Here is a 54,492-nt window from a genome sequence, read left to right as displayed (position 1 = left end):
ATAAAAGACCTCTAAATGAGACACAGCATGTTAAAAAATTGTACATAAGCTTGGGAGAGAGAAGGAAAAAATATAGAGAGTCATTAAAAAGAAGTAAATGGTTTAAAAAAGTGAAATGAAGTCTTTAAAGAGACAGAATACACACAGTCATAAATTAAAGGAGTAAATAGAATAAAATAAATATTAAAAAGTAATAGAATAAAAACAAATAAACCACATAAAGATGGACTATATACAGAGTGTCTGGATTATGTATATTATTGTGTTTTCTTTGAATTTTTGACTGTAAAGGAACTAAGTAACCAACATATATGCTTTAAAGGTATCATGTCCTCAGAATTTGGATCTAAGAATTTGTTGCTTTGGAAAAGAGGTTGTTCCTTTGTGTCCACAGAGGATGAGAACCTGTGAAATCCTTCCAGACTAATGTGGTTTGATGAATCAAGACTGCCCAAAAGGTCAATGTGACCAGCCCCAAAAAATCACTTTGCCAAATAAAATGCAGGAAGCAGTTTGGAGAGAACTTTGCCCATATTCCCATATACTGTTCATAAATGGGAGGTTTTTCATTCAATAAATTACATTCTGTCCTGGGTCACTATAGGTTCCTGGTTATTTATGAGGAAAATTTATTTAATCACTCATGGTCCACAATAGCCCCTACACTGTTCAAATGTTCAAAGTCTCTTCTGATGCTCAAGATGATCACTTGACAGTGACTTGTCCCATAGTCATTCAGTCTCAAAGAAACACACAGAGCTCTACATTAATTAAAAAGTGGTTGCCCTATTAGCTCAGGCTTCTTAGTAACTAATTCTTACATCTTACAGTAGTACATAATTCTTAACTGTGTTAACCACATGGTTTGGTACCTTTTATCAGTGAGGCATGCTCATCATGTTTCCTCTGAAACTGGGTGATAACTGCAGACTGAGCCTTTCTTCTTACCAGAGTTTCCTGTTCTGATAACTCCATGAATCCTTCCTGACTGGTTATTGGTCAATCAGCATGTTATTAAACCAAAACAAGTGATAAATCTTCACAAGGGACCAGATCATTGTCCCACAGCACTTAACATCTCGTAAAAATCAGAAAACAAGTTACATCTTTCCAACACACAATGGTACAGAATACCATTCACACTCCAAAGTAGAGAAATGGAGACATAGTGAGAGAGCACACCAAGTACAACTCACATCATTTCTCTCAGGGTATACAATCATGTTAGGCAGGACCACAAAATTTTATCCAGTTCTTCTAGTTTGCTTGAACTATTGCAGCTTATAGTAATTAGGTTTCATAATAAGTTCATTTTTTATACCGATTCTTGAAGGCATGCTCTGTGGTTGTCACTACTCATTGCTAATGTCAACTACTGTCACAACAGAAAACCTTCACCCTCTTCCTTGCCCATCCCTTTTTCTTTTGTGACTATGCTTGCTTTACAAGTGGTCAGTGAACTAAATTCTTACATCAGTCCTACTTCACTTATAAATTCACAATAAAATATGGAGAGTTTGGAGGATACTCTTTCACTAATCTATTTCTCCTTCCCACAGAGCAGTCAAGGTCCAGCTTGGAAGGAGTTGTAGGACTATCTTTCCAGCACTGGGTAGCAGAGGCAGGACTAGGTGTTCAAAGCCATTCTCAATTGCATACTGTGAGAAAAGCCTAAGCTGCAGGAGACATTGACATAAACCAGCTATTCTCAATCTTCCTAATGTTGTTATCCTTTAAAACAGTTCCTCCTGATGTGTTGAACCCCAGTATAAAATGATTTTCACTCCTTCTTTAAAACTATATTTTTGCTATTGTTATGAATTATAATATAAACATTTGTGCTTTCTGATGGTCTTATGCCAGTCCTGTGATAGAGTCATCTACCCCCAAAGAGAGTTGTGACCACCAAGATTAAGAAACCCTACACTAAACTGATATAAACAGCACTTAAGAAAAAATGGAATGAAATTCTTAAACTAGGAAACATTGAAAAATATAGCAGTAATGCATTTAAAGAAAATGAATGTTAAAAATGATACCAATAATTGATGCTTTGAAATGAAAAAAAATGAGAACACTTATCTATACTAAATTTGAAATGGAGTAGCCCTTCCCTCTTAGACAGAATGCCATTAATAAGAGACTGTATGACTTGTTCCCTGTAAACTGTTAGCTACTGAGTGATGTAATATGACGGTGTTACAGTCAATTGCCTGTTTCTCAAACCTTTCAGCTGACTTAACTATGTCAACTAAGATTGTACATATCTGCACAAGAGAGTTCTCTAATGGGAAACTGAATACTTAGTAGTTCAAGCTATCATCCCTAAACTGTGCACCCACCAACTCTGTCTGTCTTCATTCACATGGAAGGAATTAATACAAGCAGGGAAATTACAAAGAAAGTCACTCACCATGCCCCAGCAGTCCTTCTTTGTAATGGAGATCCCTGCAACTCACTGTCTTCAACTGTGACCTAGCTATTATCTAGTCTGTTTCCCCTGCAGTGGACACAGAACAATGTTCTCCCTCTCTAGTCTGAAGGGAGAAGCCATGATCCACACACAAATCCTCTCCCTGTTCTGCAGTGGACAGTTTCCTGCTCTGCAATGGACAGTCGTCCACCGTGTGACTCAAAAACAATTTTAGAACTGTGTGGTGCTGCAGACATGCAATCCAAGGTTTAGAGTGTTTAGTCAAGAGAAGACGGACAATGCCTTGTGGGGCTACAGACAGGGTTCACGCACACTGCAGTCAAAAAAGGAGACCTTGACTCAAAATCACTTTTCAAAAAGACTGGAAATTAATTGTAGAATTAATATACCTTTATCACAAAACAGGACTTTATTTTGATTGTGACCCTGTAATGTCCACTTGAGCAGCATTTAGAAGCCAGTTCTTTAATGGCGGAATGGGCATTTGTGCAGGTTGTAAATCAGGCTTGTCTCCTTTGTTATGGGAATGTGGCTGGTTAATCCTAGGGGGCAAACTTTTATGTTTTATCATACTAATCTCTAACAGGCAATGTTAGAATCCCATTACCTTTGGGGTATTTGGGATGCAGTTCTCCCTTACCTAAATTTTCCTTTGTGACTTAATGTTTCCCAAGAACTGGTAATTCCTTATACCATCAATTCTACTCTTCTACATCACAGATTAGCAGTGGAGTGCTACTCTGTACAGGCAATACTGTTTACAAGTGCCACAGAATTAACTCCAGATGGATCCTAAACCTAAATATTAAATGTTCAAGGTGCAGAAGTTCTGGAAGATTCTAGACAGACCAGGGCAATGTGACTTTGGTAAATCTGTGTTCCATTGCAACAATACAAGCACTATGGGAGCCCGCATTTCGCAGTGAAGTCAACAACAACGGTATTTCTTTTTTTGTATGATTTAAGTAAGGTATATTGTTACCTTTATTGCCTATAATCTAGAAGACGCAAGTTTATTGTGCCTTTGCAAACAGGATACTTCTCTTAAAAAACTGATCAAAAATTTCCATACTTATAGCTCTATATGATAGATTACAGTGCAACACTATTCATAATTATAGAAACACTATAGAACCCAGGAGTAAGGGGTAAGCCAAAGAAATACAATCCTGATCCATCTCAGCATGATCATCTGATGAGTTCTTAGCATGGGTTAGAAACCATGGTGAAGTACATGCACGCTGTGGTCATGAATGAAACGGCCAATGGGGATTGCTTGCTAGCTTTCAGGGTAATGGGGAATCTGCACACATGCACACTCATTCGCACTCCTGTATCCTTCTGCTTCCCTCCCATCCCAGGACATTCACTCCAGCCCCTTCCCAAAAGAAATATTCAGGCACTAAATCCTAGAGAAGCCCACACCTGCCTAGCTGGGAGTAACTTAAGTTGGCTACTTGAAAGTGTAGGGATCCACCTGTACCACGGAGCGAAGCACGTGCTATGAGTCTAGCTGCTTTTTCCTCTTTGGAAATAAATGAAGCGTATGCCTGCTACAGCTTAAATATGCCTTAAAAAATTTCTCTTACTACACCTTGAAGTAAAATCAACAGTGGAAAATTTGCCCTAAAACTAACCGCCTCATCTGCTACTAAAACACATTTGCCACTCTGTTTTCGATATCTACTCAACTGTAATTCAGAATGGAAAGTCAGTGAAGCTTGTACCTGCTTATGGTGAACACTGCAGTACCACATATAACCTGTCAGCTACAAGCTTATGAAACACCAAGCTTTGTATGTGATCCTTGCTACATATTCCCTCTCTGTGTTCCCCAAGACCACAGTATTCTATTGTAAGATAATGAACAGACAATTCAATGGTGAAACGTATTTTGTTTGTTTTCACCATACACATCCTAGAGATGAACCTGACAAGCCACATCTCCATACCTTCCCTGAAGATAACTTGAGTCGGCGGACTAAAGAGATGAACAGCATTGTTGTCAGTCTACTTAATGAGAGGTTGGGCTGGGAAACCAGAGGGCTTGTTTAGTCTACCAGCAGCTGGAGTTGTGCAGATAATCCAAGAGCTCTTGGCTTTTGACACTGTCCTAAAGGCTGCCATCTCTGAGGTGGAAACAATACACAGCATAAAAATAAGGAATCTGAGCTGCACAGTCTGTGGGACTGGCTATTGGAGAGAACAACTGGGGGATCCCCATCCCTACAGGACTTGGTGTGGGATTAATGTCTCCCTACACATTAGCTGCTGTGGAAAAAGCAAAACGAAAAATTTATTTCCATTCTTATTTTCAATTAAATGTTCACACAATCACAAAACACATACTCTCTGAATATGAGGTGGCTCTTTTTCTTCAATTTTTTAAAAATAAAGAGGCACCAATACCCATTCATTTATGTATTAAAAGTCTCTATAATCTCTGAACAGAAATGGCATCTGTGATGATCACTTAAAGGAGAAGAGGAAACGACAACTTCAGCCAGTGCAGAGAACCTCTGGCTACACCAGAATTTAAACATTTGCTAGTACGGTTTTTTTGGTTCAGCAGAGTCCCATGGTGGCCTTGGTCCACTGCTGGGAAAGGAAATGACTCTCAGAGAAGCTATGGCTGTTTCCAATGCCTGTTAGCCATGTGACTGGCAATCGTTGCCTCTAGCATAACCTTCTCTAATAAGAGGCTGAAAGAGACAGATGGCATCCTCCTGCATGCTAGCATGAGCATGGCATCAGGGATGGCATGGTCTTACACCACTGTGAAGGAGGTTCTAGAGTAGAAAGGTCCTAATACTGTACTTCAGCATCTTTGGTCAAGGTCTGGCTTCTTCAAATCCACTTCTGCTGCAGCCAGTCTCTCACAGATTAAAAGTTCACACAGGTAAAGAAGAGCCTAGAACCTAATTTTCACGGTAAAATGTCAGATCAAGTTTCTATTCTTGGCCCTTGACCACTGGGGCTATAAGACCTTACTGAGGAAGCTGTAAGACCAAACACTTGCTAAACTCATTCTTTAAAGTTTCATGAGCTTCACAAGAAAACTGCCAATGTGACTCACAGCACCAGGAGGACCAGGCAGAGCCTAAGTCCTTAAAATGGCCTGAGTCAACTAGTTGAAGGGTCTTGCTTCCAAAAAGGATTTGCCACCAGCCTCAAGAACATGTCTGTATCACACAAACTTTATGTGAAGTCTAAATGTCATATAGATGTTTGAAGTTGGAAGGTAAGAATAAGTTAGGAGGGGAAAAAACCCTAAAAACTAAATTTGACTTAGGAATAACAGTTATTTAAAAAAAAAGCCTGACACTCTAGAATTTAATTCAAAGAAAAACTCATCTATAGTAAACGAGTTTACACTCTCAACAGGATACTGCCTGGCACTATGCCTTTTCTCCTGCAGTTCAGAGGCATCTCTGTTCCCCTTTCACTGCTTCATGGCATATGGAGACCCTAAAGAACATCGCACAATGAAGCAGTCATGTGAACAAAGCGTGCACTCTGAGCTGGGCCAATCATGATCCTGGCCAACCAACACAGCACACAGGAGCCATCAACATGAAGCTGACCATATGGTCATTCCACAGGGCTTTTCTGAATATTATTCTTTCCCTTCACAAGCAAATGCCAGTTCTCCCAGGTAAACATTCCAGTAAACCATCCAGGCTAGTACACCACTGTGCTAACCTCATTAGCACAGACAATAAGAGGAACTATGAATAAAGGACCTTCTGAAATTGTGAAGCTTCTGTGAAGCAAAGAACATAGTCACTAAGGCAAAAAGGCAACCCATTGAATGGGAGAATATCTTCATCAACCCCACATCAGACAAAGGTATATCTCCAAAGTATATAAAGATCACAAGAAACAGGACATTAAAATTTTTAAAAATTCAATTAAAAATGGGGTACTGAACTGAACAGAGAATTCTCAACAGAAGTTCATATTGTTAAAAGTTACTTAAGATCATGTTCAACTTCCTTTGTGACCAGGGAAATGCAAATCAAAACAACTTTGAGATACCATCTTCCACCTGTCAGAATGGCTAAACTCAAAAACACCAATAAAACCTGTGCTGTGAATGTGAAGTAAGGGGAAAACTCATCCATTGCTGGTGGGAATGCAAACTTGTGCAATCATTTTGGAAATAAGTGTGGTGGTTTCTCAGAAAAATGGGAGTCAGCCTACTTCAAGATCCAGCTATACCACTCTTGAGAATATACCCAATAGATGTCCAATCATAGTACAAAAGCATTTGTTCAGCTATGTTCATAGCACGTTTATTTGTAATACCCAGAACCTGGAAATAACCTAGTAGTTACCTAGTCTCTTGCATAATTTCAAATAATTTTGTGAAATTTATTTAAAATGACTTGAATTCCCACTAGTATAGCAAAAAAGGATTTTGAAATGGGTGAAGTGGCTATTGTTTCAACAAGGGTAGGTGTAAGGAACACCTTAGTTATGTCTGTGTAGGTTAACTCATCTCTGGTGTCTATCTTTGTGTGTGTGACTCTGTGTGTGTACGTGAACTCAACTGTGGTGTTTGTATGTTGCTATGGAATAGCCCCTCTGTATACTGTGAATATGTTTTTTTATATTGGTTAATAAAGAAGCTTCTTTGGTCTATGTCAGGGCAGAATGTAGCTAGGTGGGAAATCCAAACAGAGATAGAGGAAGAAAGAAGGGGTAGTCAGAAAGCTGCCAGAAGCTGCTGGCACAATAAGATGTACTAGAGAACAGGTAATGCCACAAAGCCACGATACATAGATTATTAGAAATAGGTTACTTTATATGTAGACTTAGTCAGTAAGAAGCCTGAGCCATAGGCAAAACAATTATACTTAACATTAAGTCTCTGAGTGATTATTTTATAAGAAGCTGTGGGTACTGGTGAACAGGAAAAAAAAACAGGTTTAGTGGGATCAGCTGGGACAGAGAAAAGTCTCCAGCTAGTGTGTGTGTGTGTGTGTGTGTGTGTGTGTGTGTTTGAGAGAGAAAGATGTATATAAGTAAACACCCATGTTTGATGATGGGAATGGATTTAGGGTTTCTAGGTACTAGGTAAGCACTCTACGCCCTAAGCTTCATTTCCAGCCCAGCTATCTTTCCAACATGTCCCTTGTAAAAACTATTAAGATACCTTATGTGGAATATAGCTCAGTGTTAAAGCACTTGCATAGAATGTTAAAGGCTCTGGGCTCCATTGCTAATGCTGATAGTGAAGGCTGAGGAGATGATGGAGCAGGAACAGAAGAAGAACTATCTGATGAAAATAAAGCTAAGGTAATATGCTATAGAAAGGTAAGATGCTGCTTGTTTCTAGAAAAATAAAAAGCACCCCTAATAAGAAAAATAAAACAAAATAGGTGAGTTTCAAGAAGTAAGAGAAATTTCAGAGTCTGAAAATAAGAGCAGTGTCTGGGTAGTGTTGCTACAGGTCAAGCCACAGTTCAGTGGTAGCTGAAGCACAGAAGACTGAAGGGGAATGCACAGGATAAAGGTCAATGCAAATAAAGAAATCCCACACTACCTCTGAATGGGGGTATAATAAGGGGTTCTTTATTTAGGGGGAATCTTACAAATCCAAGGTCTCTGTATAAATCAGGAACAGGAAATTAACCCAGAATTCAGGTGAGAGAAGAAGAGAAAGAGAGAACAAGCCAGTGGGCATACATTTTTGGTACCCTAACCTGGCGCAGCCTCTCAAAGGCCATTGGCTGAAGGAGGTTTTCCATCCAAAGACCTACAGCACAGAGAGAAGAGCTTCCCATCCCCATAAGCAGGGTCCATTGAGTGTGACTGGGGCTGTTGAGAAAGGCCCTCAGTTCAACTCCCAAGTCCCCCACCACCAAAAGAAGAAAAATATTTCATTCTGCTTCCAGACATTATTGTCTGTGTTAAAGAACATTGACTGTTCTTGCAGAGGATCAAGGTTTGATTCCCAGCATTGTATGTTTCTCACAACCACCCACAACTCAAGTTCTAGGGGATCCAAAGCGCTCTTCTGACTTCTGAGCCCCAGGCACACATGTGGTACAAATTCACACATGCAGGCAAAATATACATACATATATATCAAATCTAAAAATTTAAACAAAAAAACATCGTTGCCTGGGAGTCATGGGGCTGCTGTTAAAAGTCTACCGGCCAAGCCTGTAGGGAGCAGATAGGGTTCTGAGGTTCTGAGCCTCAGAGCAGGTCCTGGAATCCACTCATACCTTCTGCTTAGGTTTTCCTATTGCCAGGAGAAATTTACGTCTTCTTGAAAAATCCCTCTGTCATCTGAGTCTTACATTTAGTTTCTGTTGAAAAAGTTCATCCCCTTGACTCTGCTAAGAAGAGACATCCACCCTGACTTCCTGTGACTGAGTCTTTTCTCAGCACTGCAGCTCCCAGGCTAGTGCCCTGGGGTTTGCTGTTTAACTGAGCTCTTCTCCTCTGTGGTAACATCTCTTAGGATACAAAGACAGAAACTGTGTTTCCTTTCTGGCCAGATGCTGTTGACATTACTTATCTGCAATACATGCTGATGTAATTGAAAACCGGGGACTGGAGGTTTGACTCAGTGATTAACAGCACTTACTGTTCTTGTGGAGCATCTCGATTAGGTTCCCAGCACCAGGGGGATCAAAACTCTCCTGAGGATCCAAGGACACCAGGCATGCGCACACTACACATACATGTAGAAAGAGGATATGAGCCCTTTTACTTGGATGAAGGATAAATATTTTTGTCATGATATTAATGGTCATATAGACTACTAACTAATTTTATTAACAGGGTTCTTCCAGCTTACTTTGTATGATTTCAGGATTGAGTCTCTTTCAGGTAGCTAAAAATTAAGTTTTTGTACTCTGGATGTACATAACAAATTATGGTCCTTTAACCTCTTCGAGATCTGCCCCATATGACATTTAAAATGCTTAATTTTCTGCAGTGACCCATGACCATGCCTATCAGTGACCTTTGAAGTTCTCTAAGTGGGGCCCCACAATGACAATTCCTCCTGGATTGTTGCAATATCACTAAGCTGACAAACACTACCCAATGATTGGCTTTGGGCAGTAAACTGCTCAGCACAATTTCAAGGTGTTGAGCTGAGATATTCTAGCCTCACAGACTTCTCTAACCAGGACTTTGGATAAGCTCTGCACTTTCCATTATACAGAGACTGAACAACAAATGATACAATAATTTGTCTCAGAACTTGACAATATCCCAATATTTCAGGGCTCCTAAAGATGCTGCCACTCCCATACAAAAGGAAGCAATTTTAAGACATGATGCCCACATTCCCAAGAGGTTGGATGGGCAATTTTTGGTCATTAAATGGGTTATGGATATTTGTGATTGTTTAGGGGAGGCTAGTTTCAAATTGTGCCAATAAGTTGTAGGAGGTCACTTGTTTGTTCCCAGCTGCTCAACTCCAAAATAACCACAGAGAAACTGTATTAATTAAATCGCTACTTGGCCTATTAGCTCTGATTTCTTATTGGCTAAATTTTACATCCTAATTTAACCCATTTTAATTAGTTTATATTTTTACCATGAAGCTAGTGGCCAATCAGAAATGTCCCAGCTGACAGCTCTCATATTTCCCCTCCGGTGGCTACAAAAATCTCACGATTCCACCTTCTTTCTCCCAGCATCCACTTTGGATTTCCCCACCTACCTCTATTCTGGTCTGTGCATCAGTTTTTTAATTAACCAATGATAATCACTGCATACAGAGGGATATCCTACATCATTATTCTGATGTGAGATATTACTTTAAATTTACAAACATGTGTTATATTTGTTTATGTTGTAGAATATTATTTTACCTATGGAAAAATGTGTTATACTTGTTTATGTTGCATTTGTCTAATTATGTAAAGATGTTAAAGTCACCTGATTTGTCTAATAAAAGACTGAATAGCCAATACCTAGACAGTAGAGCGATAGGTGGACCTCCTGCATTGAGAGAATACATAGGAGAGAAGAGGGAGAAAGAAAGGAAGATGTCTGGGCACAGCCAGGCAGGCAGGGCCAGCCAGTCAGACACAGAGTAAGATTGCAGAATGAAAGAAAGGTATAAAAAAATCCAACCCTGAGGCAAAACATAGATGAAACTAAACACGTTAGAAGAGGTTGCAAGTAATGAGCATAAAACCAAGCATGCATAATTAATAAGTTTCTCTGTCATAATTTTGAAGATGGTAGGTGACTCAAAAGAATTCCTGTTACATTATTTCTTGCTTCAGTTTCCTCCCCTATTCAGTTTTCAAAATTAAATAATACAACTATAATGCTTGGCAACATCAGTCTTGCAGGAAGATTGACAATGAATTCATATCTTAAATATTCTTTTACTAAGCTTAAAATTTAATAATCTTGGTCTTCTCCTCCCCAAATTACCCATAAAAGTATTTTATTGGCACATATTAATGATGTACATGGGTTCCATTATGACATTTTCATTTATGTATATTTTTACTTATGTTCTTTTATTTTTTTTATATTTATTTATTTATTTATTTATTATGTATACAATATTCTGTCTGTGTGTATGTCTGCAGGCCAGAAGAGGGCACCAGACCTCATTATAGATGGTTGTGAGCCACCATGTGGTTGCTGGGAATTGAACTCAGGACCTTTGGAAGAGCAGGCAATGCTCTTAATCACTGAGCCATCTCTCCAGCCCCACTTATGTTCTTTTATTGTTTTTATTGAGCTATATATTTATGTCCATTCCCTGCCCTTCTTCCCCTCTTCCCTCTCCTATGGTCCCCGTGCACCCTATTTACTCAGGAGATCTTCTCTTTTTCTACTTCCCATGTAGATTAGACCCATGTATGTCTCTAACCGTTCTCTTTATTATCTAGGTTCTCTGGGGTAGTAAATTGCAGGGAGTTTTTTTTTCTTTGCTTTATGTTTGAAAGTCAATTATGAGTTAGTACATATTATATTTGTCTGCGTCTAGATTACCTCATTCAATATTATGTTTTCTAGATTCATCCATTTGCCCACAAATTTCAAGATGTTACTTTTTTCTGTTGTGTAATATTCCACTGTGTAAATTACCACATTCTCTTTATCCATTCTTCAGGTGAAGGGCATTTAACTTGTTTCAAGGTTCTGGCTATGACAAATAATTCTGCTATGAACGTAGTTGAGCACATGTCCTTGTGGCCTAACTGTGCTTCCTTTTGGTATATACCCAACAGTGTTATTATTGGGTCTTGAGGTAGGTTGTTTCCTAATTTTCTAACAAATATAAATGCTTTCCAAAGTGGCTGTACAAGTTTCACTCCCAGCAGCAATGGAGAAGTGTCCCCTTTCTTCCACATCCTCTGCAGGTTAAGCAAACACCAGTGTTTTGATCTTGGACATTCTGTTAGGTGTAAGATGGAATCTCAGCATTGTTTTGATTTATATTTCTCTGATGGCTAAGTATGTTGAGCATTTCTTAAGTGTCTTTCAGTCATTTTAGATTTGCCTGTTTAGAGCTTTCTATTTAGGTCTTTACTCCATGACGTCATGAAGCTGACTTGATTTCTAGGTTTCAGTGGAGCTGGTTGTTGTCAGCCTTGCTCCCAGTCTACCTATTTAGGGCCTGGATATGTAGAAAGACTGTATTTTCTCTTACACTACCAGCACCAACAATAATAAAAATATAAAATGGTTTCAAGAGTAGAGCTGAAAGCTAAAGGGCAAAACACTAACTTAACATAAATAAGGTTCTGAACTAGGTAATCGCTAATTAACAAGAATACCTTTCACCTTTGGACAACATATACCATGATCTAGTAGCCATAGTGATGACTTGAGCAGAAAAATATTGGAACTCTAATGGTGGTGACAGAGCTACTGTATCTCTAGCAAAAGAGGAAAAGGGAAGGTAACAGGACCTTCCCTCAAGATTCTAGTCATTGATCTCCTTTCCCCTAATGGTATTCCATCTCAGGAGATGGCTACAACAGATAAGTAAAACATTAATTGAAAAGGGGACTCTGTGATGCTGCTTTAATGAAGTCATCATCTGTCATGAGAAAGAAATTTCTGATGATGTTTTGTGGTCACTTAAGTTTCTGTAAATAACCCCTCTTTCATGTTCCATGAATATCCCCAAAAATAGGTTCATCAAACCCGCAATCTCAGAACTTGGATGGTGAAGCCAAGAGTATCAAGTGTTCAAGTCATTCCTGAACACATAGGGAGTAAAACCAGTCTCAGAGAAACAAAACGAACAAACATAGATGGAAGTGGAGGCTTACAACCGTGTACCAATTGCCCAGGAGTTTGTGGAAGAAAGATCACCATCAATTTGAGACCATCCTGAGGTGCTCAGTGAAAAATAGGCCAGCTACTAGAGTTATACTTCAAGACCCTTCTTCACAAATGGGGCAGAGGGGCTGGAGAAATGACTTAGTGCTTATGAACACTTGCTGCTGAAGAGAGGACTTGGGTTTGATTCTCAGCACCCAGTGGAAGACCACACAGCTCGACCTTCAGTTCCAGAGGATCTGATGCCTTCTTCTGACTTCCATGTGTAACAAGCACCCAGAAAGTACAGACTGTTCCCAAGTTTACATAAAATATTCAAGCACAGACCATGCTTGACAGCAAACGAGGTAGGCTACAGATCTTTGTTATCTTCTCCCTCTGTTTCCCCAGGTCCAGTCCCCCAGTCCCATCCATTTTCTAGAGAACACCACCTGTGGCTACCTTTCCTGTACTCCCTGCTCCTATCTCCTGTGGATCCCACATATCTTCCCCTACTAACCTCTCTCCCATAACTTGTTGTTTTGCCCGGACCCAAACACCAGCAGACACTCTTTACTAATCCAAAAACTGCTCCTGCCAGGGCAACAAGTGGGCAGATATTGTGTCCACTCCTCTCCTTCTGTTCTCCAGATACAACCCCCAAACTCTTATTCCAGCTCTGTAGCAGGGAACCTGCTGCTGTCTCCCTTTCCTCTCTGGTCCCATTCCCAGTACATCACAAAGATCTTCTCCTCCAACTCATACCATCATCCCACCCCAAACACCAGCAGACATTCCCTACAAACATACTAGCTGAACAGGCAAGGGAAACAGATAAGCTAACTGAAGACCTTCAGACTCCTTCCTCTCCTCGAAACCCAGTTTCCTAGTCTCATCCCTACCTATGCAGCAGATAATGTGCTTCAGTCTTCCTTTTCTCTCTGCGGATGTCTGTAGGTACTGCAGACCTTTCCCTCCTAAACTGCCCTTCTCAATTTGTTGCTTTATATGAGCCTACAACTAGGAAGCATCCCTAATAAGCCACAGGTCACTCCTGCCAAGAAAGCAGGAAGGCTGCCTGTAAATTTTCCCTTTCCTTTGTTCCTTAGATCTACCCCTCAAGTCCCATACCCACTGCTATAGCAGAACTTCTGGGCTGTTCTCTTTTCACTGCCTCCCTCCATTCAAAGGAGGTAAAATAAGCAGACCATTGTTGGCTCTGCTCTTCTTCCTCCTGTGAATGCCTTCAGGCCCTAGTCTACCTCTATTACTAAGAGTAAGCTACAAATACCCAGAAAACCATTTTACCTAAAATCTCTAGTGGCTACAGCTATCAGTTCCAATAAAAATTTCCTAACAGGCACCATACATTCCAAAAATTCATAAAGAAAACAAAAAACCAGAAACATCCACCAAACAAAGTCAAACCCATAAATCAGCATTTATATGGCTAGTCATCATAATCGCAGATTCTTTGATGCCAGTTTAAAAACACAATAACACTCAGGGCAATATGATTCCACAAGAGTCCAGCTATCCTCCAAAACAGCAGGCCCTTGAAGAAAGTGAGAGAATTCAAACATCCTTCTCCTTTTGAATTAAGAGGTTTGACCTAGGGAATGACTGCCTTTAGGATACTTGGTCTAGGGTGAATTCACTGCCTGAATAACAGAATGTTTTTCTCAACAATCATGGACTTGATGGCTCAAAGAATTGAAGCAAGTAACTGTTTTAGTTGTCCTATGCATCACGTTAAAGCAGTCTTTTGTCTTCTTCCCCCTGTTGTATCAGGGTATAAAAGTATATGAAAAATTAAATGCAGGCACACTTACAGTATTCACTGGACCTCCATTCTGGTACTGTCCTATGCTTCTGTTTTATTATTTTCATATGTGTCTTCATCCTCTTTACTTATTTTTCTATTCCCCATGCATCTACCCTGGCAAGTGGTATACTTGTCAAAGATGGTCCCTGATATATACTGACTATTGAAAAGCCCAGCCACACCTGAGGCTGTGGTCCAGTGGGAGAGGTTCTTCCTGCAGGATGCAGCAATTCTGCTCCTCTCCATGAAAGCCATCACAGATGGGCCCTGTTTCATTCTGCTAAGAGAGCTTCAAAGCAGACGTGTTCATTGCTGTTCTGCTCCACTTCCCTAAGTGACTTTCCTAGCAGAGGTTTCCAATACTTCTCTGTTCCACCACACGAGGGAGTTTCCTAACAGAGATGTCAATTGTTTTCTCAGCTTCAGCCCAAATTGTTACTTCTCTTCTTCCCTGGAGTTAATGGGAAACTGCTGCTGAAATGTTGCAGTCTCTGGTGAAGAGTTACTACTTCTGCTCTGCTCCTTTAAGAGAGTTTGGCAGCAGAGGTGATCAAAGCTTCTCTGTTCCAATCCACTACAAAGTTTCATATCACTTCAGTGAATGATCTTTACCCAAAACTCATTCAAGAAATTTATTTGGAAGGGAAGAATCCAGGATAGCGGTTGCCTCTGCTAAGACAGAAATAGGCAGATGTGAACAGAAATGGTACAGAACTTATATAGGACTTCTTAGGGGCAGAGTATTCTCTAGGAGGAGACTCTCAGGATGGGAATTGGTTAGATGTTAATCTCTGATCTAGAACAAAGCAGGGATTGGATGGATTTCATGCTCTGGGGTTGGTAGATCTTGAGCTTAGGGATTAGCAGGTTTTGTACACAGTTGGTCAAATATAGTGTGTGTTTCTTTGGCTCTTGTTTCAGAGTCAAAGTGTGTTCTTTCACTAGCCCCTTTTAACCTTTTGAGTCTGGTTTCAGGGTCAGGTGTTTCTTTCATTGTCTCTGGATTCAGGAACAATGTGTGTTTCTTTGTCTTTGTTTTGGAGTCAGGATATATTTTTTTGGCTCCAGTTTCAGAGTCAAAATTACTCTTCACTGGCTCTAGTTTCAGAGACTGGATGTGCTTCTTTGGATGGCCCATTTACCCTATACAAAGGGCTTCATAAACTCACAAATTCATTTTTACCATGAGTTTGTAAGTACAAACCATATAAAAAGGACATAATGCTTGAAAAGATTGTTAACACTGCCAAATTTATAGGTGGAGGATTCTTGTTTATTCCTGGCTGTCCAGACCTGAAATAATCACACAGAAACTATATTAATTAAAATATTACTTGACCTTTTAGCTCAGAATTTCTTTTTTGGGGAGGGAGGGTTTGAGACAGGGTTTCTCTGTGGCTTTGGATCCTGTCGTGGAACTAGCTCTTGTAGACCAGGCTGGTCTCAAACTCACAGTTATCTACCAGCCTCTGCCTCCCAAGTGCAGGGATTAAAGTAGTACAATACCACCTCCCAGCTATCTCAGAAATCTTATTAACTAACTCTGACATCTGAAATTAACCCATTTTTATTATTTTGTATTTTATCACAAGACTTGTGACTTTCCAGTAAGGTCCCAGGATATCTGTCTTCTTCAGTAGATACATGGAATCTGACTCCACTTTCTTTTCTCCTTTGTCTCTGCTTGGAATTCCTGCCTTGGTCTATTCTGCAAGGTTATAGACAGAAAGCAGCTGCTTTATTAAACAATGGTAACAAAATACATTCACAGCAAACAGAGGCGAATCTAAAATCACTGTGTAGCTGATTATAAGTGTTTTGGTTAAACATCTTACCAAATACTTTCTAATAAGAAGTCCTCAGTATCTTTTTCAGGTAGTCAATGTCTAATGTAATATGCAAAGATTTTAACAGATTGTTGCATACAAGAAGATTTACTCCTATATAAAGTACAAAGCTTTATCACACTGAATACATTTAGAGGGTTTCTCTGCAGTATGATTTTTCTCATAATTTTGATTATTCATACATTCAGAAGCTTTACCACACTTATCATTACATTCATAGAGTTTATCTCCAGTGTGTGATCTTTCATGCATTTGAAGAGTACTGTGAAGTGAAAAGCCTTCACCACACTGATTACATTCATAGGGTTTCTCTCTGGGAATGGCTTCTTTCATGAATACATAGATGACTGTGACATGCAAAGGCTTTATCACACTCATGACATTCATAGGGTTTCTCTGCAGCATGTGTTAGTTCATGTCTTTGAAGATGACTATGATAAACAAAGCCTTTACCACACTAATAACAGCCATAATGTTTCTCCCCAGTCTTCGTTTTTTTTTTTTTTTATGTTTTCAGAGACTACGATGACATATAAAGCTTTGCCACATTGATTACATTCATAAGGTTTCTCTCCACTATGGGTTCTTTTATTCCTTTGGAAACTACTATAAAATATAAAGGCTTTGTTTCTCCCAGTATGGCTACTTTCAAGAATCTATAGATGACTGTGGCGTGAAAAGGCTTTATCACAGTGATTACATTCATAGGGCTTCTCTCCAGTATGGCTTCTTTTATGAATTTGAAGATTACTGTGTTGTGCAAAGGCTCTACTACGCTGATTACATTCATAAAATTTCTCTCCAGTATAGCTTCTTTTATGTCTTTGTAGATTACTGTGGCATGCAAAGGCTTTATCACAGTGATTACATTCATAGGTCTTCTCTCAAGTATGGCTTCTTTCATGAATTTTTAGATGACTGTGTTGTGAAAAGGCTTTACCACACTGATGACATTCATAGGGTTTCTCTCCCTTATGACTTTTTTTATGTCTTTGTAGATGACTGTGTTGTGCAAAGGCTTTATCACAGTGATTACATTCATAGGGCTTCTCTCCAGTATGGACTCTTTTATGTATATAGAGAGTACTGTGACGTGCAAAGGCTTTACCACACTAACTACATTCATAGGGTTTCTCTCCAGTATGGGCTCTTTTATGTATTTGGAGACTACTGTGACATGCAAAGGCTTTACCACACTGATGACATTCATAGGGTTTCTCTCCAGTATGGGCTCTTTTATGTATTTGGAGACTACTGTGATGTGCAAAGGCTTTACCACACTGACTACATTCATAGGGTTTCTCTCCACTATGGGCTCTTTTATGTATTTGGAGACTACTGTGAGAAGCAAAGGCTTTACCACAGTGATTACATTCATAGGGCTTCTCTCCAGTATGGATTCTTTCATGAACTTTTAAATGACTGTGATGTGCAAAGGCTTTACCACACTGATTACATTCGTAGGGTTTCTCTCCAGTATGGGTTCTTTCATGAGTTTGAAGATTACAGTGTTTTGAAAAGGCTTTACCACACTGATGACATTCATAGGGTTTTTCTCCAGTGTGGGTTCTTTTATGTACATAGAGACTACTGTGACATGCAAAGGCTTTACCACACTGACTACATTCATAGGGTTTCTCTCCACTATGGGCTCTTTTATGTATTTGGAGACTACTGTGACGTGCAAAGGCTTTACCACACTGACTACATTCATAGGGTTTCTCTCCACTATGGGCTCTTTTATGTATTTGGAGACTACTGTGACGTGCAAAGGCTTTACCACACTGACTACATTCAAGAAGTTTCTCTCCAGTATGTCTTTGGAGACTCCCATGAAGTACAAAGGCTTTACCACAATGGTTGCATTCATAGGGCTTCTCTCTAATATGTGTTCTTTTATGCCTTTGACAGTCGCAACAGGGAAAGGTTTTACAACATTGATTATATTCATAGGATTTCTCTCCAGTGTATGCTCTTTTATGCATTTGAAGATGACTGCATTGTGAAAAGGCTTTGCCACACTCATTTTCTTCATAGGGTTTCAATCTAGTATGTGTTTTTTCATGACTGTGAAGATGACTGTCACATGCAAAGGCTTTAACACATTGAGTGTACACAGAAGTTTTCTCTCTAGTGTGAGTTGTTTCATGCCTACAATGATAATGGTACATGTGAAAACATTACTACATTTAATACATTGTTGAATGTTTTATCTGTATAAATTAATTTTACAATTTAGTCCATTTTAAAGAGGAATTATATGTTAAGGTTTTATCACCATGTTTACAACCTTGTTTTTCCCCTTCATTAAGACTTGCTTTTCATCTATGAAGATAACTGATACCAGCCTTTATTACATGGTTCACATTTACAGAATCTTTTTTTCTTTAAGAGAATTATCATGTATTTGAAGAGAACTGAAAAAACTCAGAGCTTTCCCACTCATTACATTCATAAAATTTCCTATATTGCGAGTAATACTATATTTGCTAAGTGAACTAAGACAAACAAAAGTATTTACACAGTCCTAGTACTCATGGTACTTTTCTGAAATGTGAGCTTATTGATATATTAATAATGAAAGTAGAAAACCAATTACTTGTACACTTGTACATCAAATTCAACAAGTATACAAGACTGCTACATATTTTCTATCTGTTCTGAGAGAGAGGGGAATGTTATATCTTTTCATATCCCTAATCTCACGTTCTTGTATCCAGAGTAACACATGATATACCTAGTAAAGAAAGAATAACAAATATAAGGTTTTCACATTGAGTTCACAGTTTGACTTTCTGTCCTCATCGACTCATGGTATCTGGATTAAGGCCTCTCCACTACAGTTGCCCCTTGAATCATGACTCTAACTGCCCCCTCATTAAACTTAACAAGTATATGGGTTAAACCACACTTTCTATAGACTATTAGTGTAATAGAAAGTTTTAGAGATATATTTATCACCTTTTCAACATGTAAATCTTTTATACTATGAATAATATGAAATAAATGGATTGGCAAGTTTACAGTATAGCTCTCATTGTATTATGATTCAAATGGTAATATAGCTTAAGACATTTTCTCCATGACTTCTTTCTTAAAAGAACGACTTGCAAGTGTAGTTCACCTGTCTAAAATTAAAGTATATCATTTTCTGAGAATTTAATAAACATCGATGGACTTGATTATTTACACTGTTGCTTTTCTTTCAAACATATAGGATATATTACAAATTCTTCAGAGGTACATTTGTATCAGGTATAAATGAAAATCACCTTTCATGTCTTCTAGAACTTTGAAAATCTTCTTCAATATTATGGTCTTCCCAACTGTATCCTAAAAATATAGTGCCAGAAAAAATGTATGTTATAGATTAAAAATTGTAAAAAATTTAGTTACTATTTAAAGCATACCTTACAACCATGCCTGATTTATTTACCCCATTCTTTTTCTCAATCATATTACAAAACAGCATCATTAACCAATGAACAGTTGTCCCCGTATTTGAAACATGAAAGATACTTCAGTCTTACCTATACTAGTTAGGTTCCTGTAGGTCTCTGCCATCACATCTTTGTAGAGATTCTTCTGGGAAGGATCCAGCAAAGCCCATTCTTCCAAAGTGAAGTTGACATGCACGTCATCATAGGTCACTGCATTCTAAAATATCCCATACATGTAATCAACAGAAAGCATGAGTTTGACAATACTGTAAATATATACTTCTTTGACAGTATAATCTTATTATTCTGGTGCCCTCTTTACTTATTCCATGACGTAGGAATAATAATTTAATTACCAAGTCACTTTAGAAGCAAACTGAATAGGAGGTTCACCTCTGTCATTACTGAACCCTTTCAATGGGATATCACCTTGCAAGAGAAATGCCTACTAACCAACAATGAATGATATGTAAACCGATCAACAGTACAGAGTATAGATAATAGAAACTGTATGAATGATGAATTCCTAACAACCTTAAAGAAAAACAATATGAAAAAAGCTGGACACATTGAATCACGCCTCTATTCCTTGTACTCAGAAGGCAGAGTCAAGTATATCTCTATCTGCCTCTGAATTGAATACAAGCCTAGTCCATGCAATCACTTCTAGGAAATCCAAAAATACAAATTAAATACCCGTTTCACATGAAAAAATTAACCAAACAAACATAAAAGATAGAAAGAACTCATAGATATTTGACAAAGTTTCAACAAAGAGTTATGTATTTACTTCAATTCTTTATTCAGAAACATGAAGTGCCCCAATTGAAACTGCAACATAAGTCAGATTTTACTAAAAGGTACTGTGTGTTTAAAAAGTTACAAATGGACAAATGAACGCAATAGCAATTAAAACACTGATTATAAATAATCAACACAGAGCAGGAAAGATGTTTTAACAGTACAGAGTCCCTCTGGTCTTGCATATACGTGGGCTCATGGGGATCATAACTATCCATTATTCTAAGTTCAGGGTTTCTAGTATCATCTTTTGGTCAATATAAGAACCAGGTACTCACATGGTGCATATCCATACACACAGGTAAAAGAACTCATTTTAAAATAAAAATTCAAAATAATCAAAAACAGGCAGGAAGAAGGTTATGCACCTGCAATCCAAAGACTATGAAGGCACAGGCAGTATTAATGTCATGAATACATGCTATACTGGGAAAAATAATGATACACTCTCTAACATTTTACAATTGAAGATAAGGGTGAAGCTCAGTACAACAGCATATGCTTGATAGGAACAAAACCATCATACAACAACATAAAACCAAAAAAGCCAGGAATGGTGGCCTACTGTTAATCCCAGCACTTGGAAGTCAGAGTCAAACAATCTCTGAGTTTGAGGAGAGCCTGGTATGTAGAGCTACATTCAGGATAGCTAGGGCTACACAGACAAACCTAGTCTTCAAAGATAAACAAACAAAAATGAAAACAGTATGCTACCAAACCACCTTAGCACCAAATAGCAGTTAGTTCTACTGAATCTTATGTGATTTAGTGATAGAGTTCATGATGGTGGGGAAGTTATGACAGCAAAAGAAGAAAGCTGACTGATTAGATTCAACCACAACACAGTAGGCACAAAGAACAGGAAATGGGTTGAGGCTATAAAAACTCATATTGTGGGATTCCCCTCTGTATGCTTTGATTAGCATGGGTTAAGAAAGGAACTACTTTGGGCCTATAGCAGAGCTATAGTATCTTAGAGATCTTAGAGAGCTTGGAAAGGAATTCTAGACATTAAAAAAATGAAGTTTAGCCGCATTTATTTCCCCACGTAGGCTTTGCGTACTGATGATATGCTGTGGCTCCTTTAAGAGAGTTTTTTCCTGATTTAGAGGTAGAAATCAAAATCAAAATCAAAAATCAAAAAGCTGCGCCATTTTGAAATGCTGGCATTCTGGGCCATGCAACCAGCTCAAACTCTGACTCTTTCTGGACGACCAGCTGTGGAGTCTGTGAGCAGATTGCTAATGGCAAATTACAACCCATGTGTGATGAAAAATGGGGCAATGGACATGGCTCTCAGAGGCAACAAACATGCCCCTGCTATGTTGGAGTGGGTAGAGCAAGCTGGCTGGCCATATTTGCTCTACCAATGGCACAGCCTACGTTCACAAGAAGTCCTTAGCATTTAAGAAGCACTCCTGAACACTAAAGAATTACAGATACACAATAGGACAGATTCACACATAAAAGACCTCTAAATGAGACACAGCATGTTTTAAAATGTACATAGGCTTGGGAGAGAGAAGGAAAAAATATAGAGAGTCATAAAAAGAAGTAAATGGTTTAAAAAAGTGAAAAGAAGTCTTTAAAGAGACAAGAGTACAGACAGTCATAAATTAAAGGAATAAATAGAATAAAATAAATATTAAAAAGTAAAAGAATAAAAACAAATGAGCCCCATAAAGATGCACTATATACAGAGTGTCTGGATTATGTATATTATTGTGTTTTCTTTGAATTTTTTGACTGTAAAGGAGCTAAGTAACCAACATATATGCTTTAAAGGTATCATGTCCTCAGAATTTGGATCTAAGAATTTGTTTCTTTGGAAAAGAGGTTGTTCCTTTGTGTCCACAGAGGATGAGAACCTGTGGAATCCTTCCAGACTAATGTGGTTTGATGAATCAAGACTACTCAAAACGTTGTTGTGAACAGCCCCAAGAAATCACTTTGCCAAATAAAAAGCAGGAAGCAGTTTGGAGAGAACTTGGCCCATATTCCCATATACTGTTCATAAATGGGAGGTTTTTCATTCAATAAATTACATTCTGACCTGGGTCAGTATAGGCTTCTGGTTATTTATGAGAAAACATAATTTAGTCACTCATAGTCCACAATAGCCCCTACACTGTTCAAATAGTCAAAGTCTCTTCTGATGCTCAAGATGATCACTTGACAGTGATTTTTCCCATAGTCATTCAGTCTCAAAATAATACACAGAGGTCTAAATTAATTAAAAGTGGTTGTCCTATTAGGTCAGGCTTCTTATTAACTAATTCTTACATCTTACATTAGTACATACTTCTTAACTGTGCTAACCAAATGGTTTGGTGCCTTTTATCAGTGAGGCATTCTCATCTTGTTTCTCTGCATCTGGGTGATAACTGAAGACGGAGCCTTTCTTCTTACCAGAGTTTCCTGTTCTGATCACTCCATTTATCCTTCCTGACTGGTCACTGGTCAATCAGCATTTTATTAAACCAAAGCAAGTGACAAATCATTACAAGGTACAAGATCATAGTCCCACAGCAAGTAACATCTTGTAAAAATCAGAAAACAAGTCACATCTTTCGAACATACAATGATACAGAGTACCATTCATGCTCCAAGGTAGAGAAATGGAGACATAGTGAGAGAAGACTGAATCAAGGAAAGACTGAAGCATAGCAGGACAAACATCAAATCTTGTAGCTCTGTTCTCAGATGGACAGGGCTGCAGTTTCAAATGGCTTAGATGGCCCTATCCCTGCATCTTCTCATACATCTCTCTCTTTGGTTACTTCCACTCCCTATATTCAACTAGCTCTCCATAGAAGATGTCTTAGAGTTTAGGCATCTCAATATCTTGTGGTATCAAAATACAACCTAGGCTGTATCAAAATAAAACTCTGGCTGTTGTGGAATATTACTGTTAAGATGTGTTATTTGTTTATGTTGTGAAACAATTGTTTCAATGATGCAAATATGTGATGCATTCTTTTAAAAAGCCACATAAAGATGGACTATATACAGAGTGTCTGAATTATGAACATTATTGTGTTTTCTTTGAATTTTTTGACTGTAAAGGAGCTAAGTAACCAACATATATGCTTTAAAGGTATCATGTTCTCAGAATTTGGATCTAAGAATTTGTTTCATTTGTTTAATTCTGTAAAGCTGTGATACTGGACTGGTGTAAAATACCTGTTTGGCCTAAAGAACAGTCAATAGCTTGATAGGAAAGAATAAGAAAAGCTGGCAGGTAGAGAGAATAAATGGGAGTGTTTTTTTCCCCACAAAACTGACTTTTCATTTTCTTTCTACACCACTCATTTTTCCTCTGTAGATCTAAATAAATCATCAGTAGTAAATACCCAAAAGAATCAATACTTTGTCTAAGAAATCCCCCAATTACTTTTAAATTTTGCCTTACTCAATTTCTCAGGGAATGGAGAAAATTAAAGTGATTTGGAAACAAAATTTTATATAAATGACCCATAGATGAATTTTTCACAAAATCTATTTCCTACTGAAATCTTATGAACTCAAGCTCCATTATGTGCACTATTTTCAAATCCCTCATATTCCTAGTCCTATAAGAAGAGTTAATTAAGCTGTGTGTACAGTTTTCTATGGCTTTTGCCATCTAAAGTCCTAATATTTTCAACATTCCTCCAAAAGACAACGTTCCCACATTCTACCCAGCAACAAAGTCACTTGGGGTGTACAACATTTTGATCTAATTTGTTCATTTCGTGCTGTGACTAAATTCTCTAAATAAAAGCATATGAGGTAATAAACAGGCTTGTTTGACTAATATTTCCAGATCACAAACCACAACTGTGGGAGCTTAGGATAGAAACTCAAGTTAGAAACTGAAGGCAAGAGACACAAAGGAAAAAATGTTTACTGGCTTTCTCTCTTGCTTAGTCACTCCCAAGATTCAGCAAGCTTTCTTATGCCTCTCAGCCACACTTGCTTAGTGTGTGATGACTACCACCATCAGTGAAAAAGAAGAGCCTTCCCACATTAATCATCAATCAACACAATTTTCTCCAAACATAGTAAGTAGCAATTTCTATCTGGGCAAAGCCTCAATTGATGTTCTCTCAGATGACTCTAATCTACATCATGTTGACAGCTGAAGCTAATTAAGGTAGAGATGATAATACAGGAAAAGACTTTTTTGAACACAAAATCAATATATTAACCATGACAAACATGAAGAACTCGAAAACACAGATAGGTCAAGAAATGGGAAAAGTAAGCCTCTAAGATCAAGAAGAGAAAATTAAAACTTGCTCTCCAAAGAAACTTCTAAACCAAGGAATGCTCAGGGACCTCATAATATAGTATATTTTTTGAAAAAGAATGATGAAGATCTATCATTTTCCAGAGAAACAACAGAAAATTTAGATGATAATTAATAAAATTACATATATATATATATATATATATATATATATATATATATATATATATATATATGGGATCATAGGCAAAAGAAGACACAAAGACAGGCCTACAAATACATATTATGGTTCCAGAAACAAGAATGTCAAGATACTAACCACAATTAAATAACAAGAAATCACTGGTCAGTAGTCATCCTGTGCACTCTAGATTTCTCCTTTCCTGAGAATAGGAAATGGAGTAGGTGAGGAGAGCTGTTCCACCAAAATTGGAGAAATTTGCACAAAACTTTCTGAATCTGGAGTACCAGGTGGTTCTGAGCCTCCAAACTTGTATATTGGGATATGAACAGGCCTAATAATTACAAGTCAATGAAAAATTCTTAAAATATAGACTGGCATTAGTTGAACTACACTTTAGCTATATCACTCTGGTTATCTATGGGGGAAAAACTTTTACAAACATATAGAGCTACAATGAAAATCAAGATGGCAGTTCCTCAGAAAATTGGGACTAGATCTACCCCATGATGTTGTTGTACCAGTGTTGGGCATATACCCACAGATGATCCATCCTGTAGTTAGTTTTTTATTACTCTTTGGCTCTTTTGGGAAATAACCATCCAGCTCCCAAATAAATCACATGGAGAATTATTTTTACCTATGAATGCCCAGTCTTAACTTGGTTCTAGTCAGCTTTTCTTACTTTAAATTATTCTATCTACCTTTGGTCTTTGGGCTTTGATCTTTATTCTATATACCTTTCTTTACTTCTTACTCTGTGGCTAACTGTGTAGTTGGGTGTTTGGTCCCTGACAATCTCCTCTTTCTCTTCTTGGTCCTCAATCCTTCTCTCTTTCTTCTTTTACTTATTCTCTCTGACTGGCATCCCAACCTATCCCTCTCCTGCCTAGCTACTGGCCATTCAGATCTTTATTAGACAAATCAGGTGTTTTAGGAAGGCAAAGTAACAGAGCTTCACAGAGTTAAAAAATGCTACATAAAAGAATGCAACACACTCTTGCATCATTAAAAACATATTCCACAGCATAAAGAGATGTAACATATCTTCAATCAATGTTCGACAACATTTCTCTTTTGTCTAAATAAAAAAATGAAAGGTTGTAACTTTTAATTTTCTCTACAGTTGCCATTTCCTTTTCACCGGCATTAAAAAATTCAAGTTATTATACTACTGTGCAATCTATATCTAGGGGTATTAATTATCCCTTTCTGTTTATTAAGCATATCTTTTAAGGGACCAGATGAAACATTAACTAGTTAATCTTTATCAATAAAAATTGGGAGTCAGATATCAGAGGTAAAAACCTGAAAGATTAGAGAAACAGTGGAGAAGCCAACAGTGACTGATTCTCTTCCATTCCTCTATCCAAAAAGGGCCCAAATCTGCTATCATCCTAACCTAATGCTTGTCTCCTATCCATTCACAGTCCTCCAAACCTCTATGGTATCTTTTGTCAGTGAATAGCCAACTCTGTTCTCTGAATCCAAACATGCTTTTTTTTAAATCAAAATATGATCAAAATATCACACAACACCCTTCAACCTCGCATATATCTCACTCTTGCTACTTCCACACTCCTATGCAGCTCTCCATGGCAGATGTCCCATAGCTTGGGTATCTCAACATCCTGTGGTCTGCAATGTGAGCCAGCTTCATATCCACTACATCATGTAATGAACTCTCACAATCTCTTTTTCACTGGGGCTCTGACTCTGCCAAACAGAGATGGGCAAAATAGTGATGACTTGATCACAAAAGAATCCATGACCTTTATATTTTGCATCTTTCATGTTTCCTGAATCAGTATGACCAGCCAAGATTTGATAGACTCTACCAAGCTTGGACCAAATTTGCTGCGTGTTCTATATGATGTTGCTCCTGGGACAAGGAATTACTTTGTGTACTTCTTCCAAGAATTAAGGGCTTAGCTAGATGCAGTCTTACACTTGGAACATGTTCCTAGGCTTCAAATGCACAGCCAGGCTCTTTCCTTTAATGGTGCTAAAATCTTTGATAATCTCTGCACCTTTTTTCACCACTAGACTGCCATCTGAAACTACCTTGTATTGTTTTTCTTCACAAAACAGACTTTTCTGATGTAGGATGTCCTTCTGTATGCTGTGACTATGTGACAGCGCAAAATATGACTGGCTGGGGAACCTAAACAGATACAGAGATAAAGAAGGAGAATTCAAGGAGACTCCAACAGCTGCAGGAGGATAAAGATGTAAAGTAACAAGTCATGAATCATGTAGCAAAGCAGATATATACAAACTATGGGTTTTGGTTTAATTTAAATGTAAGAGCTACTCAGTAAAAGTCTGAATCATTGGCCAAATATTTATAATTAATATAAGCCTCTGAATGGCAATTTGGGATCTGGCAGATGGGAGAGAAACTTGCAGCTACAAACTACACTTTCTGTATATTTCTTTTTCATTTTTTTTCACTGTAGACCTGAATAAATTATCAGTAATAACCATCCAATAAAAGTAATATTTTGTACAGAAAATCAATTTATTCCTTTGTAATTCTACCTATATACTTTCTCAAGACATGGAGTGAATAAGAAATATTAGAACAAAAATATCACACAAATGATCTCTAGATAAATTTTTCATGGAGTCTTCTAAGCACCTGTGTTTATGTATCAAGCTAAGATTACCTGATCTGGCCACAAGAAATAAAACCAGACTTGGGCTGGAAAGGCTACAGCATGACAAGGCTGTGACTGTTTTATTGAGGAAAATCTGACTTTTTATTTATCAAAAACAGAAGATAATGGCAATTTCTAGGATCACTACAGTTATAGCTTCCCGGATGATGTGGGATTCCCCTCTGTAAGCTGTGAATATGTTTTGTTTCCATTGGTTAATACAAAAATCCTCTTTGGATTTATGGCAGCACATAATAGAGCAAGGTTGGTTTTCGGAGCAAAGAAACAGGTGAAAAGATAAAAAAGTCAGGGAGATACCATGTAGCTGCCAAAGGAGACAGACGCCGGATAGAACCGTACCAGTAGGCCAGATCCACATTAACAGTAGGCAATACACAGATTTATTGAAATGAGTTAATTTAAGATGTGTTACTTGATAAGAAGCCAAAGCTACTGGCCAAGCAGTGTTGTAATCTATAGTCACTGTGTAATTATTTCTGGCCATCTAGGAAACAAAGAAACAAGCCTCCATCAACCAAATGGTGCCAAAATGATGCAACTACATCAACATAAAACCAGAGAGAGTTAAAAAACAATTAGACACAAAAGAAGAGATGTAACATGAGGGCTGGCTTGTTGGAGTTTCTGTCCCACGTGCTACCCCACAGCCGGCAATTCCCACATAAAATCACACACAGGACTTCATAAGATTATAAACTGTTTGGCACATTAGCTCAGGATTCTTGTTAACTCTTATAGCTTATATTAATCCATTATTTTGATCTATGTTAGCCATATGGCTTGGTACCTTTTTCAGCTGTCAGCACACATGTTGCTTCTTCGGTGATCTGGGCAGGAATGGTGGAGGGAGCTTCATCCTCCCTAGCCTTCTCCTATTCTCATTGCCCCACCCCTAGTTTTTGTCTAGATGACCCGCCTATACTTCCTGCCTGGCCAATCAGTGTGTTATTAAAACGCATGATTGACAGAATACAGAAAATTCTCTTGTACCATTTCCCTCTTTTTTTTTTAAACAAAAGAAAATACCCATAGTTCACTTCTTGGGAATGTGAGCAGAGTATTTCAGGCTACTTCTGGCTGGTTGTGGGCACTGATAATCTCATGGGGACCTAAAGAAAATTTAGAGTTATAATCAAGTCCTGGCTGGAATATCCTGTGAGTCTCGATCATCTCAGGCAGCAGTCTTAAATCAGTTCTGGATGTAGAACTCAGACATTTGGGCCATCTGTTCCTACCAGGGCTTTCTCTGGTGGTCTCCCTTGGTCAAACTGGATTTTTCATAACTCAGAATGAATCCACAACCTCTCATTTTCTGTGGAAACAAAAGCAAATCCTCTTTTCCAAAGTAACATACCTTTTGACTTCAATTTTGAAGCCAAGGCATTTTCAAAATACCTATCTTGAGTTAGTTCAGCAGCATTTATAAACAAAAGTCTTGTTGCAGATGTTGCTCCTTCCTTCCTCAGCATTCAAACAATTCAAAGAGAGCATGATAGCATATAGTATCAAGATTCTCTGTGTATTTTCCATCTTTATGCGGCTTCATTTTAACTTCTATTTCTTTTATTTTTACTTTTACTTTTTGAGACAGGTTCTCTGTATATCTTTGTCCTGGAATAACTCTGTAGACCAGGCTGTCCTTGAACTCACAGAGATCCACTTGTCTCTGCCTCCCAAGTGCTGGGATTAAAAGTGCCTGCTACAGCAGCTTAAACTCACAGAGATCTGTCTGTCTCTGCCTCCCAGGCATTGGGATTAAAGGTGCATGGTACCACACCTTGAAGTCACAGAGGTCAATCTACCTCTGCCTCCCAGGCATTGGGATTAAAGGTGTGTACCAACACACCCAACTACTCTCTTTCTTTCTTTTTAACTTTAAGAGCTTTAACTTTTAACCTGCATATATTTTTAACACCTGTAAACCATTTAGAGGTTTTCTTCATCTTGAATCTCTCTTCACTGTATCTCCCTCTCTCTCTTTTTCTGACAATTGTCTTCATTCTGTGAATCATGTATTTTAATAAAACACTGCTTGGCCAGGCACGAAATATAGGCGGGTCAACCAGACAGGCTGTAGGGGCGAGGCAATAAGAATAGGAGAAGGTAGGAAGGAGGAAGCTCCCTCCACTACTCTCCTGCACAGATCACCGAAGAAGCAACATGTGAGCTGACAGCTGAAAAAGGTATCAAGCCATATGGCTAACATAGATCAGAATAATGGGTAGCATAAGTTATAAGAGCTAATAAGTAGCCTGACCTAACGGGCCAATCAGTTTATAACCTATTGTAGACTCCCTGTGATTTTCTTTGGGACTTGCTGGCTGTGGGGTACTGGGCAGGACAGAAACCCCAACAAGCCAGACCTCATGTTACAAACAGAGTTATGCAAGCCTTCTTGGTAGCCAAATATTTTTTCCAGATGGGCTTTGTTAGCTAGCAGCAAGGAAGGGTGCCACAGCTCCTATAAGAAAGGTCTTCCTGGCTAAGCATTTGCAACAAAGGATGCACAGCTTCTTTACGGAAGGGCTTCCTGGTTTGTTCTGGCACAAATAACTCTAACTCTTTTGGGAGGTACTGCATTTAAATGGGGTCAGCATGCAGCATGTTACAAATTGCTTAATGGAGACAAAGACATGCCATGTCTTTGGAGCTGGGCCAGAGAGAATGGTTTAGAGAACTGGCAATAAATATACCTCTGCCATGTTGTACTAAGTAGAGCTAGCAGGCAGGGCTGAGGAGTTGGTCCTAGTCATGCCTGTTCAGCAGTTTTTAAAAAGTGCTTCTGATCAGAAAATAATTACAAATATGCAAAAAAGCCAGATTCATATCAATCACTTAAGCAGCAAAAACACAAATATGCAAATGGAAAGAGGCAAACATCTAAGAGAAAGAAGAGAAAACTAAAACTGTCTCTCCACAGAAATGTCCCAAACCTACAAAAACTCAAGGAGATCATAACATGAGAAATCTGAATACAAAATTGGTGAGACCCTTATTTTCCAAAAAATAAACAATATACTTAGATAATAATGAGTAAAATTAACAACATAGATGGGTAGCACTGACAAGCAAAGACATAAAGACATATTATGCTCCTTTGAATAAAAACTACAAGATTCTAACCAAAATCAAACTAGGAAATCACTGACCAGCACTCATCTGACAAACTTCAGTTCTTTATCCTTTACCTATAATAGAAAATGGCTTGGGTGAAAAGGGCTGTTCCACCAAAATTGGAGAGATTCACTTAAAATCTTCTCGTATCTTATCTTTGTAGAAAATAGTTTTGACTACTAATAAAATCTCTTTGTCTTATAGTAAAGAAAAGGATGTCTATTAGGATCACTTAGACACCATTTTGCTCCCCCTGATTGATGACTGCCTGTACGTCTGCAATCAGAGTGAGGAAATGAAAACATTTTAAAACAAAATGCAAGATAACAGATTTTTAAAGAATCAGTGGACACTTAAAGCAACTTGTTTTACCCTAATTGCTTTATAAATCACCAGCACTTTTGAAAACAAGTTTATTGCTATTTTCTGAAAATATCTGTGCATGAGTGAGAATGTCTTCCAGAGGCATACAAGTAACACAAAAAAGAGGGGTTCAGATGTCCTGGATCTGTAATGGTATAATTATGAGTCTCGCAACTTGAATGTAGGTATCTGAATTAAGGTCACCTCCAAAATGAATATGTGCTGAGTCACCTGCCAACATTCATAATACCTTTTATCCAATAAACCTAAATTCTCTCCCAGATTAACAACAAAAGCATCAAAACATAAACAAATAAAGAAGTAAATAAATCATCTTTGGAAACTTGATGCATCAAAATTAAGATGATGTGTATGGTACATTTGCATCATAAGTAAATATAGTACAATGTCATTTCCTATCATTTTTTAACAGAAAAGCTGATTACAAAGCTACATTCATGTTGGAAACACTCATAGTAAACAATGGGATTATGCCAAAATAGTACACAGATTGACATAATATGACTTCCTTCTGGGTGATGGTGGTACATACCTTTAATCCCAGTACTCAGGAGGCAGGGACAGGAGGATCTCTGTGAGTTTGAAGCCAGTCTGGTCTACAGAGTAAGTTCCAGGACAGGCACCAAAGCTACAGAGAAATCCTGTCTCGGGGGAAAAAATTACCACAAAGCTGATCAATCAAGAATGTGCATGGCATTTGGGAGAGAATAAAGAGGGTGGAGAGAAAAAGCCAAGAACAAAGGCAGGAAAATATAGTCAGCTATTAATCAAAAGACCAAAGGAAACTGAGTCAGAAAATGTATGATGTTGACTAATGTTACCCAGCTACCTATGATTCTATGTGTATAGAAATTAAGTAAATAAAGACTTCACAATTTTCCCAAAATACTTTAAAGAGACCCTGAAACTGTTGTTTCTGACCCTCCAGCTACTGGTATTTCTTCCAGACAGGCCCCATGCTCTAGAGCCCTCTCTGCAAATAGAGATGATCTCCTGCTAAGGTTCTGCAGCCCCTTAGACCTTCTTCTGTTTTCAGGTAAACCCAGCCCCACTGATGCCCAATCCCAAAACAATGTAGAATAACTTCTGCTTACAGTCAAGTGGATTATAGCACAAGGTATAGATCCTGCTCTATCTACCTGCCCAACAGCATACACACCTAAGAAACATCTGCAGCTCAGAAACTGTTTTTGTCCCGTGGAACTAAACAGCACTGAATCACACCATTGCAGCTCGTGGAAGCAGAAAGTTAGAAACATTTTAATCATGTATTGCTAAAGGCAATCAACATCGCATAGTTCTACCAGCTTTTAAACTATTTGAAACATTTATAGGACAAACTTGAAAGTAGACTGCAATATTCAGAACTTCTAGACACCAGAGTATCAGTTTTCAAATCTATCTTCCCACTGCACACCAAAAGCATGTCCCTGTGTGTTCACTGGACAATGATATTATAAGCACTATATTCTATGATACCAGTGCTGCAGAATCTTCCTCTCCCCAGGAAATCCCTACACAGGGAGGCTCAGAGGACAAGGAGCACTTCCCAGACCATTACATAGAGCAATAGAACCACAGCCTGGCTCATTATCCATCCAAATCCCAGCAGAAATGACAGCTCAACACATCTCCTGAACGCCCTACACTCACTATGTCATAGCTTCTGTGTGGTCTTCCTCACAATTCATCATGACAAATGAAGAGAAGAATCCTGAAGAGAACCTGTAAGCTATCTGCCACTATTCTTCCTGAATTCTCTGACTTCCCAGAGTCCCTCATTGGCTAAGGCCACCCTGCTGGGCCTCAGAATACTATCAGCTCCCCAAATGGGTGATCAGAAATCAAATGACTCAGACAGCACAGTACTTGCTGTTCTGCCCTTCCAGCCCAGCAGGCAGAGCCATAGTCCAGAGTTTGTATTTTAGTAGACATTCATCCACTTTCCTATAGCATACACTGATCCTCATCCAAAGCACATTCCATTACACACTCAATGTGTAGTGCAGCCAACCCCTCGCCTCTCACCTGGAAAATGCTGCAACCAAACACAGGTCACATTCACAAATGTTGTTAAAGAAAAATGGGCCATGAATTAGAAGATAATAAGGGGTCATGGTATGGCTTGAGGACAGGAAAGAGAATGTGGATATAATATAGTAATACTCTCAAAAATTTGTATTGAAAACTTGAAACAGGATTTATGGCCATGTGCTTCAGAAACTAGGGATTTATATTAGAACACATCAAAGATTTCTCAAACCTTTTATCGCAGGTTTTCTATATTTAAAACCAGTCCTGTTAGGCAGGGCCATATTTTACTCAGAACTAATTTGGTTGAACTACTGCAACTATAGCAATTTGGTTTCATGCGAAGGTCAGTTCTTTATCCAGATTCTTGATAGCCCTGGCCTGTGGACAACAAGAAATGGCCACCAGGACATTGAGGGAACATCTAAATTGATTACCTAATTTATAATTAGGTAATTAGTACATAGCTAAACATTGCTTATCTCAACTACTGTTGAAGTAGGAAAGTTCTCAACCACTGTCCTATCTCTCCATTTCTGCACTGTGAATCTACCAGCTTCAAGCTTGACCTATGTACTCAATTCTTGCACTGATCCCTCATCATTTATAAGCAAGCAGTAAAAGACAGAGATGCTGGAGGTCACTCATTAGCTGGTCTATTTTTCTTCTCACAGACTAGGCACGGTCCTGAAGGAGTTGTAGGTCTATCTCTCCAGTACTGGGCAGCAGAGGCAGGATTACGTGTTTAAAGCAATTTCCTGTTATATAGCATGAGGCAACAGGATTATAAACTCATAATCTCCCACACAAGTATGGCAGAGCCTCCCCCTCCCCCAGGGAATCAACACTCAACAAAGCTCAGAGGCCAAGGGCTACTACCCAGGTCACCACACAAATTAACAGACCCTGTCTGGCTCATGATCCATTCCTACCCAAGCAGCTCTGACAACTCAGCCAATCTGTTCTTCCTGCTCTGGGGATAGTGGCCTCTCTATTCACCATGGCATGGCTTTGTGATCCTCCTTACAGCTCCTTCAGCAGAACAAGAGAATCCTGGAAAGAACGTATAAGCTACCTCTGACTGATACCCCTGATTGTCAAGTAGAGTCCTTCATAAGCTTGAACCACCCAGCTGGGCTTCAAGACACTAGCAGTTTCCATTCTGGGTGAACAGAGATCAAATGTCTCCAAGAGCAAAAACACTCCAGGTTTGTCCTTCCACACTATGGTGAGACAAGACTCTAATCTTAGAAATTTATAGTTTAGTAAAATCATCCATTCTCCCAGAGCACTTTCTGTTCTTCCTCCAAGGCACAGGGTCCTATGTGCACACATTCCATTACACACTCAATGGCCAGTGTAGCCAACCCTTTACTTTATAGCTGGGAGGTCCTGCAACCAAACACAGGACACATTCAACAGTAGTTGTTAAACAAAAGAGGCCATGGATTAGAACACGATAAAGGGTCCATGAGAACAGTTAGAAGCAAGAGACAGATAGTGAAAATAATGTAATTATAATATCAAAAAATAGCGTTAAAATGTTGAAACAAGCTTCGTGGTCATGTGCTCCAGAGACTAGGGATCTGTAATAGAGCACACCAAGTACAACTCACATCATTTCTCTCGGGGTATACAGTCATGTTAGGCAGAACCACACCATTTTATCCAGTTCTTCTAGTTTGATTGAACTACTGTAACTACAGTAATTTGGTTTAATAATAAGTTCAATTTTTATACCGATTCTTGAAGGCATGTTCTGTGGTGTGTCACTACTCATTGCTAATGTCAAGTACTGTCACAGCAGAAAACCTTCACCCTCTTCCTTGCCCATCCCTTTTTCTTTTGTGTCTATGCTTGCTTTATAGTTGGTCAGTGAAATAAATTCTTACATCAGTCCTACTTCACTTATAAATTCACAATAAAATATGGAGGAGTTCGAGGATACTATTTCACTAGTCTATTTCTCCTTCCCACAGAGCAGTCAAGGTCCAGCTTGGAAGGAGTTGCAGGACTATCTTTCCAGCACTGGGTAGCAGAGGCAGGATTAGGTGTTCAAAGCAAATCTCAATTATGAACTGTGAGGGAAGCCTGAGCTACAGGAGACATTGATATAAACCAGCTATTCTCAATCTTCCTAATGTTGTGAGCCTTTAAAACAGTTCCTCCTGATGTGTTGAACCCCAGTATAAAATGATTTTCACTGCTACTTTATGTTTTTGCTATTGTTATGAATTATAATACAAAAATCTGTGCTTTCTGATGGTCTTAGGCCAGTCCTGTGATAGAGTCATCTATTCCCCAAAGGGAGCTGTGACCACCAAGGCTAAGAAACCCTGCTCTAAACTGATATAAATAAATAAACAGCACTTAAGAAAAAATGGAATGAAATTCTTAAACTAGGAAACATTGAAAAATATAGCAGTAATGCATTTAAAGAAAATGAATGTTAAAAATGATACCAAAAATTGATGCTTTAAAATGATAAAACAAAAAGAGAACACTTATCTATTCTAAATTTGAAATTGAGTAGGCCCTTCCCTAATAGAGAGAATGCCATTAATAAGAGACTGTATGACTTAGTTCCCTGTAAAATGTTAGCTACTGAGTGATGTAATGTGATGGTGTTACAGTCAGTTGCCAGTGTCTCAAACCTTTCAGCTGACTTAACTGTGTCATCTAAGATTGTACATATCTGCATAGGAGAGTTCTCTAATGGGAAACTGAAAACTTAGTAGTTCAAGCTATCCTCCATAAACTGTATCCTCCCTAAACAACTCTGTCTGTCTTCATTCACATGGAAGAAATTAATACAAGCAAGGAAATTACAAAGAAAGTCACTCACCATGCCCCAGCAGTCCTTCTTTGTAATGGAGATCCCTGCAACTCACTGCTGTCTACTTCAGTCTGTGACCTAGCTATTATCTAGTCTGTTTCCCCCTGCAGTGGACACAGAACAATGTTCTTCCTCTTCAGGCCTGAAGGGAGAAGCCATACTCCACACGCAAATCCTTTCCCTGTTCTGCAATGGACAGTTTCCTGCTCTGCAATGGACAGTCGTCCACTGTGTGACTCAAACGTGTGGTGCTGCAGACATGCAATCCAAGGTTTACAGTGTTTGGTCAAGAGAACCAGGACAATGCCTTGTGGGGCTACACACAGGGTTCAAGCACACTGCAGTCAAAAAAAGAGATCTTGACTCAAAATCACTTTTCAAAAAGACTGGAAATTAATTGTTGAATTAATATACCTTTATTAATATATAATAAAGAAGACTTAATGTTGGTTTGTAACCCTGTAATGTCCCTTTGAGTAGCATTTAGAAGCCAGTTTTTTAATGGCAGAATGGGCATTTGTGCAGGTTGCAAATCAGGCTTTTCTCCTTTGTTTTGGGAATGTAGCTGGCTAATCCTGGGGGACAAACTTTTATGTTTTATCATACTAATCTCTAACAGGCAATGTTAGAATCCCATTACCTTTGGGGTATTTGGGATGCAGTTCTCCCTTACCTAAATTCTGCTTTGTGACTTAATGTTTCCCAAGAACTGGTAATTCCTTATACCATCAATTCTACTGTTCTACATCACAGATTAGCAGTGAAGTGCTACTCTACACAGCAAATACTGTTTAACAGCTTCACAGAATTAACTCCGGATGGATTCTAAATCTAAATATTAAATGTTCAAGGTGCAGGACTTCTGGAAGATACTAGACAGACCAGGGCTATGTGACTTTGGCAAATCCGTGTTCCATTGCAACAATACAAGCACTAAGGGAGCCTGCATTTCACAGTGAAGTAACAGCAATGGTATTTCAAAGCACAGTCCCGTTCCCAAATCTCTGAACAGGCTCAGTAAGGATAGTGAGGTTACTCAGAGGCTGCCATCCAGCTCCGGATTTTGGAAGAACATGCAGATTCATGCATGTTCAGGCAGAACCTGCTGGGGCTTGCAGGACCAGCAGGACCTGACAGAAACAGGACGAACTCTGCATCTGGTCACTGGCTCCCACCCGGTCAGAGGAGGATGCAGCACACTGTCTCCCATGGCTCAACTAGCCGCTTCTCCCGGTCTGAGAATAGCCCCAAACTCACCACATCGTTGTTTTCCAACTTGCCCATGCTCCTTTTTCTGCTTCCTGCACTCACAGCAGAGCACACAAAACCACTGACTCAGACTTCTCTTCAAAGTCAAGCTTGAAAATGGCTGCTATCTCCGGAAGAATACTGCACAACTTCTGACTGGCAGGTCACCTGGAGGGTCTGATTGGCTAGTAAGGCCCGAGTGACAGAGCACCTCCCATAGAGTTACACTGTACTTAAAGACATAGCTCACCTGGGTGGTGATGGTGGTGGTGCATGCCTTTAATCCCAGTGTGAGGGAAGCAGAGGTAGGTGAATATCTTTGATTTCTAGACCAGCCTGGTCTACAAGAGCTAGTCACAGGAAAGGCTCCAAAGCTACAGAGAAACCCTGTCTCAAAAGACAATAGATAGATAGATAGATAGATAGATAGATAGATAGATAGATAGATCTATCGATCTACAAGACCTAGTTCCAGGATGGCTCCAAAGGTGCAGAGAAACCCTGCATTAAAAAATTAAAAATGTTTTTTAAAAAAATTAGGAAAGTAAGAAAGAAAAGAAATCTGCAAGAGCTAGTTCCAGGAAAGGGTCCAAAGCTACAGAGAAATCCTGTCTTGAAAAACAGAAAATTAAGTTATTAATTAATTAAAAATTTAAAAAAATAAAAATTTAAAGACACAGCTCAATGGTCACTGACCCTGCCTTTCACTCCAAAGACCTTTTCTAAATTAGCAGAGATGCGTTTCCATAGCATGTGCCCCTGACTCCAATAACAAACACTCCCGTATTCCTGCTCTCCACTGGGACTTCCCATTCTTGTCCTTGACACTACAGCATACTATATACCTGTCCCACAGGTGGAAGGATGCCCAGAATATTAACAGCTAAAGGGAGATTTAAAGATACAAAAGGAGATATTTGTCTTTGTGAGACCCTCACCCTGTGGAGGCCAGCCATGGAAGTTAAGTCTGGGCAGGTCATCCAAAGGAAGTTCTTTACTTCCAACCATTATCACCTGGGACTCTGGCCATCTATAAATTTCAATAGAGTCTGGAGTCTCAATAGATTACCCTGAGACAATGCCTAACAGGCTGAGAATACCCAACCTCTCCCCAAGTATAGACCATTCAAAGGAAATTCCTAGCATTCCAAGCACTGAAGGAGGTAGGAAAAGCATGGGAATTATTTCCAAAACAATGCTTTTCCAAAACACAGGAAGCACGTGAATGTTACTAAGGGGGTCTCTACACATTTATCTAGAGTTCTGTCTATTCCTAAGCACGTTCAGTTAACAAATCCATTTCTGAACATGATGACAATGTAAAAGCGGGACATTCTCACTTCAAAGTCATGTAGAAAGATATAAATTATAAAAATAATGTAAAGAAATGATCTGGCATGTTCGTCATTGGAGCTCTCCTTTTGTGACACTTTCTAAATTTACAACCACAAGGTCTTAACTAAAAATCAGGTAAATGACACAGTGAAAGAATACTGCTTTGGAACCAGTGTGAACTGTCAGTCTTGATGTTTGAGCTAAAAGATATCTGTACAGATGCCACAATTCTTGCAGATACAAAAGACAAAGAACATGAATACAAAAAGAACTTCAAGGAAAGGTCACTTACCAGCACTGTGTACTCTGCTGTTAGATGGATGATTATGATGAACTCTTAATAGAGTTAATACCTCAGAATAAAGCTACTTTCACCAATGAGCAGACTGCCTTGGTAGAAGACCACAACTATTTCCATGCAAGATCAGAAAGAATTCATTTTAACTAACAATGGCTGCTGTCTCAGGACTGTGACATCATTGTAGAGAATTCTATTTTTTCCTTTCTCTAACTTTAAAAAAATCAATAGTTTTATGGGTGTTTTGAAAGCATGTGTCTGTGCACAGTACTTACAGTGGTCAGAAAATGGAGCATGTGATCAAACTGGACACTGTGAATGTGGCTGACAATGAAGGCTGACTGAGAAGCCGAGGACGATGGCACTGGGTTTTGATTCTAGTGCATGTACTGACTCTGTGGGAGCCTGGTTTGTTTGGAGGCTCACCTATATAGACCAGGATGGAGGGGCGAGGTTCTTGGACTTCCAATGGGGTGGGGAGCCCTGACTGCTCTTAGGACTAGAGAAGGAGGGTGAGGTGGAGAGGGGGAGGGAAAAGGGAGGCGGGGAGGAGGTAGACATTTTTAATAAATAAATAAATATATAAGTAAAAAAATAATACTAAATATTGTTTATGAAAAAAAGAAGGTAGGAGATACCTGGGATTGGAGTTACAGCAAATGGTTAGCTACCATGTAGGTTCTGGGAATGGAACCTTGGGATCTGTAACCACACCCAGTGCTCTTAATTACTGAGCCATCTCTCTAGGCCCTCTTTTTATTTAAAACTTATTCCCATAATTGTGTGGGAGGTCCTTCTGACTCTATGTGGATTTTATTGGTTAATGAATAAAGAAAACTGGCTTGGTCAATAGCATGGGAGGAAGAAGGCAGAGTTAGGGGAAGCCATGGAGCTGCCAGAGACAGACACTGGTTGGCATCTAGCTGGCAAGCTACAGTCATGTGGTGATACACAGATTAATAGAAATGGGTTAAATTAGTATGTCAGAGTTAGCTAATAAGAATCTTGAGCTAATGGGCCAAGCAGTTATTTAATTAATACGGTTTTATCTGTGATTATTTTGGGTCCACAGAGAAATCCTGTCTACAGCACCAGCACGGTCTGGAACCACGAGTCTCGGCGGAGGGTGTCCAGGTTGAATGAAATCCACAGAGCACGAGGTTGAGGTGGAACGGCTGCTTCTTTATTGTTCTGCTGGGGCTAGCTTTTATACCATGGCACCAAATGGGGAGGGGGCTGCGAAGGGACTGTCACCTGACCGAAGGAGGGACTCTCACCTGACCCCAGTAGGGGTCAAGGACTGATCATGTGCATTCAACCTTCACCTGTCCCCAGTAGGGACTGTCACCTTACCCCAGCAGGGATCAAGGAATAATCACGTGCACTCAAACTTCCTCATCCAACTCCAGGAGCAGAGGGAATTTATGATTCTTTGCAGATAAGCACCTCGAAAGGGGGCAGGGAAATATAACTCGGGGTAGCAATTCCCACACCTGTCTAGGAAAACAAAAAATTCATTAATTAACTAATTAAATAAAAATTTCAAAAATGAAAGTTAAAGACACAGCTCAATGGTTCCTGACCCTGCCTTTCATTCCAAAGACCTTTTCTAGATTACCAGAGTTGCGTTTCCATAGCATGTTCCCCTGGCTCCAATAGCAGACCCTGCTAACTTCCTGCTCTCCACAGGCACTTCCCAGTCTTCTCCTTGACACTACAATATAGTATGTCCCTGTCCCACAGGTGGAAGGATGCCCAGAATATTAACAGCTAAAGGAAGATTTAAAGAAACAAAAGGAGGTATTTTTTATTGAGAGACCCTCACCCTGTTGGAGCCAGTCATGAAAGCTAAGTCTGGGCATGTCATCCAAAGGAAAATCTTTACTTCCAACCATTATCACTTGGGACTCTAGCCATCAATAAATTTAAATGGAGTCTGGAGTCTTAATAGTTTACTTTGAGACAATGCCTGGCTGGTGGAGATTACCTAACCCCTACCCAAGAACAGACCATTCAAAAGAAATTCCTAGCATTCTACCACTATAGATAGACACACCTACCAGCACTTCATCAGGACACCCTAGACAAATGTCAGCCAATCAAGGTTCCTGAACCTCAGAAACCTCCCTCACTATAGTGATCCGTCTTTTTCAGAGATGAGCCACACCCACTCCCTCCGCCACCCCCTGAGCCAGGTCTTCCTTCCTGCTTGCAGCCTTAGTCTCTCTCTTTTTTTCCTTCTCCCTCTGGAAGAGGTAGCTTCTGTTTCTCCCCACTTTCCTCCTTCCACTGCTTCTGTCTCCCCCTTCTCTCTCATCTCTTCTCTCTCTCTGCTCTTCTCCCCTTTTCTCTTCCCCTCCATAATCCACCTAATAAATATTTAACCTCACTCTGCATGGTGTGCCTATCCATCTGTCTTTCACCTGCCACCACCATATAGCTCTCCACCGGGGACCAGCCTCCTTCAGAGACCTGTGGCATGGTCTCGGTGCAGTCCCTGCTTGGGACTGGCTGCTTTCGGGACCCACTGCCCGCTGCCTGCCACCACTGGGATTCTTGCAGCAATTTTTAATAATCCATTACACTCACCCCCACCTTTACTACTATAAAAACCCTATTCTAATTGAGCTCCGAACTCTCCAGTTATTCTAGTACCTTGGACATGTGGAGAGACTGAGTTTGCAAACTTGATTGAAATAAAGGCTCTTTGCTTTTACATATGGGACTCAGTCTCCTTTGTTGGCTTTTTGGGGGGACCCACGGATGTGGGCATAACACACCCCTCATTCTCAAAGGGATGAGAAAGATTTTCCTAGCAAACTGTTTTAAAATTAGAAACTAGCTTCACATTCCAGGAAAGACAGTGGCCTTCCCCTAAAGATAGTTGCCTTCTTCCTCCCATTGGGAAAATTCCAAAGCACAAGGACACCCAGCCACCTGGCTGGTGGAGACTGATAAAGATGGCCTGATTTAGGACCTGGGTAGCCTTGCTTTGAAAGCAAAGAACAAGCTGACAAATCAGGATGGGAGAGGGAGCAAAGATCTTCCACCCATGCCAAACCCTGGTGATGGCTTAAGGGCTAGCTTGTAGTCTGTACCTTTAAAAAAGCAAACCCAACAGAGAGACTCTGAACTCCTCTCTACCTTGCTGTGATGGTGTGTTGGAGACAGTTCTGAACTAGTTTTTATTACAATAATTATAAACCTTGCTTATTGCAGTCTGGGTTTCTCTGGTTTCTGGTGGTCTCTCTGCGGGTCGTAATTTGGGCACAACAGGTGTGTGACAGCATACTGAGGGCAAATGAACTGAAGGTAACTTTTACCTGGTTGTTACAGGGACTTCAGATAACCAGGAAAGAAAAGCAAGAACTAGATCACAGATTAAGAAAAGATAATAAGTCTTTCTCCCACCAGAAAGCTGCATGATAGCTCCAGTTTTTGGAGTTTCATTCCTGAAATTCAGAACAAACGGTTGGCAAATGGATAATAATAAAGAGTAATCTTCAGGGAAAGTTGAATACTTAGAGAATAATGAGACCAGGAGAAAAGTGTTTATGAGCAATAATGCCATCACATCTTCCTCAATGGGCAGGTGAAAAAACCCACAACAGCATTATTCCAAGTTGTCTACATGAATAGGACTGGTAAAATGAATCGCTTCATATATATAGAAAGTGGAATTATTAGACTGTCTTACAATTTGTAGTTCAGGTAATCTAAATATAACTGCTTAACAATAGAAATTTAAGGAGTCTAGTAATCTATTCCTCTCTTCCTCTCTCTCTCTTTCTCTCTCTCTTTTTCTCTCTCTCTCTAACTTTCTCTCTCTCTCTCTTCTTCTTCTTCTTCTGTTGCTCCTTTACCCAAAGACTGATCTCCCCTTCTTTTTTTCATGTTCCCTTTACCCTAATAAAAAAATCCCTTCATGTGAGCTCTCCTTTTGTGACACTTCTTAAATTTACAACAACAAGATCTTAGCTAAAAATCAGGTAAATACACAGTGAAAGAAGATTGCTTGGAAGCCTATGTGACCTGTAAATGTTGATGTGTGATCTAAAAGATAACTGTATCAATGCCACAATTCCCACAGATGCAAAATATAGAGAACATAAATACAAAACAATTCAAGGAAAAATCACTTAGCAGCACTGTGTACTCTGCTATTAGACGGACGGTTATGATGAACTCTATTAACCTCAGCATAAAGCTGCTTTCACCAATGAGCAGGCTGCCTTGGCAGAAGACCACAACTGTTTCCAGGCAAAATCAGAAAGAGTTCATTTTAACTAACCCTGGCTGCTGTCTCAGGACTCTGACATCACTGTAGAGAAGTCTATTCTTTCCTTTCTCTAACTTTAAAAAATCAATAGTTGTATGGGTGTTTTGCCAGCATGTGTCTATACACAATACTTACAGAGGCCAGAAGAAGGCAGAAGATGCCTGGGATTGGAGTTACAGCAAATGGTTAGCTACCATATAGGTTCTGAGAATGGAACCTTGGGATCTGTAACCACACCCAGTGCTCTTAATTACTGAGCCATCTCTCTAGGCCCCCTTTTTATTTAAAACTTATTTCCATAATGGTGTGGTTCTAATGAGAGGCAGAAAGGGAGTGGAACTGGATAGCAGGGTGTAAGGAGGGACGGGAGGAGTAGAGAATGGAAACCATTAATCAGGTTATATATGTGAAAGCAAACATCCTATTGCCAGTAACAGAAATAAATGAAATGCATCTCCTATGACGTTATCATTATTATCTGTCCATGGCCTCCAGATGATAGGTAGATCAATACCTATCAATCACCATGCACAAAAGTCAGGTCCAAATGGATTAAAGACATCAACATAAATCCGTCCACTTTGAACCTGATAGAAGAGAAAGTGGGAAGTAGTCTACAAGATATAGGCACAGGAGGCCTCTTCCTAAGTAGGACCCCAGCAGCACAGACAATAAGAGAAACAATGAATAAATGGGATCTACTGAAACTGAGAAGCTTCTGTAAAGCAAAGGACACTGTCAGTAAGACAAAAAGGCTACCTTCTGACTGGGAGAAAATCTTCACCAACCCCTCATCAGACAAAGGTCTGATCTCCAAAATATACAAAGAACTCAAGAAACTAGACACTAAAACTCTAATTAACCCAATTAAAAAATGGGGTACTGAACTGAACAGAGAATTCACAACAGATGAACTTCGAATGGCCAGAAGACACTTAAGGTCATGCTCAACCTCCTTAGTGATCAGGGAAATGCAAATCAAAACCACTTTGAGATACCGTCTTACACCTGTCAGAATAGCTAAAGTCAAAAACACCAATGATAGCCTATGCTGGAGAGGATGTGGGGTGAGGGGAACACTCATCCATTGTTGGTGGGAATGCAAACTTGTGCAGCCACTGTGGAAATCAGTGTGGTGGTTTCTCAGGAAACTGGGAGTCAACCTCCCTCAGGACCCAGCAATTCCACTCTTGGGAATATACCCTAGAGATTCCCGAACATACTACAAAAGCGTTTGTTCAACTATGTTCATAGCAGCGCTATTTGTAATAGCCAGAACCTGGAAACAGCCTAGGTGCCCCTCAGTAGAAGAATGGTTAAAAAAGGTGTGGAACTTATACACATTAGAGTTTTACTCAGCGGTCAAAAACAATGACATCTTGAATTTTGCATGCAAATGGATGGAAATAGAAAACGCTTTACTGAGTGAGGTAAGCCAGACCCAAAAAGAGGAACACGGTATGTATTCACTCATAAGTGGATTCTAACCATAATTAAAGGTTTTGAGCCTATTATTCGTGATCCTAGAGAAGCTAAATAAGAAGACGAACCTGATGAAGATTATTTAGCTATCTGCCGGGAGGTAGGAAATAGTCAAGAGTCCCAGGTAACCTCGGGTGCATGGGGGGGGGGGGGGTGGGAGGGGTGTTGGAAGGGGAGAGGGTTAGGGAGGAGGGAGTAGGGGAGGAATGGAGAAAGCTTGGTTGACCGGGATGGGAGGGAGGAAGGAAGGTTGAATATGGGATCAGGGAAGAATATATTTCAACTAAGGGAGTCATTTTAGGGTTTACAGGAGACTTGATTATATATGGGATCCCAGGTCCAAGGAGAGATCCCCAGATTGTTCTCTGGACAGAGGAGAGGGTGCCTGAATCGGCCTTGGCCCATAACCATACTGATGAATATTTTGCTTATGACCATAGATCCTTCACCTGGCGATGGATGGCGATACAGACGGAGAGCCACATTGGAGCACCAGACTCAGCCCCCAACGTCCAAATGAGGAGCAGAAGGAGGAAGAAAATGAAAAAAGGAAATAATGTCTGCGAGGGATGCTATCACCCACTGATACAAGGGGACGGATCTAATGAGAGTTTACCAAGGCCAGCTGGACTGCGACTGAACAAGGACGTGATCCAACCAGTTTCTCTGAATGTGGCCGGATTCTCTGATTGTGGCTGGCCTGGAGTCTTTCTGAAAAGCCATCGGCAATGACACTGGGACATGTTTCCTCTGCATATACTGGATTTTGGGGATCCAGTCTGCTTGGATACTCACCTTCCTGGACCTGGAGGGAGGGGGGAGGAACTTGAACTTCCCACAGGGCAGGAAACCTTGACTGCCTTTAGGGACTAAGAGGGAGGAGGAGAGGGAGGGGGGGAGTAGGAGGGTGTTGGGAAGAGGGGCGTAAATGGAAACTTTTATAATTTAATAAAATTACAAAAAAAAATCAGAAAACAAGTTACATCTTTCCAACACACAATGGTACATAATACCATTCACACTCCAAAGTAGAGAAATGGAGACATAGTGAGAGAGCACACCAAGTACAACTCCCATCATTTCTCTCGGGGTATACAGTCATGTTAGGCAGGACCACAAAATTTTATCCAGATCTTCTAGTTTGCTTGAACTACTGTAACTTATAGTAATTAGGTTTCATAATAAGTTCAATTTTTATACCGATTCTTGAAGGCATGGTCTGTGGTATGTCACTATGAAAGACTCCCCGCTCGGCGTCTTCCCTCGGGAGAGACCCCCATGTCCAAAGATCAGTCGAAAGCACGCAGCCGGATGCAAAATGCAAGAGGTTTATTTGGGGTACACAGGCACCTGTGGGCGACAAGGTCTCTCGGAGAACTTTGCGCGCCTGCAGGTTGGGGGTGAGGGGTTTTTGTAGGAGAGCAAAAAGCGAGGTTTACAGAAGCAAGAAGCAGGGTGGTGAATTTTTAACCTAGATAACAATGAGGGGACTTCTCAGCGGTTTATTGTTCCTCTCATCCTGCCTTCCCCTTTCCTGGCTGGCGACCAGATGTCTGATAGCATAGCCCCTGATTCGTGATGAGCCCCGCTTTCTACGTGACTCAGGCCTCGCAATCTTCTCTTTCTTTGTTTCTATGGCCAGTTCATAAATTCCCTGTTTTGCAGCCAGATAAGGCTGTCCTTGCTCTAACCTCAGGTAGGTATCTTTGCTCAGCGGAGGCCTTTTATGGAGCTTGTTATTTGTTCAGCATTCCAGGAGGTCCTGAGCTAAGTTTGTTATTTGCTCATCCTTTCCAAGAACGGTATGACTGTGGTTAAAGCGAATTGGGGTCCTTCAACTACTCATTGCTAATGTCAACTACTGTCACAGCAGAAAACCTTCACCCTCTTCCTTGCCCATCCCTTTTTCTTTTGTGACTATGCTTGCTTTACAGTTGGTCAGTGAACTAAATTCTTACATCAGTCCTACTTCACTTATAAATTCACAATAAAATATGGAGAGTTTGGAGGATACTCTTTCACTAATCTATTTCTCCTTCCCACAGTGCAGTCAAGGTCCAGCTTGGAAGAAGTTGCAGGACTATCTTTCCAGCACTGGGTAGCAGAGGCAGGATTAGGTGTTCAAAGCCATTCTCAATTGCATACTGTGAGGGAAGCCTAAGCTGCAGGAGACATTGATATACACCAGCTATTCTCAATCTTCCTAATGTTGTGAGCCTTTAAAACAGTTCCTCCTGATGTGTTGAACCCCAGTATAAAATGATTTTTCACTCCTTCTTTAAAACTATATTTTTGCTATTGTTATGAATTATAAAATAAACATTTGTGCTTTCTGATGGTCTTATGCCAGTCCTGTGATAGAGTCATCTACCCCCAAAGGGAGTTGTGACCACCAAGATTAAGAAACCCTACTCTAAACTGATATAAACAGCACTTAAGAAAAAATGGAATGAAATTCTTAAACTAGGAAACATTGAAAAATATAGCAGTAATGCATTTAAAGAAAATGAATGTTAAAAATGATTCCAATAATTGATGCTTTAAAATGAAAAAAAATGAGAACACTTATCTATACTAAATTTGAAATGGAGAAGCCCTTCCCTCTTAGGCAGAATGCCATTAATAAGAGACTGTATGACTTTGTTCCCTGTAAACTGTTAGCTACTGAGTGATGTAATATGACTGTGTTACAGTCAATTGCCTGTTTCTCAAACCTTTCAGCTGACTTAACTATGTCAACTAAGATTGTACATATCTGCACAAGAGAGTTCTCTAATGGGAAACTGAATACTTAGTAGTTCAAGCTATCATCCCTAAACTGTACACCCACCAACTCTGTCTGTCTTCATTCCCATGGAAGGAATTAATACAAGCAGGGAAATTACAAAGAAAGTCACTCACCATGCCCCAGCAGTCCTTCTTTGTAATGGAGATCCCTGCAACTCACTGTCTTCAACTGTGACCTAGCTATTATCTAGTCTCTTTCCCCCGGCAGTGGACACAGAACAATGTTCTCCCTCTCTAGTCTGAAGGGAGAAGCCATGATCCACACACAAATCCTTTCCCTGTTCTGCAGTGGACAGTTTCCTGCTCTGCAATGGACAGTCATCCACTGTGTGACTCCAAAACAATTTTAGAACTGTGTGGTGCTGCAGACATGCAATCCAAGGTTTACAGTGTTTAGTCAAGAGAAGAAGGACAATGCCTTGTGGGGCTACAGACAGGGTTCAAGCACACTGTAGTCAAAAAAGGAGACCTTGACTCAAAATCACTTTTCAAAAAGACTGGAAATTAATTGTAGAATTAATATACCTTTATCACAAAACAGGACTTAATTTTGATTGTGACCCTGTAATGGCCCCTTGAGCAGCATTTAGAAGCCAGTTCTTTAATGGCGGAATGGGCATTTGTGCAGGTTGTAAATCAGGCTTGTCTCTTTTGTTATGGGAATGTGGCTGGTTAATCCCGGGGGGGGGCAAATTTTATGTTTTATCATACTAATCTCTCACAGGCAATGTTAGAATCCCATTTCCTTTGGGGTATTTGGGATGCAGTTCTTCCTTACCTAAATTTTCCTTTGTGACTTAATGTTTCCCAAGAACTGGTAATTCCTTATACCATCAATTCTACTCTTCTACATCACAGATTAGCAGTGGAGTGCTACTCTATACAGGCAATACTGTTTACAAGTGCCACAGAATTAACTCCAGATGGATCCTAAACCTAAATATTAAATGTTCAAGGTGCAGAAGTTCTGGAAGATACTAGACAGACCAGGGCAATGTGACTTTGGTAAATCTGTGTTCCATTGCAACAGTGCAAACACTAAGGGAGCCCGCATTTTGCAGTGAAATCAACAGCAACGGTATTTCTTTTTTTTTTTGTATGACTTAAGTAAGGTTTATTGTTACCTTTATTGCCTATAATCTAGATGATGCAACTTTATTGTGCCTTTGCAAACAGGATACTTCTCTTAAAAAACTGATCAAAAATTTCCATACTTATAGCTCTATATGATAGATTATAGTGCAACACCTTTCATAATTATAGAAACACTATAGAACCCAGGAGCATGGGGTAAGCCAAAGAAATACAATCCTGATCCATCTCAGCATGATCATCTGATGAGTTCTTAGTGTGGGTTAGAAAACATGGTGAAGTACATGCTCGCTATGGTCATGAATGAAACGGCCAACGGGGATTGCTTTCTAGCTTTCAGGGTGATGGGGAATCTGCACACATGCACACTCATTCGCACTCCTGTATCCTTCTGCTTCCCTCCCATCCCAGGATATTCACTCCAGCCTCTTCCCAAAAGAAATATTCAGGCACTAAATCCTAGAGAAGCCCACACCTGCCTAGCTGGGAGTAGCTTAAGTTGGCTACTAGAAAGTGTAGGGATCCACCCGTACCACGGAGCAAAGCACATGCTATGAGTCTAGCTGCTTTTTCCTCTTTGGAAATAAATGAAGCGTATGCCTGCTACAGCTTAAAAACGCCTTAAAAAATTTCTCTTACTACACCTTGAAGTAAAATCAACAGTGGAAAATTCGCCCTAAAACTAACTGCCTCATCTGCTACTGAAACACATTTGCCACTCTGTTTTCGATATCTACTCAACTGTAATTCAGAATGGAAAGTCAGTGAAGCTTGTACCTGCTTATGGTGAACACTGCAGTACCACATATAACCTGTCAGCTACAAGCTTATGAAATACCAAGCTTTGTATGTGATCCTTGCTACATATTCCCTCTCTGTGTTCCCCAAGACCACAGTACTCTATTGTAAGATAATGAACAGACAATTCAATGGTGAAATGTATTTTACCATACACATCCTAGAGATGAACCTTACAAGCCACACTCCATACCTTCCCAGAAGATAACTTGAGTCGGCGGAAAGAGAACAGCATTGTTGTCAGTCTACTTAATGAGAGGTTGGGCTGGGAAACCAGAGGGCTTGTTTAGTCTACCAGCAGCTGGAGTTGTGCAGATAATCCAAGAGCTCTTGGCTTTTGACATTGTCCTAAAGGCTGCCATCTCTGAGGTAGAAACAATACACAGCATAAAAATAAGGAATCTGAGCTGCAGTCTGTGGGACTGGCTATTGGAGAGAACAACTGGGGGATCCCCATCCCTACAGGACTTGGTGTGGGATTAATGTCTCCCTACACATTAGCTGCTGTGGAAAAAGTAAAACAAAAAATTTACTTCCATTCTTATTTTCAATTAAATGTTCACACAATCACAAAACACATACTCTCTGAATATGAGGTGGCTCTTTTTCTTCAATTTTTTAAAAATAAAGAGGCACCAATACCCGTTCATCTATGTATTAAAAGTCTCTATAATCATCTCTGAACAGAAATGGCATCTGTGATGATCACTTAAAGGAGAAGAGGAAATGACAACTTCAGCCACTGCGGAGAAGCTCTGGCTACACCAGAATCTAAACATTTGCTAGTACAGATTTTTTGGTTCAGCAGAGTCCCATGGCGGCCTTGGTCCACTACTGGGAAAGGAAATGGCTCTCAAAGAAGCTCCAGCTGTTTCCAATGCCTGTTAGCCATGTGACTGGCAATCGTTGCCTCTAGCATAACCTCCTATAATAAGAGGCTGAAAGAGACAGATGGCATCCTCCTGCATGCTAGCATGAGCATGGCATCAGGGATGGCATGGTCTTCCACCACTGTGAAGGAGGTTCTACAGTAGAAAGGTCCTAATACTGTACTTCAGCATCTTTGGTCAAGGTCTGGACTCTTCAAATCCACCTCTGCTGCAGTCAGTCTCTCACAGATTAAAAGTTCACACAGGTAAAGAAGAGCCTAGAACCTAATTTTCACGGTAAAATGTCAGATCAAGTTTCTATTCTTGGCCCTTGAGCACTGGTGCTATAAGACCTTACTGAGGAAGCTGTAAGACCAAACACTTGCTAAACTCATTCTTTAAAGTTTCATGAGCTTCACAAGGAAACTGCCAATATGACTCACAGCACCAGGAGGACCAGGCAGAGCCTATGTCCTTAAAATGGCCTGAGCCAACTAGTTGAAGGGTCTTGCTTCCAAAAAGGATTTGCCACCAGCCTCAAGAACATGTCTGTATCACACAAACTTTATGTGAAGTCTAAATGTCATATAGATGTTTGAAGTTGGAAGGTAAGAATAAGTTAGGAGGGGAAAAAACCCTAAAAACTAAATTTGACTTAGGAATAACAGTTATTAAAAAAAAAAGCCTGACACTCTAGAATTTAATTCAAAGGAAAACTCATCTATAGTAAACGAGTTTACACTCTCAACAGGATACTGCCTGGCACTATGCCTTTTCTCCTGCAGTTCAGAGGCATCTCTGTTCCCCTTTCACTGCTTCATGGGATATGGGGACTCTACAGAGCATCACACAATGAAGTAGTCATGTGAACAAAGCGTGCACTCTGAGCTGTGCCAATCACGATCCCGGCCAACCAACATAGCACACAGGAGCCATCAACATGAAACTGACCATATGGTCATTCCACAGGGCTTTTATGAGTATTATTCTTTCCCTTCACAAGCAAATGCCAGCTCTTCCAGGTAAACATTCCAGTAAACCACCCAGGCTAGTACACCACTGTGAATGCCAGCAATTTCTAACTTAGCCCCAAAGCTGTTATCCCCGTTCCCTTAAACCGAGTCCATCTGTAGTTTAAAACAGGAAGAGTGACGTTTCTCTTTGCTTCTGTGTTTACAACTTCTTCATTTTCTCATGAAAGTACTCCTATGTTGATGTTCAGATCTATGTCAGATGAAAGAAAGTTGTAGATTATTTGGTGACTTTCACTCTTCTCAAGGTGAAGTATTTTATGGGTTTAAGTCAGAATTATGTCCACAGAAGTCTTTGCCATGTAATTCTTCATAAGGAGAATAACTCTCCCGCAAGGCTCTATGTGGGGAGTGCATTAAATGAAGACACCTCACAAAAGAAAAGACATTATCTGTAGACATCTGATTACTATACAGGTCCACAGTCAACTCAAGAAGATGCTGCAGGGTAGAGGCGTGAACAATATCTAATCCAACACAGAACAACGTGGTCACAGCACAGAAGGTGCTAGTGTCTACCCTTAATGACCTGAAGTGATGAATCTGGCAACTGCATTTAGAACTGGAACATGCTTTTTCCCTTCCACATACACAATGTTTGATGCCGGTGCACATATTTATAGCCACATGCACAACACTGTGTGTCTGTGAGGAACAACTAATGTGATACCCAGCCAAGACTTGAAGGCAGATTTCAAAGGACTGGGTGCTAAGACCGAGAGAGCAAGTATCAACTTAGTAACATCCTTACTTCAGAATTCCATTTATTAAATATACTTTTTAAAAAGCACCTCTTGGTAATAATAGCAAAGAACCAGGAATATCCCTTTCATTCTCACATCTGCTGGCTAAACTCATGATGGGATTTTAAACAGGAAGCCTGCTGGGTTACAGACAGAACTCAAATGCAAGCATGCTGATTTTGAAGCAAGAGCTGGAGTAGAGAAAAACATCAAAAAGCAACACAAATCTGGAATTGATCACAGCTTTCTTCCTTAAGCCAAAAGAAAGACAAAACAAAAGAGCAAATTCGTTGTATAACCACAATTCAATTTGTCAAACTCCTATGAAGAATTTTCATTTAATTATGTATATATAACAAGAAAAAAAGTTCTTCCACAAACACGCTCAAGCCGTGATCGCACAGCTGCCCCTAGCCTGAGAACGCGTGCAACACCTTCTCCAGCTCGTCCTCCACCGTCACGCACTGATGCATGCTGGAGACCGCGGCGCCCGGCTCCCAGGTGCTCGGTGGTCCGCAGCGATTCGGCCCGGGCCCCACCAAGGCCGCGTCCTGTTCCTCGTCCCCCAAGGCTGCGGTAAGGCTGGCGCGCATAGCCTGTGCCCGCCATCCCTGTGGCGCCTCGGCCAAGGCGCTTGCGCTCTCTCGCCCGCCCCACCTGGCGCCGAGTTCCGCCCTGTGCGTCCTGGCTGGACGCCTACCGCTGCCCCTAGCAGCGCCGCCGATTGTTTTCACCAGAACCTGCTGAAGACCTGGTTCTCGTGGGATGCACCAAGAGCCTCGGCCTGGGAGGGGGTCGAGCTTCCCTCAGAAGCCAGCAATGGTATTTCAAAGCACAGTCCCATTTCCAAATCTCTGAACAGGCACAGTAAGGATAGTTAAGTTACTCAGCCGCTACCAGCCAGCTCGGGAATTTCAAAGAACATTCAGAATCATGCATGTTCACGCAGCCCCTGCTAGGGCATGCTGGACCTGCGGGACCAGGCAGAAACAGGACGAATTCTGCATTTGGTCACCAGCTCCCACCTGGCCAGAGGAGGATGCAGCACACTGTCTCCCATGGCTCAACTTGCCGCTTCTCCCGGTCTGAGAATAGCCCCAAACTCACCACATCGTGGTTTTCCAACTTTCCCATGCTCCTTGCTCAGCTTCCTGCACTCAAAGCAGAGCACACAAGACCACTGCTGCTGACTTCCCTTCAAAGTCAAGCTTGAAAATGGCTGCCACAGCAGGAAGAATCCTGCACAACTTCTGGCTGGCAGGTCACCTGGAGGGTCTGATTGGCTAGTGAGGCCTGAGTGACAAGAGCACCTCCCATAGAGTACTTAAAAGCATAGCTTAGGTGGGTGGTGATGGTGGTGGTGCATGCCTTTAATCCCAGCACATGGAAAGCAGAGGTAGGTGAATCTCTTTGTTATCTAGACCAGCCTAGTCTACAAGAGCTAGTCACAGGAAAGGCTCCAAAGCTACAGAGAAATCCTGTCTCGAAAAACAGAAAATTAAGTAATTAATTAATTAAAAATTTAAAAAACAAAAAATTAAAGACACAGCTCAATGGTTACTGATCCTGACTTTCATCCCAAAGACCTTTTCTAGATTAGCAGAGATGAGTTTCCATAGCATGTGCCCCTGGCTCCAATAGCAGACCCTGCTATCTTCCTGCTCTCCACAGGCACTTCCCAGTCTTCTCCTTGACACTACAGCATACTATGTCCCTGTCCCACAGGTGGAAGGATGCCCAGAATATTAACAGCTAAAGGGAGATTTAAAGATACAAAAGGAGATATTTGTTATTGTGAGACCCTCACCCTGTGGGGGCCAGCCATGTAAGCTAAGTCTGGGCAGGTCATCCTAAAAAAGTTTTTTACTTTCACCCATTATCGCCTGGGACTCTGGATATCAATAAATTTAAATGGAGTCTCAATAGATTACCCTGAGACAATGCCTGGCAGGCTGAGATTACCAAACCCCTACCCTAGAGTAGACTATTCAAAGGAAATTCCTAGCATTCCAAGCACTCTAGATAGAAACACCTACCACCACTTCCCCAGGACACCCCCAAGACAAATGTCAGCCAATCAGGAGTCCTGAACCTCAGACATCCCTCACTATAATGATCTGTCTCTTTAAGAGACAAGCCACACACACTCCCTCAAATGATCCAGATTAAATACAAGTCTTTAATTTCAAAAGCTTTAAAAAATCCTTCATTGGTATACCCATTGGTTTTAGTTAATTCCAGATGTACTAAATTTGAATTCCAAGATTAGCCATCACAACAGTCAAGACAAAGAAATGAGAAAAATTGTTATCTGCAGGAGGTAGGGAAAGCATGGGAATTATTTCCAAAACAATGCTTTTCCAAAACAAGGGAAGCTTGTGGATTTTACTAAGGGATTCTCTACACATTTATGTAGAGTTCTGTCTATTCCTAAGCAGGATCAGTTAACAAATCCATTTCTG

The 54,492-nt window shown here is 40.0% G+C and overlaps 1 protein-coding gene across 1 annotated transcript; it reads right to left on the bottom strand.

The window, feature by feature from the left end:
- Nucleotides 1-16,973: 16,973 nt before the first annotated feature.
- LOC125405488 (uncharacterized) lies at nucleotides 16,974-53,250 on the bottom strand. Its single transcript, XM_087906182.1, is given in 4 exon segments — nucleotides 16,974-18,520; nucleotides 19,642-19,702; nucleotides 19,900-20,026; nucleotides 53,138-53,250. Coding segments are annotated over 4 exon segments (1,710 nt in total). The 5' UTR covers nucleotides 53,165-53,250; the 3' UTR covers nucleotides 16,974-17,025.
- Between the last annotated feature and the right edge of the window lie 1,242 nt (nucleotides 53,251-54,492).

The sequence above is a fragment of the Myodes glareolus genome, chromosome 1 (genome assembly GCF_982192425.1).
Source record: "Myodes glareolus chromosome 1, mMyoGla1.1, whole genome shotgun sequence".
Lineage (NCBI taxonomy): Eukaryota > Metazoa > Chordata > Mammalia > Rodentia > Cricetidae > Myodes > Myodes glareolus.
The sequence above is the reverse complement of the archived record's forward strand: the minus strand, read 5'-3'. Positions and strand labels throughout refer to the sequence as shown.